Source organism: Diabrotica undecimpunctata, chromosome 3 (genome assembly GCF_040954645.1).
Source record: "Diabrotica undecimpunctata isolate CICGRU chromosome 3, icDiaUnde3, whole genome shotgun sequence".
In the NCBI taxonomy this organism is placed as follows: domain Eukaryota; kingdom Metazoa; phylum Arthropoda; class Insecta; order Coleoptera; family Chrysomelidae; genus Diabrotica; species Diabrotica undecimpunctata.
Genome location: NC_092805.1, coordinates 120,506,553 through 120,578,641, shown reverse-complemented (window position 1 = coordinate 120,578,641; position 72,089 = coordinate 120,506,553). Strand labels below are relative to the sequence as shown.

The following is a 72,089-nucleotide window of genomic DNA, read 5'->3' as shown; positions in this document are numbered from 1 at the left end:
ATGGCGCAGAAACATGGATCATGCAAGAAGAAACAATAAACCTTATTAGTACTTTTGAAAGAATGATATTAAGGAGGATATTGGGATCCATTCCATCCAGAGTGATGCTAGAGAGATATCGAGGGTGGATAACTGGAGGAGAGCAACCGAGGAAAGGGCTACTGAGGGAGGCCATCGCCTAACTGGGGCTGTAGCGCCATTGGGGAGAGGGGAAATAATACGATGTATCTTTGTTAAAATCTATTTTTTACGCTTTATTAAAATTTAAATAAACTTGAAGATATTTCACAGCACTAATATCTTACCTACTACTTTTTTCTACTTCATTTCTACCTTGTGTTTAGCCACATATGACTACTTCTCTGATGTTCCACCTGTCTCTTATGTTTCCTAACCAGAAATGTTTTTTTCTTGGGCAACGGTGCTCCTTTACCTTTCCCTGCAAAATTAGTTTGGTAATGTAGTACTTGCTTCTCCTTAGGATATGGCCAAGGTAGAAAAGTTGTCTTTCTTCAACGATGTTTCCTTTCTTAAACCTCCATCATTCTTGGTATTTGCGTTCCATGGCACTTCTAAGAGTCTCCGTAGAGTACAAATTTCAAATTCTTCAGTGCAGTTCAGTGTTCTACCCGTAAGAGACCAAGTCTCTGTGCCATACAGTTAAATGGGATATCATGTAGTCTATGTGCAAGTGAGAGACTGCAAGCTAATATGAACTTTTTAATTTTGACATATGTTGTTCTTGCATAATTGATTCTAAGTTTAACTTCTTCATCACAGTTCCATTTTTATCTTCCTCTATAGTATATTTGTCGACAGTTAAGATAATATTGATTATGGGCTGTCGACTTATTACCACAAATTAGGTCATACTAGCGTTAATATTAAGTCTAAAATGTTTACCCATGGCTTCAATCCTACCTAATATGTGCTGAAGATTCTTTAAAGTTGGTGCTAGAATTGCAGTATCGTCTGCATATCGTATATTGTCTATAGGAATCACATTAATTTTAATTCCTTTTCTTTCTCCTTCCACAGCCATTTGGTATATATTTTCTACATATACTAAGAAGTTTTGGTGAAAATATGCAACCTGTTAATTCTCATTTTTGCAGTTTGGTTCTAATATATTTCTTGTATGAAGCCACTCTCGTACCTAACCCTTTCATATACGACTCGAAGAAAAACTTTCAGAGCATGGCTTATAAGACTTATAAGTCGATGATAGCCCCTAGAATCTTTGGAATATACCTTTTTTGGAATGGTTACAGACGTTAATTTTAACGATTTCGTTCAAGTTTTGCCAAAATCATTTATTCGTTTGAACAAATACGTCAGATGCTTTGGATCAAATAAACTGACCAGGACTCTTTCGATTCTGTATTGCTCTCGGGGCTTGCTAAAGCTTAGACTCCAGAATTTCTAGGCTAGATCAGTCTTCCCGGTTGATAGCTTCTGTTGCTTCATCCAGATCTTCAAAGATCAATAGAAGATAGCTTCTCCAGGTGTTGCAATGATCTACCGGGTCCAAGATCAACTTTTCATCAGATCAACGGGTCCATGTTATAGGTGTTTTTTTGTTATGCCAGTAATTTGTTTAATCTTTCTATGAAACTTTACATGGCCGTGCAGAGCATGCAGGCGCTGCACTTCTCGACATTCGGCAAAATTACCCAGTTTTTTTTGTATTTTTGTTTAATATTGCTATTTAGTTCAGAATACTTTTGTTATGCTGTTGGACTTTTGAAATTTTGTGCTCTATAGGGCGCAAAAAAATCATCAGTCATCCAAGATTTATTTGTTGTTGCTGGTTCTAGCAGAGTGTTGGAAGCAGTTTGAATGTTATGTTTTATATTATTCTGAAACTGCTGCATTGTACTAGGTTTAGGCTACTCTTATTTAATGCCGACAATACTCGCCACGTTACAACACCTTCTCTGGATTTTTTGTAGCAAATTTTAAGGTATATTTTCCTAAGGCATACCAACTGCACCCTTTGTAGTATCCGTCTTCTGTGGCCCCACTCGATAGCCTGCTGAGGTGATGAGGATAAAGTTGTTCTCTTTGTAGATTATGCTGATATGTCCATCGCCATAAAGTTTATCGCTCTTATCAGAATCGACCTGCTAAGGTCGATATTCGTGTAGTTTCGAACATTAAATTATACTTTCTAAACAAACGTTCCTCAGATACAGCCATTGCAGATTTATTATCCAATCAATATAAAGGACAGGAGTTAACACAACCTTATTTTTCGAATTGTATTTTATATCTACTCGTAAATATGGTATGAATTTTCATGCCATTGGAAATGGGTCGATTTACTAACGAGAACACAAAACTATCGAGTACTCAAAAAAAGAAATAACAACTTTTGATGATAAAAAATCTTTCTTCAGCCCACAAGCGTCTTTACGAGTACTTGATCGCTAATGTTGTTAACTACCAGTCGTTATTGATTAGAAGTCGTATTCACTCCTTTGCGTACTGTACTGTTTTTTCCATCTGCATTAACTACTCAGTCAGTCTTAACAATTTCATTAAAGGAAAGAGAAAAACGTTATTTCAATATACATTAAAAAATTAAAAGTTAGCATAGCAATACAATACAGATGAGGTCACTCGCTTATTATCTAGGGACCATCAGTACATTTAGATAAACTAGGTATATTAACTTACGGTTAGGAGGTAAAACAATTGAGGTACAACAGAGAAGAAAATTTCAATTAGAGTTCAAATTCATAGGTTAATTTTACTTCTACACATAAATTTCATTAAGCAGTCATATACACGTCATCCCGTGTGTGTCATTGTTACCGATGTAAAATTTTAATTAGATTTGAAAGCATAACATTCGGTTCCATATTAAATCTTACACCGTCATCTTCCACCAATTTTTTATTCCTTTATTCATGTTTATTTTTTATTCTTCCGGCCCATTGTTTTGTTCCCAGATAATCCTTAAACTACACGTTCTCAATTTCGCATTTAGTTTTCCCCACCATGTCCATATTTAATTAATCATTAATAATATTTAATTAATTAATAAGTTTCATTTACTGAGATGAAAATTTAATACTGTTATTTATAACCAATTTCTAACTTTATAGTACGCCAAGTTATGACCATGCTCCTAATCCAGACAAACAATGGATTTTACAATTCACAAAAAATATGCAACCCATCCATCGAGAATTTACTGATCTCTTGATGACTAAACGACTTCAAACATTACAATCTGTTGATGCTGCTGTACAAAGAGTCGTCCAGGAGCTTGAGGAGATTGGGGAGTTGGAGAATACGTACATTATATATACCAGTGACCATGGGTATCATTTAGGTCAATTTGGATTAGTTAAGGTTAGTACAACTTTATATAAAATAGGTTGTTTTAAGTTATATTGTAAGTATGTATTTTATTTTATTCCACTTCTCATCAGCACATCGATTCGTCGGTGAATGTTGATCGATATGTTAGATATGTGAAAGATGAGTCTTCCAAAATTTTGTTTATTTAAAATAAGAGATATTGGTGTTGGTGGCAGGTTGTTATTCAGTCAGAGAAAATTTTTAAAGATTTCTTACTTTTATTCAGTGCCCTTTTGTTAATTTAAGTAAAAAACGAACTTAATAAGGGAGGAATGGGGAGAACTTAAACCAGGATGTGCCAAACTTTTTACTATAATTTCTTTCCTCATATGCTGTACCTTCTTTTTAGCTACTTTAATTTATTCAACTGAAATTATCTTGAATGATTTTTACTTTTTCTTTACCTACTTCTTAACTTCTACATTTTAAAATTTTGTTCAAGGCTGTATTCCCATTATATGTCGATATCGGGGAATATTTTGTTTGTCTGTTGTATTGTTTTTCAATTATAACTATTAGGTGTCTAACCATTCTAGTTAATATAAGTAGTTTATATTAGTAGTTCATATAATTTCAAACTTTTACTTTCGCTGAAAAACAGATAAAATATATGAAAAAAATAAAACAATAATTTATTTTTGTAGGGTAAGAGTTTTCCCTTCGAGTTCGATGTTAGAGTTCCTTTCCTAGTCAGAGGTCCTGGAGTTGAACCGGGAACGGTCGTCAACGATATCGTTCTCAATATAGATTTAGCTCCAACGTTTTTAGACATGGCTGGAGTGGAACCTCCTCCACACATGGATGGACGATCAGTATTACCTCTATTCCATAATGCCAAGAGGAAGAAATTTAAATGGCCTGACACTTTCCTAATAGAGAGGTAAGTACATTTTTGTATAACTCAAACACTAGAAGCATTCAATAAATAAAGAATAGAAATATTTTTAATTTTTGGACATACTCGTTCAATAAAATCGAAGCAGGAGAGGAAATTCCAGAGGAGTGGAATATATCATACATGTCCTCCATTTTCAAAAAAGGTGACAAAAGCTCACCAAATAACTATAGAGAAATCAGTGTAATGCCTTTTATAGCAAAAATCTTTTCCACAGTAATAAAAGAAAAAAATAGAGCAATACATGGACCATTATGGCAAAGAACAAGACGGATTCCAAAAAGCCAGATCGTGTCTAGATAATTTAAATTAAGAAAGAAATAAAATAAGCGAGAGAGAAGTGGCTAACAAAGCAATGCAAATAAATTAACGAATAACAAAGAAAATGTGACAGCTTTATATAACACAAAAGGATAAAAGAAGTTACACATACTAACAAAAGGAAAAAGGTAGGTATACTCAGATGGAAAACTAATCATGAAAATAATGGAGAAACTAAATACATAAATACAATATATCGGGGAATCGACATAAGCGACACAAATGTAATAAAAGTTCGGGAAGAATTAACGACGAAACCTTAGATACACTATTAAAGTTATTAAAAGCTTGTATACCTGGGGTAAAATACCAAACCAATAGCTGCTTTCAACCTTATGGACCCTTCCTAAAACACCGAATGCTAGGCACTGTAACCACTCTAGAACCACCCCAATAAGAAATCATACTCTTAAAGTGTCCTAAAATAATTCATGAAAGAATTTATAAAAAAGTGGACGAGAATATTGATAGTTGTCAATTTATGCGGAATTTTATAGCGGAAATGTTTTAAATAAAATGAGAAAGTTTCTTTGCAACCAGGATCTTTCAAACCAACTGAAAACAATAAGACGCTGTTCTCAATATTGGTATATGGAATTGAAAGTTAAACACTTTACCAAGAATATACAAATACGTCGTTTTCATTTCAAATGGGGTGTTATAGAAGGATGTTGAGTATATCATGGATCGAGGTAATGAGAAAAATAGGAAGGGAGTGCGAATTACTGACAACTGTTAAAATATGAAAACTTCAATTCTTGGGACATGTGGCGACAGGGGAGAAATATAAATTATCACATATAATAATACAAGGAAAAATAAAAAAGATGAAGAAATATTGACGTCAAGCAGCGCTGCTTACATCGACATGAATCTTGACTCTCCTATCGTTAAATTCTTCTTTGAAGAGCTACTCCAGTCAACTCGGCGCTACCTGTGGACTGTTAATGTAGTAGCATAGAATAACCGAACACACATAGAAGCGACACAGCGGTCCAAAAGCGTGTACCATTTTTGTATACGCATGCCCGATTCTGGTTGTTTAACTGTCAAAAACACGTGCTTATTCTTTAATTCTGGTTGTTTTCTATAGTCCGTAGGCTTCTATGGTAAATACTCGACACAATAAGTGCATTTGACCATTTATATAATTTATTTATAGTTAGAGGTTAGAGGTTAAAGGTTATAGTTTATAGTTATAGTTAAATGTATAAGTTTATAGTTAAAAGTTTAATTTATATTTAAAATGTCTGTTTCATTTGAAATGTCAGATGTTCATCTGTGACAGGAAAAGTAATAAGTTTATTTAGATTTCCTAAGAATAATAACAGGTAATTACTATTGCTTTGTAATTATTATCAGTTATTACATAATAATATTGGTTTGACTTTCGAACAGTAAGCCGACGCCGACGTGTCTGTCCGAGCTATAAAAAATAAACTTTGGTCTGCGAAGGGATAGTTCAAAATGAAAACATTAAATTTGGTGTCAGTGCTATTTCTTTTATTGAAAGACGCAAGTCTCCGAAGGCTCAGATCAAAAAATCAACAGATGGTGGCCGGGTGTCAGCGCGCTCGAAGACAACAATACGAATATAGTATTTTTAGGAAATAAAAATATATAGAGGGTTTTATACACGAGAATATTTGATTTAAGAGCGTAGGCGCAAAATTTCGGGCAAATGTTTTTTAAATGTATTCATTTTTTTCGAATCCTGAAAAAAACTAATAAGTATTTTTAAAAAATTTAAACGCAGAATGAAAGACCACATTATTACTGAGGGCCAAAAGTCCCCGAAAACTTCTATAATGTTTATTTTAATAAGTTACAGGGGTAAAAAAAAGAGAAAATTTAGTGTGATTTTTAATTTCAAATATCTCATTCAAAAAAAAATTTTGTTTATTCTAAGGGACTTTCGGCCCTCGGTAATAATGTAATCTTTCATTCTGTGTTTAAATTTTTCAAAAATGTTTGTTAGTTTTCTCAGGATTCCAAAAAAATGTTAAAAAGCATTGCTACGCTCTTAAGAATTTATATTGTGTGATATCCACTGACTATTAATTTTCTGGTTGTTAGCTGTCATTGTGGCGGCTTGGCCACGTAACTTCAAAGGACTGTCGCTTCTCTGTATTCGGTTGTTCTATGGTAGTAGTTCAAAATAGTATATCAGCAATATTCTGGCATATGATTCAAGATATCAAAATAATAAAAACGTTCCAAAAACTATGTATGCTTTGTTGTTAATTTATCTGTATGTGTTTTTACGAGAGAATTCATAACTCATAAACGCTTTGAAATACATGTTGAGATTATGCACAATGTTTTATCTTATAGGGCCATATTCTTTAGATAAATAATATGAAAAAACCTGTATCCGTTTCAAAATGGCGACGATTTAAATTTTTTGAAGCCAAATTTGACGAAAACCGTTAAATTTACAAAAACATTTTAAGATCCTTATGCTTGTCTCTTCTCGTAAGCTGGCTGCTTACTATTATTATACCCATGTGAAGCGTTGTTGGTATCTTTGGTCGAAAAAACGCGCAGCTCTAGAATCGCTGTTTGACTTGACTCGCCGCGCCAGTCCACTATATTTGTACCCTTAGGGAACGTTCGGAACGGCACTTACAGAAGAAGAAAACATGTTCAATGTTTAATGTTAAAGAAGAAAGTAGTTATATTTAATGAGTATTGTTCAGCAGTCAACAGTGCAAGAGCCGTCCCTGCACGGACCACAGGGCGCATGCATCGAATACTAGCGACAGCGACAACGACGGCGCGTAGCTGTCAAGGAGAAATAAGACATTCTTTTTTGGGTTTTGTTAATTTTAAGTTCTTATAAAATAATTATAATAAAGGTGTTAAAAGTCAGAATAAATATTTTTTATACAAGGAATACAGTCCACAATACTTCTGAAGGCTCAGAAATAAAAACATTATTCATGGTCATTCGAACGGATTTTATCAACAAGCAACAAGTTAGTGTATTTTTTATCGGCAAGTGAAAAAGTTTATATGGCATGGTATGTGGTGAGTACACATTTTTTCATTCCTATAATACCTATCCTGGAATAAGAGAGATATTAATTTGTGTCACAAGGTTATTATAATTTCGGTTTGTTAGGATTTATTAATAGCAAGCTTTAAACTTTATTAATATTATACATAGTCGATGCAATGGATCAGTTAACAATTTTAAAAAGAAAGCGTGGTATCTTCAAGGCACAAATTACAAAATTTGATTCATTTATAAGCAGTTTTACTCACGATAAAATAGTAGAATTACAAGTTAGGGTTGACAAATGCAAAGAATGGTGGAATGATTTTGATCAAATACAAAGTGAAATTGACTTATTAGACACATCAGAGGAACAATTACAAGAAAGGTTAGATTTTCAGGATGCATATTTTAAACTAATAGCCTCTGCAGAAATTATATTAAAGAATGAAGTTAATTTAAACGATACTATAGCAAACTCAGGTCACAATACTAGTTTAGATCGAAATAGCTTAAAAAATGTAGGGTTACCACCACTGGAGGTTCCAACTTTTAATGGTTGTTATCAACATTGGTTAGAATTTAGAGATAGTTTTACTAGTATGGTCATAGAAAATTCTGATTTAAATGATGTTGACAAGCTTCACTATTTAAAAAGGGCTTTAATAGGGGATGCCCAGGATGAACTGGAGCAGCTAAAAACTACTAGCAAAAATTTTACTATTGCATGGCAACTTTTATCTGAAACATATGAAAAGAAAAAACTTATTGCACGTGGTCATATTGAAGCTATATATGAATATCCAAAAATAACTCAGGTAAATAGTTTAGAATTAAAGAAATTGTCAGGTTGTATAAAAAGAAATTTAAAGTCACTAGGTATGTTAGGTTATCCAGTTGAACATTGGGATGTTCTTTTACTTTGTACCATAGAGAAAAAGCTTGATTATTACACAAATAAGGAATGGCAAGAAAAGGGTCCAGTTAACGAATTTTCTACGATACAGGAATTCTTAGCATTTATAGATCATAAAGTGCAACACTTACAAAATTCAGAAGGGGATAAACAAGATATAGAGCAAATATCAAAGGAAACAAAAAAAAGGGTGCAAAAAATGACATTATCAAAGTCATTCATTGCAACGTCCAAACAATGTGCACTTTGTAATTTACCGCACTATTTTTATTCATGTAAAAAATTTCATAATTTATCAGTGTCAGCTAGAAGACAAGAGGTAACAAAATCAAAAGCATGTTGGAACTGTCTAAAGGATGGACACTTAGTACAACATTGTACATGGGGAGGTTGTAAACTTTGTGGAAAACGACACAATACTCTTTTACATATGGATGGTAAATTTATAAACAATTCTCATTTACAAACAAATGCAACTCAACTCAACGGATCAAAGGTTGAATCACAAATTTGTGGTATATCTACCCAGAAAGAAACACACACACAGGGAAATGGCATATCTAATCAGGGAAAGGAAGTACATATTCAGGGACAAGGTGCATTCCATAATAATTCAATGGAAGGTACATCTCAATTAAACTTTTTGGGTCAGACAGGTTTTTTGGAATCACATTCGGGTGATATAGGTCAGACATGTTTTTTAGAATCACATTCGGGTGATATAGGTCAGGATTCAATTAATTTTTTAAATCATTCTAAGCAAGGTATATCATACAGATTAAAAACTGATATTTTACTTTCAACGGCCTTAGTATATATGCAAGACAAATATGGAATTTTGCATGAATGTAGAGTCTTATTGGACTCAGGTTCACAGTCAAATTTTATATCACGTTCATTTTTTGAAAAATTACAATTACGGGCAGATAAGGTACACATTCCGGTTAAAGGTTTAGGTCAAGGTATAACAAACATTTCTCAGGCATTAAATGGGACACTTTTATCAAAGTTTAGCAATTATCAAACAAATGCATTTTTATTGGTAATTGATAAAATTTCTGACAATTTACCAACTTCGGATTTAAACTTGGATTTTATAAATATTCCTAAAAACATTGTACTTGCAGATGAAACATTTGGGGTTTCAAAACAAATTGATGTATTACTGGGAGCATCGGTTTTTTGGCAATTATTATGTGTGGGTCAGATAAAACTTGGCAAAGATCAACCAATTCTCCAAAAAACTAAGTTGGGATGGGTTATTTCAGGGCCAGTTAGTCAATCAATTAAGGTTAGCAACAATTCAGTGGTATGTAATTTTTCGTCTAATGTTTTGGAAAACCAAATTGAAAAATTTTGGTTAATAGAAGAATTTGGTGCAAAAAAGGTTATGTCCAAGGAGGACATTTATTGTCAAGAGTTGTTTGAAGCTAGCACGATTAAAAATGAAAACGGTCATTTTGTTGTTAAATTACCAACAAGGTCAAACATTTCTGACTTAGGAGATTCTTATAGTAATGCACTAAAAAGATTTGAACTATTGGAAAATAAATTAAATAAAAATTTGGAAATGAAAATTAAATACCATGAGTTTATGCAGGAATATATCCAGTTGGGTCACATGTCAAAGGTTGAAGATAAAACTGACTTCAATTCAGAAACACCCAACTACTATCTTCCACATCATGGAGTTTTAAAAGAAACGTCTTTAACTACAAAATTAAGGGTAGTGTTTGATGGGTCAGCTAGAACTGACAGTGGTTTGTCATTAAATGATGTTCTAATGGTCGGACCAAAATTACAAGATGATTTAATGTGCATTCTTCTTCGTTTTCGAAAACATAATGTAGTTATAGCTTCAGACATCGAAAAGATGTATCGACAGGTTTTTGTTTGCAAAACTCAGCAAAAACTACAACAAATATTATGGAGGTTTTCGGATGAGCAACCAATTGAGACATACAAGCTGAAAACGCTAACATATGGGACCGCTCCAGCAGCATTTTTGGCTATAAGAAGCTTACAACAATTAGCTCATGAGAATCAATTGAACCTGCCTCTAGCTTCCCAGGTGATTTTAAAGGATTTTTATGTTGATGATTTGCTTACAGGAGGGAGTTCAATTGAAGAAGTAAAATCATTAAAGGATGAATTAAATAATATTTTGTGCACAGCAGGATTTTCACTTAGAAAATGGGTATCAAACAAACCTGAAATTTTTGATGAGGATATTCAAATAAAGGGAGACATTGAACATTATCTTGCAGATGATGTTACAACAAAAACATTAGGGCTTTATTGGAACTCAAAGATAGATTCGCTTCAATATAAAATCAATTTTTCTAATTACACAAAGGTTAGCAAAAGAACAGTTCTGTCTTTAGTTTCACAGATATTTGATCCTCTTGGACTAGTAGGGCCAGTTATAATTAAAGCTAAATTAATAATGCAATCACTATGGCAATTAAAATTAAATTGGGATGAGTCTTTACCTTTAGATTTACACACAGCTTGGAACCAGTTTAGGGAATCAATTGCAGATTTGGAGAAAACTCACATTAGCAGGCAAGTTTTGTGTTCTAATCCAATTAATAGACAATTACATTGTTTCAGTGACGCTTCAGAGTCTGCTTATGGAGCAGCACTCTACATTCGGTCACTGGATCAAGGTGGTTCTTGCTTAGTTCATTTATTATGTGCGAAATCAAGAGTAGCACCCTTAAAAACAATATCTTTGCCTAGATTGGAATTGTGTGGTGCTTTATTGGCTGCCAAATTGGCATCGGCGGTTATCGCAACAATAGGTGTTAGCTTTGATGAGGTACATTTTTGGTCTGATTCAATGATAACTCTTCATTGGATTTTGGGTGAACCGTCACAATGGAAAACCTTCGTTGGAAATAGGGTGTCGGAAATACAAAGGCTTTCTAATGGATATAGCTGGCATCATGTTGACTCGCATGATAACCCAGCCGACATAATTACGCGCGGATATGAACCAAAGTTATTAAACACTTCAAAATTGTGGTGGAATGGGCCACCATGGTTAGCTTCTCATAAATTGTCTTGGCCTACTAAGGCTTTGTCAAATTCACACATTTCTATCATACCTGACCAGAAGGTAATTCAAACATTTATATCAACTGTGCAATTTGCTGAAATTTGGAACCGATTTTCCAGCTTAGCTAAATTGCAGCGTGTTTTTGCATATATACTTCGGTTTGTCACCAATTGTAAATCATCTAATAATAAGACAACGGGTCCTTTTACTGTAGATGAAAAAGAAAGAAGTTTTTTCTGTTTGGTATATATGGCACAAAATGAAGTATTTCATCAGGAAATACAAACAATAAAAAAATCAAAACCAATACATAAATCGAGTAAAATCTTATCATTAAATCCTTTTCTTGATGATACAGGACTATTACGAGTTGGTGGACGTCTTCAAAAGTCAGAATTGTCTTTTGACCAGAAGCATCCAATCATACTCCCGAACGGTCATGTATTAACTAAACTTATAGTGATATCGTATCATCATAAATACTTGCATGCAGGTCCACAAGCATTGCTATCAATAATTCGTTTAAAATTTTGGTTATTATCTGGACGTAGCACGGTTAGGCACATTCTGCATAAATGTGTTACTTGCTTTCGTGTCAAACCTACATTGCTTGTACCTCTTATGGGAGATTTACCTAAATCTAGACTTCTGCCTACAAGGCCATTTTATAATTGTGGTGTAGATTATGGGGGTCCCTTTGAATTGAAAACAAGCTATTTACGGAATTGTAAAGTAGTTAAATGCTATATATGTATTTTTACATGTTTTACAACAAGGGCGACACATATTGAACTTGTATATGATTTAAGTACTAATTCATTCTTAAATTCATTTAAACGTTTCATTGCTAGAAGAGGTCTATGTAAAAATATGTATTCTGATAATGGAACTAACTTCGTTGGGGCAAATAATCATTTGCAGGAGTTATATTCATTTATGAATGATGCAACGGTAAAATCAAATTTTTTAGATTATTTTTCGGAACATAAGATTCATTGGCATTTTATTCCAGCTCACTCACCACATTTTGGTGGCATCTGGGAATCAACTGTAAAATCGGTAAAGTTTCATATACGAAGGGTAATGTGTAATAATAAATTTACATATGACGAAATGTATACTTTGTTGACGCAAATTGAGTCTCTCCTAAATTCCCGTCCTTTATTACCTCTGTCGGAAAGTCCAGAAGACCTTGGTGTACTCACCCCTGGACATTTTCTAATTGGAGCACCACTTGTAGCACTGCCACAAGAAGAGCTAACTGAAATAAATCCGAATAAGTTGAAACGGTATCATCACCTGACTCAGATAATTCAGAGTTTTTGGGTACGCTGGTCACGTGAGTACCTCTCTTCACTTCAGCAGCGAACCAAATGGAGAACAGCAGCTGACAACGTGAAAATTGGATCATTGGTTATTATTCAAGAGGATGGTCTTCCTCCTACTAAATGGGAATTGGGTAGAATATTGCAACTACATGCTGGGACAGATAATGTTGTGCGGGTTGTGACTGTGCGTACTTCTAAAGGTGAATTCAAAAGGCCTTGTGTAAAGTTAGCCGTCCTGCCAATGGATGAACAATAATGGTTATGGTTTACAAGAAGCGTTGTTTGAAAGGCATCACTTAAGCCTTTCAAGGGGGGCGGCATGTTCAGCAGTCAACAGTGCAAGAGCCGTCCCTGCACGGACCACAGGGCGCATGCATCGAATACTAGCGACAACGACGGCGCGTAGCTGTCAAGGAGAAATAAGACATTCTTTTTTGGGTTTTGTTAATTTTAAGTTCTTATAAAATAATTATAATAAAGGTGTTAAAAGTCAGAATAAATATTTTTTATACAAGGAATACAGTCCACAATACTTCTGAAGGCTCAGAAATAAAAACAATATTCAAGTATAGTATGAGGTACCTATAAAGCTCAGACATTTGTATAAAAACTAAACAAATAAATATTTATAATTCATAAAATGATTTACTGACTTGCTACAAAACCATTTAGACAAAGCGAAAAGCTTGGTTTCGTTCAGAAAAATGGTGTCATAAGATTTTTTTGCATAATCACATTCATGAGATACCCCAAAATAGGGTTTAAGAGATCGCCTAGGAGAAAAGTTGTTCAAATTTTTTTAAACAAATTGTAACAATCAATTTTTTCGATCCGGACAATTTTTTTTAGATTTTTTTTTGATCATTATAAACTACTTTAGGTTTTTATTAAAGTTGATAGTTTTTGAGTGATAAATAATTTAAAACTGAAAAAAAAAACGCAAAATGACGATTTTCAAGCCTCAAAAACACAAATACAAAATATTATTTTTGAAATCATCAAACCTTAGAAAAAAATTGATTGTTATAATTTGTTTAAAAAACCTCTTGAACCTTAGTTTGGAGTATCTCATGACAGTGATATCATGGGAATATTTTTCCGAACGAACACGAGCTTTTCGCTTTGTCTAATTGTTTTTTCTCTCGAAATTGACAATAGATTGGTCATAGTGTTTACACATTTTATTATTCCATATACGTGCCCATTTATTTTATAACTACACACTAATTTCTAGAATTACGTGACTCTATTACCAAGATATTTCCTTGTTTACTTACACTTCGAATTCAGACGAAATGAATCTTTGTGAAAAAAAACCTAAATTAACTTATACATAGCAATATTATAAATTCTACTACCTAGTTTGATGATGAAATGGTTCATCTTATTCTATATTCTATTTATTTTACAAGTATTGTAAACACTTGGTCTATTAACCCTTAACCCGAAACATAGTACTTTTATTGCTAATGCGAAACATATGGTCTATTGGACCAGTATAGGTAAAAATTGAAATAAATTAAAAACAAATGTAGCATTTGAAGAGAAAAGCAAAATATTAAAGGGTTTATTAGGTATAAACGAGCAAAAAAAACTTATTCATACATAATACTTACATAAAACAAAATGTGTAATATAGAAAACAACATTATTAGGCGTAATTAAGTAAACAAACATATATATTTCCAGATAAAACAAAAAATATACTACAGCTAGCTACTAATTTTGAAGACAGGTAACGCAAACCTTTCTACTATACTCCAAACAAATAGCATTTGAGCAACGCACACATTTATAATTTGTCTTCCTCATTTTTGATGATGGACAAATGCTACACAATTTTCTTTTGGGAAGCTTATTATCTGGAACATTGTCGCCGATATTCACGACAGGCACTTAGGGATTTATTCCCAAAAAAATCTCTATCTGCTTTCTAAGGTCTCGGGGAAGATTTGTTTCAAGTCTTTGCCTTAGATGAGGCTGAATTAGTTCAAAGGCCAAATCTTTTACACATTTAAAACGTGGAAGTAATTTATTATCTTTGTAACAAAGATAAAGGATGTAACTGTTGACTGAACTTATATTTATAAGTGTATAAAATACGGCTAAGGTCCAACGCCTTGCCCGGCGGTTTGCACTTCTGGTTTTTCTAATTCATTGTCTTTGCTGTGATGCATAGAGGATAATAAAAGAACAGCTCTATTTTTTTGGGTACATATGATATCAAGGTTATGTCATTGGAGAAACCATAGAGTGTTGTACCAATTTCCGTACTTTTATTAGCCTGGAATTTCAAAGGAACTTCTCGCTTATTTCTTTTTTACTGTACCCACATACGTGAGGTGGCGTTTTTGCAACTCTGTGACTAACTCTATTGAAGAAAAATAGTTTTGAGCAGTAATATTTCGCTTAGAGCCCCCTATTGGTTTGGATAGTCGAATGACACATTGAGCAGGCTTGGAAAGCTTTAGTTCTTCTTCTGAAAGTTCAACACCATCCGAATCTTTCCCTGATTATATATATATATATATATATATATATATATATATATATATATATATATATATATATATATATATATATATATATATATATATATATCCATTATAGAAATACGAGCTCTTAGCATCTGTCATGCACATTACTTTTATGCCGTATTTCGCAGGTTTACTGGGCATGTAAATTCGCAAACCACAGTGACCTCTAAATGGAAGTAGCATCTCATCCACAGTTACACAATCTGACAACACGTATAGCCTCTGGCAATTAGTCACAACATTATTAAAAATATTTGAAATAGCCGCTGTTTTATCAGTTTTCTTCCGCTCTTCGCGATCCATGCTATTAAATCTAAGACACGACAAAAGTATTTCAAATCTTTTCAAAGACATCGTCATTCTGAATATTGGCCGACCCAAAACATCTTTAGAAAACAGTTGAAGCATATCTTCATGAGAAGATTTTATAATTGAAGATAGCATAAAAAGCCCAAGCAAAGCCTTCAACTCAACTGTATTTGTGCTTCTATAATTTGATGTATTAGTCGAATCAGATAACTTTTCTCTCATTATAATAATTTTTTGGTTTGTCCATGTTACAATTTGTTCCAATATTTCATCAGTAATCAACAACTTCCAAATATCTGATTTAGAAGGGCTATTTCCCAGAGTCCTGCTTACCGCTGTTAGGCCTCGTAATTATCTGACAATGTTATGTGTTCGTGTCCTTGTATTTCTCGGAGGCTCCGTTCCCTGCCACTGAAAACCATTTTTTCCTTTGAATTTGTTCACATCCCCTTTTACTTGTAAAAAGTCGGTTCTGGATTGTAAATCATTCGACGGTTCATCTAATTCCAAAAGTTCGTGATCTGAATTCGATTCTTCGCTGCTAGAGGGTTCAATTTGCCGAATTACATAGTCGGGATCTTCATCCGAATCATCTATAACATCTCTCATGTCCTCGTCACTCTCTTGCTCTGATAAATATTTTTTTCAAAATCTGGGTCAGCCAGATTTACTTTTTTATTACGGCCAGTTCCGCTAGGTCCTGCTCTATCCATTATTACTACAAAATTAAAAAAATTTAGGGTAATTATGTTTATTATACAAAAAATATGAAATAAATTAGACTTATTCACAATCAATTTAATTTTACTACCCAACACGACCGGTTTCGCTTTCTAAAATTTGCAAAGCATCATCAGGTCAGTGGTACAATGTAAATTAAATGCTGAAATTACAAAAAAGCCTATATTAGGGTGCTGTCTTATAAGGATGCAGATCAAAAAAGGTATAGTAATTTTGCCAATATTACATGTCTGTGTTTAGTAATATTCATAAAATTGCTTTAGCAGACAAAGTAACAACCCCCAAATTGGTAAGAGAAAAAAATCTGTTGAATTGTAATAAATTAGAAATAAACAAAATACTACTTACATTCCGGTACAAGAGTTTTTATATAGTGATTGGTGATACATAGTTCAAACTATCCCGTATTGCTGATAATGGGTGATCTTCGGACAATGTTGTAACTGTCCGACAATTTAGGAGGAAATTTCTTGAGGGGAGGAACAACCATCCAATTTAATTAATCTTCTACCATTCAAGCTTTTGTATCTGCGGTTACTCTTTCCACATGTTTGTATACATTTTCGCTGGAAATTTTTGTGTTTAAAAATCCCATTTAATGTTCCTCTACTTAATATTCACATCCCTACTATTTGATGGTTTCCTTTTAGTCTTAATTATTATAATCTGCTTGTAATTACTTCAAAATGTTTCACCAATTGTGCAGATTGTTCTTATTCATAAACAAAACCTGAACTCAAATCTTTTATGATTTCCACCGTTGAAAAATATGTAGTTTACTATATCAATGTAGAAATTTCCTTTTTATTTAGTCCCTGGGTTTCTTTCTTTTTTTCTAGTTTTAAATTTTTTTTTAAGTTTTCCTTTGTTTTGGTTCAATCATTCACTATTTATACTCATTTTCGATATGCAACTTTTATTTTACCACCTTTTTTATTTTTTTATTTCGTTATATTTGTAAATTCTTTCTGTATTTGTGTTCAGAGTCTGTTACTTTACTTTCAATGAAATACTGCGTTTCTACTAATTTGTTCTTCCAGAAAGTTTACTTTATGATTTAGTTCTAAATTCTTTTAAATTAAACAATTCCTATTGAAAATTGTTTATTCTTTATTGTCATATATTTGTTTAATTAAAGATCTGAACAATTTTATTAATAATGAGAGGATTATCATTATATTCCTTTTGATCTTCATTTATCCGCGTTTGTAATTTACGTCTTCAGTGGATGATTTTTCGCTTTCTTATTTTGTTAGTTTATTCCTCATGACGATATTGGAAACTTATTATTCTAATGTTAGTAAGTTTATACTAAATCTGCTACCTTTTCCAGTAAGCATACAACGTTTAAAAATCTGATGCCTTTGATTTGTATCTTTTTATTTGTGTTGTCGTGACCAATATCACGCATATTATGTTGGACCTATAACCTATAATATTCCATAGTGTGAATTTTCTTCTTAGTTAAGTATTAAATAGTTTCATTAATTACTTGAAATTGGGAATCTTATATCAAATTCCATTGTAAAGATTTAATTAGGTGTTCAGTATACTTATACTGCTTGTAGGTGTATAATTCTAGAGCAGTTGAGTTATGTTCAATAAATGATGTAAAAGATATAGGCAAATCTAATATATAACTACAACGAACTGCAACCATATCTCTTCTCTATTTGCCCCGCTTGTTTCTGAAAGATCATGTAATATTTCTGCTAGTACCAAGGTCTTGCAATATTTTTGATCCAGTGTGATTCCAAGGCGTTAATGATAGTTAAAATTCGATGTTCTTAATATGAAATACTTCTAATCAATTCTTTGTCTTATAGTTCTGGCAGAAGAGAGATGCCGCATTCAGAAAGAAACAAGCATAGAAATACTCCAACCCCGATACCTTTCAATATTACATCAGACATGCCACTGACTACTAGTTTCGCAGATTATAATTATTCAGAATTATCTTCAACCGTTCAGAATATGGCCAGTGTACAAACTACGGAATCGCAGCGAATATTTGAATCATCAGAAGACACATCATCGTTGATTTCTGATATAGATGACGATGATGATGATGTAGATGAAGATGGCGTTGAAAATGCTACAGAAGAAGAAGTAGATCTAGAAGAGCAAACAAATTTGGATAATGTAGAATTGGCACTTTCGAGAATAGATGAGGGTACGTAATTTAACGTTTTTTATATACTATTTAGACCATAACATTTTAATCCTGTAACAAATATAGCAAAGTAAATGTAGTTATTAGGGTGTATATTTAGTTCAATAATTTGACATCAAATATTTTGAAATAAGCTGCAGCTTAGAGGGTCTTGCATGTTGCATGGTTGATATTGATAATTATAAATAAACAAAATATTTTTATGATTGTAATTAATGTTTATCTCCAGTAATTGTCTTGTCGTTTAGTGACAATGGATGGAATTATCCCAATATTTTACTTACATCATTATCAAACGATCGCTGATCGATCTGAAGGTGCTTATCAGATAATATGTGCATTGCATATAGCCTTCGTATAACCCCAGGATTCTGTGCGTTGATCTGAATCGGTGCGTTTGGATTGTCAGTGCATCTGGGGAAGGTTTCGTGTTGCGCTGAGATCCACGTACTGCTTAAATGCATCTTTCTGGCGATTAAAGTTGATCGGGTGTTTTCGGTGTTTCGAAAATTACGAGATCTCTTTCAAACCAACCAACTGAGCCTGGGGACACTTCTTCTTCTTAACGTGCCTTATCAAGTTCCCATGACTTTGACGATTAACATGGCAAGACTCTCTCTGTCTTGAGCTATTCTGAATAGTTGTTTGAATCTCCGTATCCCGGTCCATTCTTTGACATTCTTCAACCACGAAGCTTGTTTTCTCCCAATTCCCCGCTTCCTTCGATTTGACCCATTCTAATTAGTCGAAGAATATTTTACTGTTTCTCACTTATTATATGTACAATATGCTATTTTTCTGGATTTGATGCTACCAATCAGCCCATAAGTAGCTTCTGCTCTGTTAAGAACTGCTTCATTTGTCTGCTTAGCCGTCCACGGTATTTTTAGTGTTAGTCTATACAACCAGATTTCAAAAGCATCTAAGCGGTTAATAATAGATATTTTTAAGATCCATGCTTCGACACTATATAAGACAACTGACCATATGTTGAAGTTTCAAGTTATCGTTACAGAAGGGAGTTACATTGGTTGTCTATGTATTTACAATTGGGTATTTTGATAAGGTAAGCAACTAAATACCATGTATTTTGTTTTAGAATAATTACTTTTTAGTTCAATCTCTCGTCACACCGTGTCAATGGACTTTAAAAGACATTGCAATATATTAAAGTCATCGCTCAATGTAACTGAGTCATCTGCGTATCTGATGGTATTTGTTAGGTTTTCATTAATTTTTACACTATATTCTAGTTGTGCAAAGCATGTTTAAAGATTCTATCTGAATATAAATTAAACAACAGTGGGAACCGGACATAACCCTGCCCGACTTTCTTTAGAATCTTACCCAGTAATACGAATGATCGTTTGACGAATATAGTTTTTCAATGCTCCTGACGTCGCGTTGATTAACTCCTTTATGCGTTCTATAAGCACTCTTATTTTGAAACAGTGAAGACCGTTGCTACATCGTTTTTTCGAATTGCGGCAATAGTTGTAGACGAAAAGTCAGAAAGACCTATAAACGCGAAAATAAATGTACTATTGCTTTTATTTTCTCAATATCAACTTGATAGAAATTTATATCCAAGTACTTATTTTCCGGTGTAGTTTTTTTGTGTAGTAATTCGTCTATATAAATACTGGTGTGTCTGTCCAATATATGTTGAACGACAGTCCTTACAATTTACTTTATAAACTACAGCTGATTGACTGTTTTTAAGGATTAGATGTACAAAAATGCCTACTACCTAGATTATTATCAAGTTTTGAATTTTGAAAAATATTTAATAGATGTTTTTAGTGATTTATCTCTAACCTTCATCTTATATCTAAATAGCATTTGTAACATTTGTTAGGAAAAACTATAATGCGTGACAATGATACATAATTCTTATGTATGTTGATGGGATTATTGTTGTTATTATTTGAGGTAATGTTACGTAAGTTATTGATTTCTTTAGGATTGTCGGTAGAATAATTTTTAGTAACAAAGCTTCTTTTTATAATAAGATTATTAAATTCGGGTGCGTAATTATTTCAATATAAAATATTTTTAATTAATTTTAGGCCAGAATAATATAGTAGATTGTATAATTTATTTTCTCTGTCCGTAAGACTAAATACAAAACTTCTTTTGTTTGAATTTGGGGAATTGATTATTCGCACAGCATCGAATGATTGGAATGAAATAATAAATATTGGAGCAAGAAAAATATTGAACCTACACGACGCGGATGATACCACTTTCCTATGTAACACGAAAGAAGAAATTGACGAAATAACCTCAAAGTGAGCGAAATAAGCAAGGGAGTAGGTTTAAAAATCAACTTATCACAGACTTAAATGATGGTAATTAGTACATCAAAAGAAAGATCTCCTGAGCTGCAGGAAAAAACTAACAACAACAGTAATTGTGAAGAAGAAAGCACAAAAGAAAAAGTCACTATGGGCAAAACTACCGTCGCGAAATTCCAGAGAGTATGAAAAGGTAACGGAATTTCCAAGAACAAAAATGATGCTTGCCAGGACACTCATATTTCCCATTGTCATTTATGCTGCAGAGTCATGGACTATGAAATAGACAGATAAAAAACAAATCGATGCTCTCTAAATATTTACTTGGAAGCGAATGCTAAGAATACCATGAACCCATAAACGTACCAATGTCCCAATCGTTTTAGAGCTCAACATAACTGAACGACTAAGCAAAACTATTCTGATGATTATCATGAAATTTTTCTTCCTTACTATGAGAAAAAATAACGATTTGCTCGAAAACCTGGCATTACAGCGAAAAATTAGAGGAAAAGGGCCAAGGGAAAATCACCAACACGTTATGTGTATCAATATCACAAATGGTAGGAATAAATATTTTTTAACACACGAAAAACATTAACATTATTACATCCTCGCATATTAATATGTATTTTAGAATTCTACAGTGGTCTTATCCTTTAACAATTACCTCTTTTCTGTTGATATCTATAAATTGCAACAAAGTAATTAAAATATATTTAATATTTTTCAGGAGATCGACAGTTAGATAATCGACTCGTTCCAGTTCTGCCTCCGTCTAAAGTTGAGCGATTGGCTGTTGAATGCCTAAGGCCGGAAATGAGACTGCCTTGTCAAAGAGGTCAACGATGGTACTGTGAGAACGAGGCGGGGCGGTGGAGAAGGAGAAAATGCAAATTAGTTCCGCAAAATACTCATGGTCAATATATGATTCCTTTACCATCAAATAAGGCCTATAGGAAATGTGCTTGTTTTACCCCCAATGGCCTTGTGTACAAAAAATTGCCAGTAAGTTTGTAATGTCAAATATATTTAAATATAAAAACAATGTGTAAATTATATTGAGTTGATATCGCGAAGTTTGACTATATCGTTGGTTCCATGTCTGACCCAGATAACGATAAAATCATTAGAATATTTTTATAAATACCCAACCCTCACGGGTTAACTTGATGTAGATAGATTCTAACAAAGATAGCTTAAGGTTAGGTTTCATTTTATAGCTTAAGGTCTTTATTTTAAATATAAAGAATTTTAAATTGGTACTAAAGAATTATTATGATCTAGAAGGTGAAGTGCTTAAGTAGAATCTGTTCTTTTTTTATTAATGAAAGCCCTTTTGTGTTCTGCTATACGTATGTTAAAAGTTCTACCAGCTTGACCGATGTAAGTTTTTGGTAATGTAATGTTTTATGTAAGTTTGTATATACCGCTGTGTGAGTTTTCTTTTGGCCCTTGTTGTTCTTAATATATTTGCTTAAGTTATTGTTTCTTCTGAAAGTTGATGTTATTTCTTTATTTTCTATATGTTTTGGTATTTTTGTTGATATCTTGCCTGTATATATAATCGAGCAAAATGTAGTGGATTTTTTCTTTGCTGGTGGAAATACTAATTACTGGGCTTTAAAATTTTGTCTCTTGTTTGTTCGTTGCACCCATTGTTTAATAATATTCAATTTTTAATGACTACCTATACATCCCGATTACCTACTTATGATTATTCATTTTTTTCAAATTAAGTAAAGCACAACGTAGTTTAACTAACTATATTTAACTCCAAAAACTCAATCGTCAAATGTCGCCTTGGCGACTATAATGAAAACGTAATTTCTGGGACTAAAAAGGTGATCTTAGAAGATTTTAGACTTAAGCACAGGGCTGCAATTAGGGTATGCGGTATATTAACCAGTAATCAATAAGATACAAGTGACATAGAGCAATGGACAGCAATGTTGAATACTTGCCTCAGAGACAGAGTTTTAAAATCAAATAGGAGAAAAACTGGTGTTACGGACACAGTTAAAAAGAATTACAACTGAGGCTGAAATGGAACTGGGCATATTGTCAGAATCAGAGATGGAAGATTGACCAAAAATATTTTTGAATGGAGAGCTAGAAACGATGCTTATCGTGATCGAGGACGTCCTCCAATAAGGTGGTCAGACGACATCAAGCGCATCCAGCACAACTGGATTCAGGCTGTTACCTGAGCAAACTATTTACTCAAGTATACTAACAATCTAGGTCGTGTTGCTCGTGTCGAAGAGTTTGGGTGCGGTTCTTTCAAAAATCATATAGAATTTTTATTATCTTTAGATCTCATCTTTTAGATATTATCTTTAATCTTTATCTATTATCTTTAGATATTATCTTTAAAATTAAAATGAAATGGGCGTCATCCTGCTGTTTATTCTCGTAAGAAAACGAGATCAAAGAATATATAATGGAAAATTTAAAACAAAGTTAACCTTTATTATTTTATAAGGAACAAAAAGGTATTAAAAGATTCTACGTTAAAAAGTTAAGTCATTGCAGAAAAAGCTAAACAATTTGTATTTACAGTATTCAATTGTCATGAGAAATGTTTATACGAAACTAAAATTAAAATCGTATCGTAAGAAAACAAACATGTTATATCATGACATTAGATTATGAATGAGAAATATATGAAAATAAAATTATGCTTTATCCCAAATTTCGAAATTCGTTCACATAAAAATACATTTGTGTATTAGGTAGAATACCTATTATAATTAAAAGACCAATAATAAATCACTTCACTGTTATTTAGTTCATACATACTCTTCACTGTTTAATAAAAAAATATAAAATGGGTACAACCTGAATTATCCCAAAGCTGGTGGGCGTAAAGAAAAGATATAATTTTTTTTCATCCTCTAGGTACTTGTCTGACAGAAACTTTGATCTATCTAGCAGGAACATACTATACACCATAAAAATATATAGGATTGTGTTTCAGAACACATACTATAAATCCATATCTATTTATACAACCTAGGGCCAATAAACATAGTTGTAGTAACTATCTGGGCTTTCGGTAAGGGTCTAAAATAATTATTTATTTGAAAATATATAAGAGTGGAAGGAATTTTTCGGCTTACCTCATCAAGAGACCACTTAAACAAAATAACGTCTTGACTGTTTGACGTTTTAAAGAGACGGAGGGAGATGAATTTCTCTCGGGACTCGAGATCAGTTAACGAACGCTCTCATTTTGAGGTCACGATCGAAGATGAAGAGCAATGTTATTTTCAATATTTATCGGAATTATAATAATAATTTTTTTTGAAACGGTTACAATATGCTCAAGATCGGATGCAATGGAATAATTTAAGGGAGGCCTATGTTCAGCATTGAACTCAAAACGGCTGATGATGAATATCAACCAATAAACATAATAATGCTTATTGTAATACGGCATGTATTTCAGTAGGTACAGATGATAATTTTTGTAAAAATTCTAAAAAATTATCATTTTATATTGAGCTACACGCTCTAAATAGTCGTAAATTTATATCAGTTTATTTAACCACTAATAATACATAATTTATTTTATACGAACGCTACAATTAAAATCGCGGGCGCGGGTCTATATAAGTCGTAAATTATAGTTCGTAGTAATAGTCGTAAATAAGAAAATCAGTAGTATGTTCTTTTCTTGTGCTTCTAGCCCTATATCATTTTTTAAAAAAATATTTGTTGTTTCTTTTTTAAACAATGCCTATATATTTGAAATTAAAAATAAATTTATTGATGTATTACAACTGTGTATTATAAATACCTTTTTTATTCCTAAATTACTTGAACTCTTTAGTTACAGAGCATATCATCAAGGAGTAGGTACTCCAGACCTAGTAGCAGTAGCAGAATAAAGAGAGATACAACCTTGGAAGAAGTAATCTTCGAAAACGATGATGATGAAGACGAAACAAACGAGTCACATATTTTATCTAAAAGAGAACGCATGCTTAATCTCGAACATTTGGAGAATGCCATGGAAGATGTAGAAGATCAGATACATGGACTAAGGGTAAGTAGGAGTTTTAGTTTATTATTCTAAGAATTTCTTATCATCGAGATAATATTTACATTAAACACGATGGCTGAAAATTGAAACGAATATTTGTAAAATAAAATAAATAAAAAAAATACTTCGCTATTTACTAAACCGATTAGTATAAAAAAATGATAACTCATACAACGATAAAAGAACAACTTTTAATTTTAATATTTAATCTAGGGTATAGTCGAAAAAAAATACAGAGCAACATATTTCTTTACACTAATTAAAGTTTATATACGTCACTCAATTATTCAGAACTTTACATATAATATAATAATAATCGTAACACTACAAAAAACAAGTACTGTCATTGGTAGTATTAGATGTTAGACGAGATTTTGATGAAGCCTGTTTTATAAAAGTACAACTCTCTATCGACTACTGAAAAATATCTTCTTAGTAGACAGTTCAGAATAAAAAACCGACATTTGACAGAATTGGACTTTGACCGTCTAGCCCAAGCAACCCTTATACTACTACTATGCCACATAAATCGCCAGAAGGTGAATTTATTTAAGATCCAACTGTTGAAAGCTGTAGGACGTCTTGTTTAATGGCGACAGTATTATATTCTCGTAAAATAATTAAACGCTTATATTTAATTTCTGAGACGTTTGAACTCTGAACTCTTATGAGCATCAGCTTTTTCGCTGTTTAAATGGATTTCATCTTCATTTAATCTCCATTCCTTTTACTTCTTTATGAACCATAATATAACCCTTGTTGACTATGCAGGTAGATTACAATTTATTTTGGTTTGCTTTAGCTCATTTTTAAAAACGGGAACTCACGTATTTCGTTAGTTGTGGGATTTCATTTACCAGTTATTGTCTCTCTTGCTATAAAATATTACTAGGATTTAAATATGTATATATTTCCCTTTACATTTGGAACTACGAAACAAATGCATTTGAATATGTTTCTAAATAAACCTGTCAAACAGAGAGTTGTTGGCACCTGTTTTGTATTATTTAAAAACGCTAAATTGCGTTGTATTTTGTATTTATACTATGTCTAATAACTCTATTTTATTTTAGCTGCAAAACGCAACCTTAGTTAATGATCCTTCCTTAAAAGTTAACCTCGACACCAACTCCATTGGAACTCCAGCATGCTTTGTCCAGAAAGGAAAAATAAATTGTTCAACCGTAATTTATAAAGATAAAAAAACATGGAGACGTTCACGACATCGAGTAGAAAACGAAATTCAAGAATTAAAGCACAAATTAGAAACCCTTAAAGAAATCAGACGTCATTTGAAGAATACAAGACCTTTAGATGACACTGACAAAGGAAATGGTACCGAACTTAACGCTTTTAATGATTTAACTTTCCAAAGAAATAACTTACATGTAGAAGTTTCCAATAATCCTGGAATCTTTAGACCAATGCCTATTGGCACTAAACTTAGCAGCAAGAAGCGCAGAAGGAAGCCCGTTACTCTACCAACAGAACCAAAACCAATAAGAACTACGACAGAGACGACTTCTACATATACTACATATGGTTATACTAATAATGATTTTGAAAATGTATCAGCTACTTCTCCAGCCGCCGAAATCACAACATCACCGTCTAACATTACTAATCACCACAGGCATGGACATAGGTCTCATGCTGTTAGCTTGAGGCCAATTGTGACGACTACAACCCCGAATGTACTTTCTTCGACTAGAAACAAGAAGATTCAAATTCAAAGGGTTTGTAGTTTTATACTCTTCCATATTTTCTATAGATGCCGGCACAGTATTTTGTTAGTCAAAATCATGCTTTTGTTTTAATTTGTAAAAGGTTTCCCAAATTTAATTAATTGGTGGCTTGTTTATAGATTAAGTAATTTATTACCTAGTCCTGCTCCAAACATATGTATCAACAATTTCATAATTAAACAAACTTACAAATTAAAACAACTCAGATTGTACATACAACTGTAGATTAAGACTTGCAATATATCGTATTTTACAGGTTTTTGCTAAATATCCAATAGTCTAATATTAATTTTATACAAGTGCTATTTTTAAGTTCATTATGGTTTTAGCCACACAAACCAGATGACTTAATACCACTCCCGAGAAGAAGAGTGAAACCAAACCTATGCCACTGCGAAATAAAAGATCCTTACGTTCCAGATGAAGGGGATATTGAAAAGGAGAAGAAACGGAGATTGAAGGAAGAGCGTCTAAAGAAAAAACTTCGAAAGCAGAAGAAAAAAGAACAATTGCAAAGGGAATGTGGTTTTGAAAAAATGAATTGCTTCCATCATGATAATGAACATTGGAAAACAGCTCCGTTTTGGACCAGCGGGCCGTTCTGTTTTTGTATGAACTCTAATAATAATACTTATTCATGTGTTAGAACTATTAACTCCACGCACAATTTCCTGTACTGTGAGTTCACTACTGGATTTGTTACTTACTACAATTTACGTAGAGGTAAGTAAAATATTAATATTGTCTTTTTTCCTTTTTACTTCACCTTTGTATTAGTCACTATTTTGATTTTAAAAAAATACAATTTAGTATTGAGTCAAAATATAATTGATAAGAAAATAAATGAATAACATTTCTAGAGATACCATTTCATGGTGAATTGAATAAATCCACAAGCTCAAGAAAATATCAAATTTTATCTATTCAGGCGTAGAAGAATTCATGACTAATTATTCAAATATTTAATACTTGTTCCTTGATAGACTTGTATCATTTACGGATGGCTCCTTATTGGATTTAGGTCGTGCTTTTTTACTAGTTTTTGCCCTCTCATTTCTCTTTGTGGCTGTTTATTCCTTTTTCTGCCTGATATACAGTCATTAATGTTCCCTATATGAGGTACACTTTAGAGGACGTACAGTCTGTCCCAAACCCTTCTTTCAGTGCGTCACTAATTTTGACGTCATATAGGATTTTAAGAATGTCGAGAATTATTGCATGACATTTTAGTTAAATTTGACAGTTGCAGGATCGTAATCTCTCTTTTTCTAATTGAAAATAATTTAATAATTTTAATATTAGTCTTTGTTCTTTCTCAATATATCTCGGCATATTTAAAATATTTTTATGACAATAAATACAAAATTAAATTTTACTGTAAAATGTCTGATAATACTATCCTGGAATGACAATTATCATTTTATCAGTTGACATTGTGAAAGTACTGTCCCGATCGAGACAATCTGCGTCAAATTATACTTATGCGCATCATTGATTGGATATCTATTTAGCGTATTCCAAACTCCAACCAATTATACATCCGTAAGTAGAATTAGCTTTACAATAAATAATTTTCTAAGTTCTATGTATAATAATCACAGACTCACGTTTTTTTCTGTCACTTCTAGCTTAATGTGTTAGAGAGAATTCGATCAACTATGACCCACTGAAAAAAGGGTTTGGGACGAACTAATACGTGAGAAATAGTGGAAAATAAATGCCTAAAAATGTTCAGAAGTTAATGGTATTATAAAAATTGAGTATAGTACATGTTCATCAATAGGAACGTTGCAAGGTTAATAGCTAACGTGTATCAGTAACCTCAAACCAAGGCATTGAAAAAAATTAAGAGAAGGATCCAATTGCGACGTTGTCGTGTTTCCAAACAACTTGAGAATACGAGTACTAGATAACACAAACGAATTAAAATGTAAATAAATTTAATCAAGAATGGAGCACTGATAAATAGCAATCTTTCGACGAGTTAATTGGAAATTAATGTTTCACTCCGGATACATTGCTGTTCTTTGTATAGTTGGTTATAAAAACTCTCTATAGTGTTCATAATTTGATCTCGATCCACAATTATTTGCCCCTGTTCATTTCTTAATTTGTGGATGTTTTTTCTTTCAATGGACATGTTTTGTCTGAGTACTTTCAAGCTTTGTTCCCTTCTATTACTCTAGTTACTTCCATCGTATTATGTAGTCTCAGACCCTTTCTAACCTCTATTTTCAGCTTCTTCCAATGTTTGAATAATATTATTTTTCATTTCATTGATGCATATGTCTGTCTCGATAAGTAATAGACATGAAATTACTTTTATGTCTATTACTTAACGTTAAGTATTTTTTCTTCTGTAGATAATTGGTGTTGGATTCACGCTTCCACCTAGAATGATGTTACAAAGCTATTTTATTAACTATTAGATATGTAAACTATTTATCTTATCTAGGTGTTACCATCTATTTTGTGTCTTTATCGCCACCATAACGCATAGCATAACTCGGTGACATATGGTAAACATTTATTTCTTTTCATTTTTAGATCCTTTCGAGCTTCAGAATAGAGCGAATTCTCTAAAACCAGAAGAACTTTCTTACCTACACGACCTTCTGGCGCGTCTAATGGCTTGTAAAGGTAGATCTTGTACTGTCTCACACTATGGACCACCGCACGTAAAACCTAGAAGTAGAGCGAATAGTTTACCGATGCACTCAAATATTCAACATCCATACAGGAAGAAAAAGTTTACGGAGGAGGGTAAGTTATTTTAAATAAGTGATGGATTCGACCGTTAATTGATGGAAATTGTGGAAGTGTTGAAAACAAAAGTTTTTAGTTTATTTTCTTCAGTTGTTTTATTGTTAGATAAGATATTTTAGATAATATTTAAAAAAATACCTTAGTTTTTCTATTAAATAGATAGTCGGATCTACCCGAAGAATATTATCAATATGATTGACATAATATCAAATAATTTATGTATACCATAAAAAAAGCTATAGCAGGATAAGATGGTAAAATCAGAACTTGGCCAGATTTTTATTTGGGGTTAGGCACCTAAAAGTACATATTTAGAAACCCCTTAAGTCAAATTTTTAGCTCCCTGTGACCGTGTCAATAAATTAAGAACTGTAGGGACCTGTTCTCACATTGCCGCGATTATTTATTATCTTAGCAATGCAAGGTCTTCTTCTTCTTCCTACTTTATAAATAGGCTTAATGCCTGTTTTACTTCGGTTTTTAGCCTCAATTGACGTTGTCTGACCATATTTTCCTCGGTCGTCCCAATGATCTTCTTCCATTTGGCGATTTGACTCTTGCTATTCGTACTATTCTATTTTCTGTCATTCTTTCGATGTGTTGATTCCATTCCACTTTTCTTCTTTTGGTCCACGTGTTTATTTCCTCTATATCACATCTCGCTCGTATTTCCTCACTTCTTACTCTGTCTCTTCATTCTTCATTTGCAAGGTATAAGTCAAAAATTATTAGACCAGCGAAAATACTCAAGACATATTTATCGCATCAGATACTGACCCCGTAATAAACGAAGATAGTGACGAAGACTATAACTATTATAGTAATGTGAATTTGAATATTTTTTACCATTTTGTAATTTTATAATATTTCATTATTATTAAATCAAATATAATTATTTTATTAATTTAATCGATAAATGATAATATTTAAAAGATAATCAGGACTCGAATAAAAAGTGGCGGGGAGACAAAAATCGTTATTTGTCACATTTAAATGAGATGATGTGCTTAAAGTATGTAAAAATCACCGAAAAATCACCGTTTTTTCGAATTCAGAGTAAGCTTCAGTGTGGAAATGGCCAATATAACCCTGCCAATGAAAAAAAAAATAGAAAAAAAATTGTTCTTTATTCACATGCAGTTGAGGTTATATGCTAAGAACATGGGAAACACATAAAAAAATAGGCTTTTCGTATTTTGAGCATGTTCTGGTCTGAAAATGGCAAAACTGCCTAGAAATAACAAAAAATATATCAAAAACCGTTATTTATTGACATACAGTTGAGATTATGTGCTAAAACCATGGGAAAAACACCATGTTATGAGAAACGAACAGCGATACGGACTGCTGTAGCTGGTGATAGAAGAAAAAGTTTGCTGCAGCAAAAAGAGATCAGAAAGACGTCGAATTTTTGACTTAAAAATCTGAGAACTTGTTTTAATATGTCAATCACAGAATAGTTTCGTACAGTTGTCAACAAAGTGCAAATTGTTGTGATGGTCACCAATATCTGGACGCATAAGCCTTCTGAGAATAAATACTTAATAAAATTGATTAATCTGATCCACAGTTCTAATCAAACTGTATATCCAAAAAAATTTCAAACTACTTTAATGAAAAAGTGATTATATCATTTTAATGTTGAATGTATCTTTTAGAAAATAATATTGCCGATATTTAGGTTAAAATCAAATTTAAATTTAAAAAAGAAACAAGCTGAATTTTACTAAGAATGTCAATTCGGAGACCTCAAAAAGATGCAAAAAAGTTTACCACTTTTAACCCTCGGCTTTACCAAGAATCTGTATGCCGTAGAAAAAATGCTTCAAATAAAAAAATTAGCTGAGATAATTTTGAACAAAAATGTTTATTAGTAACTACTATAACGGTGCGTTTTAGTGAGAAGCCGGAGGATAAGGTAAACTGTTTTGTATCTTTTTTGGGGTCCCAAAATTTAAATTCTCCGCAAAATTCAGCTTGTTCGTATGATTTTTAGACATGTAGATTTATCTGTTGCACTAGGTACCTACCATAAATCTTCAAGGTAATTTTCGATTTTAAAGTAGTGTAAAATATTCATGTAAAGGGTTGTCCACATGCTTCACAACTTTTGAAAAGGACTTAAAATTGAATAAACAGAGAATAAATATTTTCGAGAGGTTTCGCCTTGCTTTTGAGTTAGTTTGATTTTCTGACAATGAACTGTTATTTCTGCAAATGTCATAGAGTTATCCGGAAGAACCGGTTTTAAATTTTAGCTTGAATTTTAATTTTTGTTCTAATGAAAATAGATAATTGAATCGCTTATTGTATAAAGGGTATAAGTCCACAATACTTAGTTTTGAGAAAAACGAAAAGAACTATCTAGTTTAGAAACTTGATGACCTATCAAATTTTGTTCTACTTATGAAATGTAGAAGGAAACTAGTAGAGTGACATGTGATACAGCAAATTTGGATTTAAAAACTATTAAGGCCAAAAGAACGTTTTTAAGGGATGGGACTTGTTTCCTTCTCAAAATCAATGAATAAAAGACGAAATATTGTGCTGCTGTAGGTAATAAATATTAATTTATTTATAAAAATAGGTTTATTTTTACAAACAAAACCTAAAGTACATCTTAAGACTTAGAACTTAAAAAATATTCATTCAATCACTATCATATTCTTCATTGGTCGTCGGCCAGTCCTTAAATTGCTCAAAAAATTCTTTATCTTCTTCGAGAATGTAAGTCACGACTTTTATAAGATCACCCAGTTTTTGGCCTTGATTGGCACTTTTCCTTCGTAAGCCTTTTTATTTGGAGACCAAGTAGCTGCAACATTTTTTTTTGACAAATTAAATTTGGATGAAACAAATCTATCTATGAACTATAATGCTCTTATAACTCCGGGGGTCTCACTTGAATAAGTTAAGTGATTATGACATAATAACGGTATTAGATTTTTGTTTCGATACAGGGCAGCGACAAGCCGCTTATACGTATTTCGACCTCTTTAGATCTCTTCAGAGCGGTATAGCCACTATTCTGAATCCAAACAAAAATCTTTCCCGTCCTAGACAATAGTTATCAAAATAACTATATACGGACGTAACTACATCATCTAAAAACAAAAAGAGAAATCAAACGATTTCTACCTGGCGAAACAGAATTCAACTTTTTACCACTGTGCATTCTAAAACTTGCAAATCAAACAGCTTGATAAATTACTCGGCAAAGGAATCTAAAAATTGCATTCCACATGCCGTTCATCATGGTCAGAATTCGTAGTGAATTCAGCTTACGTAATAAAACATAATGACGGTATTAGATTTTTGTTTCGATACAGGGAAGCGACAAGCCGCTTATACGTATTTCGACCTCTTTAGGTCTCTTCAGAGCGGTATAACCACTGCTCTCAATCCAAACAAAAATCTTTCCCGTCCTAGACAATAGTTATCAAAATAACTTTATTTTGTTTTTTATTAAGATTTTTGTTTGGATTCAGAGCAGTGGCTATGCCGCTCTGAAGAGACCTAAAGAGGTCGAAATACGTATAAGCGGCTTGTCGCTGCCCTGTATCAAAAAACAAAACTGAAACAAAAATCTAATACCGTCATTATGTTTTATTACTTTACTCCGTTTGGAATACCAGAAACTGAATTCACTACGAATTTTGACCATGATGAACGGCATGTGGAATGCAATTTTTAGATTCCCTTGCCGAGTAATTTATCAAGCTGTTTGCTTTGCAAGTTTTAGAATGCACAGTGGTAAAAATTTGAATTCGGTTTCGCCAGGTAGATATCGTTTGATTTCTCTTTGTGTTAAGTGATTATATTTTGATATGGCAAAATGTAATTTAATTTTATTTGTACCAATAACGAGATCCTTTGTATTTTTTTTTAAATAGACTAGCCGCCACATTTTAAAGTCTAGAATTTCATGCGTGTCTACGATTTTAACAGTAAAATGTGCTCACGATGATTTTGCGTTCAGTAATTCAGTAATAGTTGCTGGGATTTGTTTTATATAGTCCTGCAGGAAGCTAGCTACCTCATTGGCTCCGCGTTTGGCAATGCCCTCATGGGACGTATAAAATGTTGCATCATTCGTTTTTATATCGTGTACCCCAAAAACATATTGCCATACTTTTCTTAGGTAAAACATATCATTCACTAACATAAATGGTAATGCCAAATTTTGTAAACAAGTTAGGTTATGTATACTACTTGTATTTGCCTATGGTTTTGTATAACCGTAGACATATGTCTATGTGTATAACCGGCTAAAATGCTAACCAAAGAAATTTTCAATGCATGCTTTCCATAATTACGATTGTGTTAGATGGCTCTATAAAGTTAGTAAATCGATAAAATTGAATATCCACGTACTCGATAGAATTTTTGAACGTAACGAAAGCCTTTACTGAATGTGTAGCCAAAATTTCAAGGCTCTAAATGCCCTTTCTGGATTTCTCTTACGTGGAACTCTAGTAGCTCTTGATCTATTTTCTCAAATTCAACAGTGTTCTTCCTTTAATGAAAAGGAATTTATGTACCAAGTTCAAGGCTCTAGAACTTTTCTGTTTAAGAATTATCGTTATACAGACGACAGGCAGACGACAATAACACGATTTCAAGAAGGACCTGTTGGGTCCTTAATAAAAATAAATTTGTATATTAAATCTATTTTGGGCCTAATATCATATTATACTGATGCATTTTCTTGAATTCATTATCCGTTAGGTAAATATTTAGGTATAATTAGGTACTTCGCAATGCATGTTGAATTTAACTTTCAATATATCTAATGTTTTATTTATAACCGTATGACCAGGTTTTAGTTTTCTGTATATTGCCTACATTCTTAAGAAATATTGCAGGCGATAAATACGTAAAATTTTATTTACTGCTAGTTTGGAACAATATTTACAGTCAGAAAAGGTGCAGCACTTTCTTAAATTTGTTGTATTTAACGCATGCTAATAATAATATAAATATAAAAACTGCTAATATTTATTAAAAGTTAATAATACTTTGTTCTTTCCAGAAAACGGTAGTGAGGCAACACGCGGAGTATTACAGCTGGTACGACCAGATTTGAAAAGAAGAGATAAACTTAGCAACACTACGTCTTCAAGAGATATTACGAATAGGAAAAGAAGAAAAATAGAAGAAAGAAGCCACTAAATTGCTTGATATTCTCATTTGACTCTTTAACGTGAAGTTAGATATTCACGTAAAAGTTTTTGTTCAAATAATTTGTATTAAGTGATACTAGATAGCTCCAAGACCAAACTAGCAATAACTTACCGCTTTAAAAGTTTGAAAATTATTTATTAATTTATTATTAGAAATGATTTTTTTTAAATTATGCCTTTCTTTTCGAAACCCATATTGGTGTTTTAGTAGTAGAAAAGGAGTGATATTTCGGAGCATAATATTTCTGTCTAAAATACCAAATATTATTTATAGTTTCCAGAATTTGTAAAAAAGCCCCTTAAGATAAACGGATCAAATTTGTTATATGTGTTTTATTTCCTTATCCTCTACCCAAATGACATTTGCTAATGAAGATAGTGTTAACAAAGATTTGTATTAGTGATGTAAAGAATGTCAGTTTTTGAACATTCGCGAATGCGAATGCGAATATATGCCAGTTTTTTTTTAATTTGGCAATTTTAATTGTCTCCGGCATTACCGGCAGTCTCATTTGCGTGAGATGTGTAGTTAGATAAGTTCAGATAAATTTAGTAATTCAGCAATTTTCAGAACAATAAAATTATACAAATCATGTACTGTATTACATTACAGTGTAGTGTATATTATAATACGTATCTTGTTCCGAAAATTGCTGAATTAATAAATTTATCTGAACTTATCTAACTGAAGTCGAACTGTTTATGTTTGTTTGTTTAAACTCTTTACATAAAAACAAATAGACTATTTTTAATTTGTAGTTTAATAATTCTTAGACTTTTTCAAGATGATTGTCTAAAATTAAAAACTTTTGGATAATAAAAGTTTCAGAGAATAATTTGTTTTTGTTTGTTTACACTGCACTGTAAAATAAAGTGAGTTTTCTTAATAAAAAAACTGAGAAGTGAATGGATTTTTATTTTATTAACCTTATCTTCAAATTATTTTTTTTTCTTATACATATTTATATTCGCAAAACATTCGCACAAATTTCGCGAATGCGAATGCGAATATTCGTTACATCACTAATTTGTATAATCCGCCCAAGCGTACACTGCAGAGAAATTTTAGCTATTTTGAAGATAAACGCGTATACCAAATTCCGCTGCCAGCCTCAGGAGAGTGTCAACCTCATGGTACTATATAACAAAATTCTTCTATCCTGCATTACCAGTACAATATTTCCAACCTATTACTTATGTACAATCGCCAACACTTACTCAACAAGAAAGAATCAAGAAATGATGATAATAATAAAAATACAATTATAAAACAAACAACTTTAAAAAACTACTGGCTGAATAAACCACCCACTACCAGTAATAGATTCCAAGATCTGGAAAATACTACAAAAAAAAACAAATTATGATGACAATTATGTTTCATCAACTAACCCTCCACTAATATTTATACATAATCTCTATGAACCCCTAAATGAAACAGCATCCAAAGACTACACTGTAAAAAGTTTAATCTCATTGACTTCTGTATCCTAAAAAGCATCGCTTCTAATTACTTAAATATACAACCATCATTTTATTTGTCTTCTGATCACTCTCCCTTCTTCATAAGTGTGAACACAGAGGATTGCCACATCAACAGACATTAACCAACAGAGTGACAAATTGGAACACATTTAATGAATTGGTCTCTGTGGTTGATTGGAAGTGAATCAACTTGAACCTGCCACTTCAATCCACAAAAGATATTGACGATGCATTACAACACCTAACTACGTCAATCCCAAAAGCTGCCTGGGCTGCTACTCCAAAAAGCTCCTATACAGAAAATCCAGACTCATACCCGGACTACAAAAACAATATGATTCGTGAAAAAAGGAAACTAAGAAAAAATGGCAAAGTACTCTAGCCCTAATAGACAAGACAGAACAACACGAGTCACTTAAAGAAGCACTAAACGAATACAAAGATGCTGGTATTACACATTTTTTGGCAAACCTTTCTGTAAGTGAAAATAAAGACTACTTACTATATAAACTGAAGGAAACTGAAATCCCAACAATAAACTAAGACTCCTATAAGAAAAGACAGCTGGGCTCGTAATGATGAAGGCAAAGCAAGCACTTTTGCGGAACATCTTATATCTGTATTCCAATCTCGTCACAAACAAGCTCAGGCAGATGACGAAAAACCCATTTTAGACATGCTGGAAGTTCCTTATCAGATGAATCCACCCGTCAAAAAAATAAAAATTTATGAAATCACAGAAGTCATTGCAAAATTAAACAAAAAAAAATACCCAGTTATGAACTTATGAATAATACTAATACTAATAAATATAATACTAAATGTTGAAGGCCCTGGAGACTATCGCATAAGATAGTGACGTCACCGCATCTAAGATTATTAATCAATTCACTATTGAATCAGAGGATAAGTTACGCAGATGAACAACGGGGTTTTCGTAGTGGAAAACTGTGTACAGATGCAATATTCGTTATAAAGTAAATTACTGAGAAATCATTAGAGTAGGTATAATAGACCAGCATTTCTGTATCTGATTGACTTATAGAACGCATTTGGCAGAGTAATTCTCAAAGCTGTAATCCATCTTCTGCATAAGAGAGAAGTTCCCCTAAATATTATAAAAAATATCGAAAACATCTACCAGAACAACAAAATGGAAGTCAGAATATATGGACAACTTACAGAATAGACAGGGGGATTCATCGAGCCCTATGCTCTTTAATTTTATTATGGATGAAATCACTAAAACGTTAACAAAGGAAGAGGATACAGAATAGGAAACAAAAAAATAAAAATACTCTGTTAAGCAGACGACGCAATATTCATAGCCCAAGATGAAGATAATCTACAAAGAATGGTCCACAGATTTAACATAAGAGCAAAAGAATTTAATATGACAAACTCATCTCAGGAAATGCCTTAATAACACTATATGGCGAAACAGACAAATTAAAACTGAGATGAAGTCAATAATTTATAAATTAAGTGTAAGACCAATAATGACATATGCCTCAGAAACAAGACCCTACACAGCCACAACACAAAGGCTACTGGAAACGGCAGATATGAGAAGAATTACAGTAAATACGCTGAGAGATCGAAAGAAAAGTGAAGACATTAGAAGAAAATGTAACGTACAGTGTCTAAATAAATGGACACTAAATAAAAAAAAAGAATGAAATAACCACATACGCAGAATGGAGGAGACCCGTGTCGTCAAAATACCAAGAGATAAGTCACCAATCGGCAGAAGAAGTATCGGAAGACCGCGCAAAAGATGGAGTGACAACCTTCCATAGAGGTATTAATCCGCCAATGAACAAGCAGAATTGTTTATAAAGAGGAAGAAGACGACTATTGATTTTAACGCCAACGTCTTTATCTTGGAAAGCCTGTTTGAAAATTATATTCGAATAGATATTACATATCACCGGGGATAGAATACATCCCTGTTCAACACCTCTTTAAAATAATTTTTTTTTTATGTGTAGATATCTCCTACCAATTTGGTATACATTTTAAATTTTAATGGTTGGTTTTTCGTTGCTTATATTTTTTTGTAGGGTTAAGAAGCTATAGTGGGAGATCAAATTATTATGATCAGTCACAAAAGTTTAAGTTTTTCAAATTAGTTCAAAAATTTTATAATAAAATCATATGCTGCTATACAATTAAGGTCTGCCAATATATTTTGTCACTAATAACCTTACTTTTTGGACGATTACCATGGTATAATAAACTACAGCTTTGGACGATTACAGCTCTAGAACTGTCATTTGTATCAAATTACGTGACAACATATACATTGTGGTGAATTTGCACTTGGAGTTTACAACTGAATTTGTATGTTTTTATTCTATCTCTACACCCAGAGACGAAAGAAAAATGAGAGATATCTTGCTGAGCAAGGTTTCAAATCATGTCACCCTGCCAAAAAACCAAAGTTGACAATCGCAATGATGAAAAAGAGACTGGAATGGGCCAAAGAACACCAAAATTGGACAATTGAGGATTGTCTATAACCACTGTTTTTATCCTAAAAAAATATCTTATAGTTTTTCTTATTCACAGGTTTGTTTCTCCGATGAGTCTACAGTGGAGATACTCATGGATAAGTCAGGCTTCGTCCGAAGGCGAGTGGGTGAAAAGTATTACAAGGATTGCATAGTGGAGCGAGGGCATAAGGAGGCTGTACATTGTGAATGGAATGATGAATCCACATCAGTATATTGAAGTTCTGGAAAGAAAGCTCATGCCCCAAATCAAAGACTGGTTTGGCGAATCGGAGGATTTTATCTTTATGCACGATTCAGCACCTTGTCATAAGGCAAAAACAGTAACATCGTACCTGGAAAAAAAGAAAATTAAAGTACTGAAGTGGCCAGGTAATTCCTCAGACCTCAATCCTTTCGAAAATCTATGGGAGCTTATGAAGACGGGAATTGCCCAGGAAACTGTCACAAATAAGCAGCAGTTAATTGGGAGACTCATAGCCATCTGGCACAGAAACGATAAAATAAAAGAAGACTGCTTGAGAAACATTCAAAGCATACCAAGGAGGATCAAAGCTGTCATCGAAGCTAAAGGAGGTCACACAAAATTGTTATTTAAGGTCAAAGAAAAAAATATTTTAAAATTTTGTTAAAGAACGTGTTTATGATCTATTTTTTATATTATATTCACATCATTAGACGCTTATATGCAGTTTTATTATTTATTAAACAGCAAAATACAAAGTTTTTTGAAGTGATCATAATAATTTGATCACCCAGTCCAATTTTATTTTTCTCGTGCGCACCAAGATCGTCATCTATCGTCATTATTAACATCTATGTTTTATTTTCGTTTGAAAGTTTATTTGTTTTATAATGAAAAAAATAAAAAAAAAGAAAAACAATAAAAACTAAACTTCTTGAGGAAGACGGCTATGAATGACATGCATTTAATTTTAGATTTTGGACGTAAAGCTGTATTGGATAAATCTGAATTTATTTAAAATTACAATACAAAAATTAGATTTAATGTGGGAAGAATTCTTAAATCAGCGCACATATATTTTTAGTAATATTGTTTCAATACCTGACGCTGATACGAGAGCCGAAAAAAAATGTTTTTTGGAACAATTTTATAAAATAAAACTGCCTAGTGCGGAATTATTTGAGCCAGTATCTGAAAGTCTAGGACCATCGTATGCTTCAACCGCAGTTCAACAATCTAACATTCGCTTGTCTAAAATAGAGCTGCCTAAATTTTAATGCTTAATTTGATTTTAAAGAATTTCGTTCATTTTCTTAAACTTATATAATTATTATTATTATTATTATAGTACATAACAATGAAACTATATTAGATGTAGAAAAGTTTAAATATTTGATAGAATGTCTAGATGGGACTCCGCTTAGTTTGATTCGTAATTTGTCCAATAACTAGCGATAATTATCAAATTGCTTATGATTTAATTGCTAAACGTACACAAATATTCGTGTTGTGCTACCGCCATTGAGATGCTATCATGGGCGTACCTACAGAAAATCTTGGTAATGAAGTTGAAAAACTAGACGCGGATTCAGTAAAGTTATTTGAGTTAAAAAATAATTCGAATACTATTAATACATTATTAATAGATAAAAAAGATTAATCGAATATAGATTGTGTTTTAAGTGTCTTAATCAGACTAATTATTCAGTCAACTTGTATCCAAAAACCTTTTAATGTAGTAAATGTAATATCATCTTCATAATAGTTTATTAAACTTCGACAGAAATCTTTCCAATAGTCACTAGTCCACAGAAAATAGTATTAGTCCAAGGGAATCGAGATCCGGACAAAATTCTCCTGAAATACCACATTATGCCGCTAGTTTTTTAGGGAAGAAAGACGAAACTAAAAAGGAACTCTTGCTCAGTACCACAAATCGGTAAACAACCATTGTCTTCTAGATTCGGGTTCGATGAGTTCGTTCATTAGTCGAAAAGCCTCTAGCCTAGTAGATTAGGGTTTCCTAAAACTCATTATTTATTTGAAATTAACGGACTTAATGTGATGCAAACGAAACTGAATTAAGGTCAAATGAGTTTGTCTATCCAACCTCGTCATCAGGAGTAACTGTAGTTAATCTATCAATTTGTTAATTGGTTGTAGTATATTTTCAGATGTTGTTAGAAGGTAAACCAGGACAGCCAGTTGTCTTAGATACCGTTTTGGGACAAAATAACGGCGCTTATTTTGTCAACCGAGTTAGCAAATGATATATTTTTACATATGCAAGGGTATGTTTATTTAGGTCATATGCAGTTAGTCCCTAATGCCAAAAAGACACAGGGAAAATATTATATTCCGATATTGTTTCAAGCTACAACAGAACACAGTGTCGCTTTTGTTGAATTTTAGACTTAATTGTTTTGCGCTGTGTGCGGATATTTGTCAGATCTATCGTAACATTTCAGTTGTTCCTGAGCATACGGATTAATAAAATATGTTATGAAGATTTTCTAACATTGAAGAAACTCAGGAATATCATTTGATAACTGGTACTTTTGGAATAGTATCTATTCTTGCCGTATCTTGTTTTAAAAACCCTCCAACAACTAGTATTAGACGAAGGCTCTTGTTTTCCTAAAGCCGCCTCGCTTATGTGTAACGCTTTCACTCTCGAAAAAGCACAGACTTTAGTTGAAGAATTAATGGCTTTGTTAAAATTAAGAGGCTTTGAGTTACGGAAATAGTGTTCGAATAAACCAAAATTGTTGTCAGAATTTTCTTATAATCCAGAATCAAATGTTCCTTCAATAAAAATCCTTTGTTTAAAGTGGATTGCGCAGTCCAATGTCTTTCAATTGTCAGTCAAATTGCAAGACGTCTCTTGCACAAAAAATCGTTTTGATTCGAATTAGCTCGAATTTATAATCCTTATGGTTTTCTAACACGTATTACCTTTTTCACTAAATATTTAACCCAACCAGTTTGGGCAATAGGTCTTAAATGTGATAATTGCCCTCCCTTGAAAATAATACGTGTATGGGAGGAATATAAAAGCGAATAACCTTTCATTTTACAGTTTAAAGTCCGCGTTTTTTAAATATTTCCTCGTTCCCCATCTTTTAGCTTCATGGATTTGCCGATGCAAGTGAAAAGGAATATGCTTGTGTCGTGTATATTCGTAATATTGATTTTCGTAACATAGTTTAAGTTAATTTACTTTGTCCCAACTCTAAACTAGCTCCGATGAAACACACTACCACAGCTCGATTGTAATTATTAGCTGCTGGTCATTTGAATGGAAACGGCATGGAAACGTGGACTTTGAAAAAAACATCTATCAACAAACTTGAAGCATTTGAAATGTGGTCATTAAGAAGAATGATGCGCATACCTTGGGTGGATAGAGTTCGAAACGATGACGTCCTTAAGAGAGCCGGCGTGGAAAGAGAACTCTTTAAATTAATTAAAAAACGCAAGATTGGTTACCTTGGGCACATATTGAGAGGAGCAAAATATGAAATACCACAGTTAATCCTACAATGGAAGATCGAAGGTAGGAGAGGAGCCGGCCGCAAACAATTATCCTGGTTAAGGAATATTAAAGAATGGACAGGAATACACAATACAGGCGAGCTGTGTCACGCCGCCAAGAACAAAATTCTATTAATGAGATAGTCGCCTACGCACTTTGGTGTATGGCATGTTAAGAAGAAGGTCATTTGATCAGACGTATCGTTTGTGGCGTGGAAGAACATAATGTGTATGCTTGGTTAGACTCTCAAATAATATTGCCTTGGATTAAAAGTTTACCTTCTAGGTTCAGAACTTTCGTTGCAAATCACATTTCGTATATCCAGAGCCATATTCTTGTCATTAGGGTAAAAGCGGGTAATCCCGGTTAGGCGACAATACCACTCACCACATTATCTCCTCTCCTCAACGATGTAAAGCCTCTCCTACGTTTTATGTGACCACATATACACATACAAATGACGTGATAAGTACCTTCCATACAGGAGCACCAACATACATTCAGTTTGAATCGAGCGTTAAAGCATAGTGCATGTTTATTTGTTTCGCGCCCAATTGAAGTAATTTTTTATTTTTATAAATAGTAGGATAGTGAAGTTTTGTCTTTTTCTTGATGTATCTTCTATAGTATTACATATATACTTTTTCTAGAAGTAAAGATAAGTTTTTCCTTCAGTGTGCAAGAAATTTGTTCTGCCCTGAAGCAGTTCCCTGAACAAAAATATTTGTTGTTATTTGTATTTTCTACTTAAATTTTAAACATTTGCCAATAAAAAATCTTTAAAAACTTTTAAGACTGAACTTTAATATGAATGAGAATTTGAAAGTAGGTAAATAGATCTTTGTTTTGTGCAAGTATCTAAAAGATGGTGACTATTTACCATCGAGTTCATCTATGGAGAGAATCTATGGAGAGGGCATCACGTGACTAAAAACGACCTCACTTCGGCTATATTGTTAAGATTGTTTTGACACTTTTGACAGATAGTATAATGTTTGTTTACGTTTGTTGTTTTTCGAATATTTTTAGTTTTATAATACTTTTATAGAATCTGTAATAATATATTATGATAGTGCATAATAATGATTTCTTGTTCTCAACGTAGTTGGAGTAGCAGAAGCAATGTTAATAAAAAATCTTCAGGAATAACGTTCTACAGGTTAGTATACAAATATGTAGACAAAGTAATGGCCCGTACTTCAGAGAATAAATTAATAGTATTTGACTGTATTAATTCATCTTTATGTATAATATATCGTGTTTTTAGTGTTTACCGCGGGATAAATAAATCATAGTTTGTTTATTAAAAATGTATTGCACTTTTTTAGATTATGATTAAATCTTCTGAAAAACTAGTCATATTTTTATAGTAGTTTTAATATTATTGAGTCCGGTCATGATCCCACCGCCATATTGGTATCATCGTTAGCCACGCTAAGATTTCTACATTTTAATAGAAAAATGAAAAATTACCCTTCTGTGGGAAGTTTTACTCTATGCCTGCAAATAAATTGGAAACCCTTCAAACATTAAAGGAACAGCTTTTGTTTGAATTGTTTTTCTTCCTATTTTATTAAAAATGTTACCTAAGTACTTAAAACATATTCTGAAATGCTCTGTATCATATCTTATTTATCCAAAATTGCAATCTTCTAGGATTTTTCATTGAAATTCTATAACAACGTTAAGTAAATAGTTTACAGTTACGCTCGAACTAAAAACTTTGGTAAAAATTTAATGTCCTCTACTACGCCACCGCAAAAATGGCGGTATTCTGGTAAAATTTCAAAATTTTTAACGAAAATATATATCAAATAATAATAGTTATATTGGAATAATATTTCCAATCACCTGTTTATTATTTTGTATTTTAAACAACTTATAACAACAATTAATGTAAACATGGCAGAAAATTCTTACATTATTAAAAAATACATATTTTACACACACTTTTAACACAAAAAATAGAATTCCCATTCCCATTGTAATTTGAGTTTAAACTGGTTTCAACTTTCAACTGACAGTAGGCAGGAAATGAACTTCCGTTGCGTTTACAGTTTACAGCATTGGAATTACCACCGAAAAACGCATTACAGCTTACGAGCTTACAGGCAACGAGGCAACCAACAGCACTGCACGTGCACTGACATAATTTATTTGACAAATACAGGTGAAACTTTTAATCTGTTATTGCATTAAATTGTTTACAAGTTTAATTGTGATGACGATTGGAACATTTATTCGTAATTTATATTGATATTTGGTAATAAGAACTAATTTGGTACGTATTTATTATTATTTATTTATTTATTCAAAGGTAAAAATATGCTTGCAGTTATAACGCATTTAATTGTCAAGTAAAATGTTTAGTGTGTACAGTAGAGGTTATAAATTATAAAACACTACATATTTAAGGTTTTCACGATTGAAGATCTTATCTAAAAATAGGTATTTAAAAACACAGGCAATCGAATGTGTAATCTATTTAAACTATTTTTAAAAAATACCCTTCTCAGTTGAGTGAAAGAAAATTTAGACTGGGTAGTATCTTAATTTTAATTCAGATTCCATAATAAACAATTTTTAAAGTATTAAATTCTACATATTTTCTTACAACTCTTATCCTATACAAAGTCTGATTTAAGTTTTTACCTGTATGTTTAATATGGTTTTTCAACATAAAAAGTTGTCAATCTCTACTACACCTAAAACCTTAACTTCAGTAAAAAACACAACTCCATTTAGACTTACTGTTTTTATATTTGGCATAATTTGATTTTAGAGCACTACATTAAATTTGTTTTGTTTTCATTTACTATCAATCTATTAGATAAAAACCAATGTTTGGCTCTTTACAGGTATTTTTCTGCTTTTGAACTTCTCATCATATCTATTGAACTATTTGCTATATTTTTATCATCAGCATAATTTACTATTATAACCTTATCATTATGTATCACAAAAAAATTTATTTCAAATCCTTTATAGTTGTTGTTATCAACAGGTCCTTGAAGACACTTTGTCACAGGACCATGTAACCTATGTAGAGCCATACGTTGCCATGTTACCAATTCCAATGTTAACTTGAACATCCTAATTTGCAATAATATATAATGTAACCTATAAATTAATAACATTTAACGGGTTTTCACCAATATATATTTTAGTGGCTCATAGCATGTATACTTCGTTACACTGATGATGGAATTTACATTCTGAAAACGTTCTGTAATGTATTTGTGATATAGCCTGTTTGGGTATTTTAAAATATAAACCTTAATTGTTGCAAAAAATGATCAATTTGAAATTGATTTCAAATTTTTTGAATTGAAATGATGAATCTCTAAGACTGAAGAAAGTTTGATTTTCAGTTTTTCTTGTTTTTAAATATATGAAAATACCCAACCATACTTTTTCTTGTATTACCTAAGTATTAAGTATATTTTTGGGGTTGGGCATAATTATTATCTTTAGGTACTAATTTTCAAAAATATATTACAACAGTGAAGGTGCCACAATAAAGTCACATTTTTATAGGGTCAAATTAGAAATTTCGTGTGCCTTGTTATTCCCAAGAAATTAAAAACATTGCTGCCCCTAACATAAATAATAAGTGGAATGAATATGCCACCTGTAACATAAATAATAAATGGAATGAATATAACAATTATTTACATTTATTTTTGACAAAATGATTTTGACTTTTATTTTTTTTTACTTGTACAGCTTTCACATAGAAAAATCCAATCATAAATGATTAGAGTCCATGTTTCTGCAACATATGTGAGGACCAGCGTTTGCATTTTTTTATATATCGAATAATTTTAGTTCTTCTTTGGATGTTTCTTGAGTGGAATTGTTTTTGGAGTCCATAGTATGCCCTATTTGTAAGGTTTATTTGCCTTTTAACTTCTTCCCTTGTTTTGTTGGTAGTAGTCACTAGCGAGCCAAGGTATGTGATGCTGTCACGTTCAAAGATATGACTTCCAAAAACTGTTTCCTGTTCCTCAATTGCTATAGGATCCTTAGTAACTAGCAGCATATTTTTCTTCGTTGGTGATTAGACTAGCTGTTTCAGATATGTTTCCAATGATAGAAAATATCACTCATAATCTCGTTTGTGATGTATGCTACTACTGATAATTATGTTTTATGATGTATTTTGTTGTTTTGGACTGATAAATAAAATTATGTAAAATGAAGATGAACTTGGCTCAACTAATGATACCAATGTGACCTTGTTCCTCCAAATCTAAGGTAATGCAGCATGTTGTGGATATCTGTCTCATCTAAAAGAATAGCAATTAATACCATCTTAAATGTTTTCTATGTTCAGCTGCTCAGCTTCTTAGTTATAGAAGAAACATTATAGGAGAGCTAGTTTATTATTGAGTAGAAACATGTTCTCAAATATTTATATTTGGAATTACATACAGTCCATCTAATTTACATACCGTTGCACGTCATCAGCGTCATAGCCGGTGACGTCACATGATACCAACACGAAATATTTAGGCGGTAGGTGTGTTCTTTTTTAGAATCACTTTGCCGAGTACACTGGCATTACAGTCACTAGACATATTTTATTATATACGCGTAGAAATAATATTTAATGATTTCTATTAATGTTAACTTAAAGAAATACACAATAATATGTTTCATTTAATTTGTATAAATGCATTATAAAGCTTTTTTATGAAGAACATTTGTTTGGAACACACTGTAACTGTAATCGAACGAAGGTGAAATTTTGGCATAAATTGTTAACACTTATTTGACAGTTTGACAGCGGTGTTGACACTTTAGTTTTGTTTTTATTATTTACTATTCATTAAACTATGTTGTTTTTTAAACAAGCGGCTCAAATTGTTTTTAACAAGATTATTTTTTAATGCTTGTTTTGTTTTTATTTATTTACATTATATATTAATTTATTTTGTTCTATACTGTTGTTGTACACTTTTGCAATAATTATGTGACCTATTTGATTTAAAATGGATTCAGGAATTTTTTATACGTATCTCTGACGTAGATAATGACGTGCAACGGTTTGTAAATTAGATGGACTGTAGTACTGTATCGAAATATTTGATACACCTTTTGTGTTTTTTTTGTTATCAAAAAATTTTTGTTTGTTTTAGGCATTACTCAAAAAATTATATTTTGTATACTTACACAAAGAAAATGTCTCATATGAGTAGAAAATATGCATATTTATTAAAAAAACAAGAACCTTTCAATAAAAAAGAACTGTATGTGAATCTCCCCAAAACTGAAATTTATTTAGATTTAAGGGTCCAGTTAGAGAAAAATAGGACTGTTGAAGAAAAGATTCAAGTTTCGCACTGCAATGGTTAGTAAAATATTATATTTCTATATTTATTCCTAGATACATAAATCACAATTTTTATCATACATACAATAGAACCTCTATAAGTTGAACTTCAAGGGAGATGCCAAAAAATTCGAGTTATAGAGATTTAAACTTATAGAGGATTTTGACTTAGGCGGATTTTAAAATAAATAAAAGTTAAAGTTAAAGAGGTAACAACCATTTTTTTGTTATTATAAATCAACATTATTTCAAAACATCCTTAAAATATAAAAATATGGCATTAGTCAAAAAGTCAGTAATTTTTTTTTGCTTTAGAGAATTCCGTTGTTTCATATATGTAGCATTGTTTAAGGTATAAAAAGCAGACAATTCTCATTCTTCCGAGTTGCTGGTTTGCTCTATAAAATTTCGTAAGTATTTATTGATATTCTTGCCTCTTTGATGGAAACCCATGGAGCGCATGCCATATTATTTATGTCTTCTATGTCATCTAAATCATTAGTATCTGTTTTTTGAGCTACTGAATCGATAATTTTGACATCAGATAATGTCCTAGCAGTCATAACTCAATCATCGCATGCAACAAAGACCTCAAAGGATATTCTTGATTCAGACACCACTGTATTCCATTCAGCAGGAGGTGAAATAGAAACATCTTCAGTTTCAGCTCCTTTTATTGACGACGCCGACGATGGAAAGCCACAGTGTACATAACAGTTTGTTATAGTAGTAGTTGTAGTTACATTTAGTCAAGCTTTATCAGCCATTCTTATGGCTTGCAATACATAATATACATATTATCCAACATGTGCCTTACAGCTTTTTTCAATATAATGATTTTAAGTTTTTAATGATACCTTGATCCATAAGCTGTAATTTTGATGTATCGGTGGGCAGATATTGGATTTTAACTGCTTTCATTTGTGGAATATCATGGGCTGTAAAATTATAAATGAATAACAAGATTTTTCTTTTTTCTTTGGCCATTTTCTTATATTAAGAATATAATATTGTAATTGCCATATTTCTGAACCAGTTTTTAAAAATGATTTAAACAACAAGGTTTTTTAGATTTATTGGTCACTAATGGTGAGAGGTTTTTTTGTGTCTGACATGTTTGCTGCTAGCAGAATACTTAGTCAAATGTTCCTTGCAATGCTTCCCACCATGGTATTTATAGTTTTTTAGAGTCTTATCAGGAAGACATTTAAAAAAGAGTCCCTTTCCTCAGCATTGAAGATATTATTAGCATAGTATAAGAAAGAATAGTATGGACACTCGACAGGCGGGAAAAAGTACGCGCATCATTTAGCGCAGGCCATATCGCCATATTGAAAACAGACCGACCGCTAGTGACGTAGTGACATCCGACTGGTATTAAGGTGACGTGTAGTGTAGTCATCAAGTCATCTGTCGTGATTTGTTTGTTTATTTCTGTGTCGTTTTATTTTTCGTTTAATTAAGTCTAAAAACAGTTCTTTTTAGAACTAAATTGTATTATCAAATTTCAACTTCGTATATTATATACGTAGGTATATATTAGTTATATTAGTTTTGTGGTTTAAAAGAGATATTTGTAATTTCATTATGCCTGGAGACCATTGTGCTGTGAACACTTGCAAAAATTCACGTTCGAAGACGGGAGGTACGTTTTTTACGTTTCCCAAGGATCCTCAAAGGTATGTATTTCTGTTTGTCAATATCCGTAACTAATAAACGTAAATTACAAGTTTAAATGATTTAAGACTGGTTCATTTTTGAAGAACCCTACTTTTTGCTGTACCTCTATAACTATTAAAATAATATTTGTGTACTTACTTTTGTATATATATATATATATATATATATATATATATATATATATATATATATATATATATATATATCATATATTATTATATATAGAAATAATATTTCTATTTTGTTATGAAAGTTCATAAAACTCAAATTTGCTGAATTTTGTAATCTATAATGATTAATTACTATTTAAATGGGATTATAATGATAATTATAAATAATAATAATAAATTATATAACTTCAGAACAATATAATGATTAAGTTTTTGCCTAGTAATATTTTTTATCCATTTTATCTAGTCAATTTTCAAATTTTTAAAATATATTTGTTTCAGGGCAGAAACCTGGGCACGAGCTGCTGGACGGGAGGATTTATATGTAAAGCTTCCAGCTTTTCATAAAAGTTATCAACTTTGTCATCTACATTTTGATGACAATTGTTTCTTAAATTATCTCCGTAACAGGCTTAAGCCTACTGCAGTTCCTACCATTTTTTCATGTATGCAGGGATCCTCAGACAATCACCGTGATCATTCATATTCAGTTTTAGGTAAGTCATTTTCTATTAGTGTTTTTTGGTAAATACTTATCTATTATTTTTAAAACTTCACTGTCCAAATGGTAATAGCTACGAAGAGTCTCCAAGTTCAATGTTATTTTAATATTAAATATCATGACCTACTCTTGAACCACATTTGAATCATGAATGGATTATATATAATCCATTTAGCATATAACCACGCTATTTGAATCATATGTGATTCATTGGACAGTGAAGTTTTAAATATGTTGGTTATCCCAAAAAGATATTTATTTTTAGTATCAGATATTAATGTTTCATTATAAGACATAAAGTGCAAAACGTTATTAAAACTAAAAGGAGGTAACAAAGTGAGGGAAAAAGTAACAGCTAACTTTATTTCTTGCAGATATCAATGTTTCTAGAAATGGGTGTTCAATGCAAGGTGGGGAAGAGTCTGTACAAGATCAAGTTTCAGGACCAGCAATTAATATTTTGCAGAATATTGTTATATCCAATGGTAAGTACTAAATTAGATATTTACTTCCAAAGGTATCAAGAGATTTCTATCCTGATAATGAATTATGTAAATAGTGCAACTTTTAATATTTTTTCAATTTTATTTATAAAACATGTGTATATAATCTTTTCTTCTTTTTATTTGTTTAGAGTTTTCTAAACTATTGAAACCTATGTTTCAATTTTAAATAGTGGTCCTTATGTTATTATATATCAAAGTTAAGAATGCTCTACAGGTTATACATGGTTATTTAGTCTGTTTGATCCACTCTATGTATAAACCTATTTTTTAAAAACAGTTAAAAATAAAAGTTGTTAAAAGTTATGTGAATTTTAATACTAGTAGTAAACATTCAGAGGATTCATTCATAACAAGTGATAGAATTAGCACTCTTTTTCTAAAAGAAATATACAATACATTATAACAATTCTAAATTGGACTTTTTTCTATTATTACAAGAGTATTGACTTATGTATAATACATTTTTTTCTGTTTACAGATAATGTAGACAAATCAACTCCACCACTGTCAGAATTTTCTCCAACATTGAGCACTCAAACACCTTTACTTCTATCTTCCCATACTCCAAGGAAGGAAGTTCTAAGATCAAAAGTAAAGGAATTGAGAAATGAAAATTATCGTTTGTCACAAAAAATAAATGAACTTGAGAATCAAGTTCTGATGCAAAAATCAGATGTTCTTAACTCATTGTCTGCAGAGGATTGTCAGCAGTTAATTTATAAATTGTGTCCAAAGGAACTTGCCGATTTTATAACAATACAGATTGCCCAGACAAACAAGAAACCACGAAGTCGCCGCTATTCAGATGCTTTTAAGCAAGAATGTCTAAAGATGTATTTTACGGGACCCAGGGTATATAAAACGAAATTAATGAAACTTTTTTATCTTCCTAATCCTCGCACATTAAGAAGGTACACTGAGGAAATCAAGATAAAACCTGGACTTAATGAAAATATAATTCAGATGATTACTCTTAAAGTGAGTAATTTTTCTGAACAAAATAAAATGTGTGTCTTATGCTTTGATGAAATGGCAATTAAGGCAAATTTATTATACAACCGAGGATCAGATGAAGTTGTTGGCATAGAAGATTTTGGAGCTGGTGAAAAATCAATTGTTCCTGCAGTAAGTGCTACTGTATTAATGGTGAGGGGTATAATGAACAATTGGAAGCAACCATTATGTTATTACCTGCATCATTCTTCATGTCCTGCAGAAAAATTGCAGGTGATTTTGACAGAGGCCATAAAGTCATTATTCAGATGTGGTTTAAATGTTTGTGCCATAATAAGTGACTTAGGCTCAAATAATTGGAAATTTGCTAATAGCATGAATATAACTCCTGAAAATCCATATTTTATTTTTAAGGAAAACTCTCAGGAAGATAAAAAAATTATTTACATGTTTGATACTCCTCATCTGATAAAGTTGGCAAGGAACAATTTATTAAAAAACCACTTTGTATTTATCAATGAAGCCAATATTAAAAAAACAACTTCGTGGGAGCATATTAAAGCCTTTTATGTGCACGACAATAAATATGCAAACCGAGCTGCTCCAAAATTGACAGAGGCACATATAAATCCTAACGCCTTCCAGAAGATGAAGGTAAAGCTGGCTTCACAAGTTCTTAGTAGCACAGTTGCTGCAAGTTTAAATTTATATATTAGATTTGGTATCATTCCAGCTGCTGCCGAAGGTACTTCAGAAGTTGTTCAAATATTTGATAATTTGTTTGATTTATTAAATTCTTCTTCACTGCACCATTCTAAAAAGTATTGTCAGGCATTTAAAAACTTAGAATACCAAAAGCAATTTTTAGAAAAATGTGACAAGTTTTTTAACACTGTACAAGTTGTCAATAATAAAAATAAAGTTGTAACAAGTCGTATAAAATGTTTAAAAGGGTGGAGAATTACAATTCGTGGTGTACAATTGAGGAGCAGACTTTCTATATGCATTTTGTCCATTTTTTGTAATTTTGGCAAATAGAGAAAAACTGCTATGCGTTTGACAAGAACTTGAACGAAAAACTGATATACCTAAAATATGGATGAAAAATCATTCAAATATTATACCTATATGCTAAAAATCTAGTATTGATAATATTCCAAAAAACTTGAAAAAACTGTTGGACAAACTGCATTTAGATTGTCATCCTTGAACAAAACGCATTTTGATTGTCTACACCAAGCGGTATGACAGACTTTTGGTAGTAAAGATGTAAAAAAAACTCAAGCAGCTTCATAAAAATAGTATTTTATTTTTAAATACAAAATAATGTTTAAAAATGAATGGAACAATAATGACATTTTACATATCATAAAGGTCCCCATGGTCATCATCATTGCAATCACAGTACTCAGCTCCTTCCATAACGTCATCATCCTTAGTTTCACCAAGGTTAACTTGATTGTCATTTTGCTCACCAGTGTCAGAAAGAATTGGTTGTAACCATGTTAGCTCAGGATCGTTGACCCAATTCACCCCTGACAGTTCCACTAATAGTTTCGAGAGGCTCTGGAGTTTTTTTGGTTTAATTTTGTTTTGGAGTTCTACAGCAGGTAAGTGTAAAGTCGAAAGCTTCTTTCCACTTTTCAATAATGTTTGGAATTTTTTGGATGGACCATCATTTCTGTAGAACAGTTCGGTCTTAAGCAAAATATTGTTGTTGTTTTGTGATCTCTTAATAATAATTCGTTTGGCTGCACTGATTCCTTCAATATTTTTTAAACAAGTTAACGCAGTTTTTATATCATAAACAGTCCAGTCTCTACCAAGTTGTTTAACTTCTCCCTTCTTGGAGTAAATGTCATAATATTATGTAGGGGTTTTTATTGTACTGTAGGATCGTGTAACTTTTTCTATTTGTCCGAAAACACGGTCCGCTGGCAAATATGAACCCCGCGTACCGGAAAAATAAGTACCACAAATTTAATATTTTGTGGGGCATCTCTGTATAACCATAGCATGAGCATATGCATCATGTGTGCATTTTTATTCTGCCCCGCACAACCATCTGCGAATAGTCTTAACTGTTTTATACCTGATCCAAATTCAGATTTATTAAGAAAATCACGTAGAGCAGAACTTGTTTCTGCAGATCCCCTTTTTGCTTGATGTTCCATCCAGGTGTAGAAAACTGGCTTTTTAATATCCACGTCGGTTACACAAAAACAATCAAAAGACAACTGCTGGGCGTAAAATGCATCTTGAATTGTCACTTTCGGTAAGACTTGAACCTGCTGAAGGTCAAAACAGTAGGAAACAGTGTGTTCCGGTTTTTCCTTTATTAGTTTAAAAAATTGTTTGGCCCGTATTTTATGTACACGTAGAGAAGTTCTTAGTTTCTCTATTTCAGTTTTGTCTTTACAAAGGCTAATATAAGTTTGGGTCCTGACACAAAAACCACATACGTCAGTAGCAGGGCTTCCAAATACAATATTAAAATGACTATTAAAGATCCTACTAAAATACTTGTAATTTACTTTCAAATTCTCAGCAGTACTTTGATTGTACAGATTCCATAAAATAGTAATATTATTTTCAGATTATAGATAAATGCGCCGAGATTTAGCACGCACGTAATGACTTTCATGTCCTTTCAAACTGGCTATAAATTTTTTAACAGCTTCAAATTTTTCAACATTCTTGAAAGACCGTTTGTCTCCTCCACGGTTCTCAATAATACCACTGCCAGATTGCATTTTTCGAGCAATAGTATTTACGGGTCTCTGACTGACACTAAATATGGATAAGAAGAATTTCTGGCAAATGTAAATTTTTTTTCCATTCTTCCAAACCTAAAATAAAGAATAAAACCTTCATATTGTGTTTTTCACCGTGTTTTTAAAATATCTAAACAAAACCTTTTAATGCTAAATAAGATTTTATTGTAAGTAAAACTTACATGATATCTTATAAAGAAATTGTGGGATTTTCTTTTTATTTTTCGGTTCCGACATCTATCTGATTTTTCAACATCCATAAAATGCCCCAAATGATTATCCTGTACATTTTTGTTTATTGCTTCATAAAACATACTTCTAATTGTCCTAATATCGTCTTCGGATACTTTATTACAGCAAAAATCTTTTCGATTAGCGTGATTACAGAAAAATCAACAAAATGTTAAAATTAGGATAATGATTTGAATGCCTTGAAAAGAGAATGATATTAAAATATTAACGACAACAACATAAGAACTTAAGATGCTATTGTGTAAACAATACCAAAATACAAAAGTAACCTATAAGTCATTAAAGCTTACCTAACATTGCTGTTACGCAATGTTAGGTAAGCTTTACTTTAGAAGTTAGATATCTTTTTCTTTTTCTGCTACCGTGGTCCGTATCACCAACTACATGATCTCCTGTCACAACTACATCCATTATTATATATTGTTTTGTTGAAAATCGGAAAAATAAACGCACATAAAACAAACTTAACAGTATAGACACCAACTATACAACGACAACGGCCGCCAACGACAAACAAATCGCAATTAGTCCATAGCGCACGGACAAACTTCGTTTAGTTCGTCTACCGTCAATGGACATACAGCACATAGAAAGTCCAAGGTATTTTTTTCATTTAATTTGCAGACAACAGAATGCATTTAGAACGTCTTTCGTGACACAAAATAGTGGCTATATACATATAGTTTGCGATGCCATCTTTGGTTGAAAATTTGAAAAAATGGACAAAATGCATATAGAAAGTCTGCTCCTCAATTGTTGTGGGAGAAACTTAAAAGTGCTGGCTATACTTTTTTGTTAACGAGAAGGTTAAATCAAGACTCTTTGGAGAATTTTTTTGGTTCCATTAGACAACAAACAGGAAATAATTTAAGTCCAACAACATTTCAATTTCAAATGGCATTTAGAAAATTACTGTGTGTTGACCTAATGAATTCTGGAGCAGAAAATTGCCAAGGAGATCCTGATGCAGTTTTACTGAAACTCACTGACCTTGCGTTAACATTAAATAATCAACCTGCAGCAACCACAACAGTTGGATTAACAACTAATATTGATTTAGATTATCAAAAATTAGATATAATTTCACAAAATACTGCCAGATATGTATGTGGATATTATATTAAAAAGTGTTTGGAGGTTCATACATGTTCAACTTGTTCAAATTTTGGGAAAACTGTCACTGAATTAGATGATTCTAATTTATATTGTTTTTTTAAAGCATATGATACTGATGCCCTCGATATGTTTGGTAGTCTTCAAATGCCGGATAATATTTTTTTAGAGTATATAATTCAACTGGACAAAATATTTGAACAACATTTTGAACACATAATAATCAAAAGTGGTGTCATAAAGAACTTTATTACTCTGTATGAAAGTGTAATATTCGTACATCCTTGTGTTAACTTTCCATATAAATATTTTTTAAATCTGTATGCTAGAGTAAGGTTGTATTACACATTAAAATTTATTAATCAAAATTTCAAATGCCAAAAAAATATTTCAAATAAATCTATAAAAAATAAATTAATCGTTTGGAGCAATAAATAGATTTTTTTACTACTAACATGAAAAATTACTGTTATTTATTTAATAACTACAAGAAGTAAATTTTCTCTCTGTAGGTAAACAGTATTTACTTTTTTACCTAGGTAAATAATGCAAAATAAGTGTCAGTACAGTGCCATGTAGTTGTTTTGATTTGTTGATTTACTTCTAATAAAAGTTTTACAATGCCTTTAACTTCTTTTGCTGACACTGTTCACAATAGTGAAGTAAATATTCCCTCAGAGATCTCTGTTACAGGAAATGCAGAAATACATAATGATTTGTAACAATTGCCCAATTAATTATAATTTTAACCAAATTTCCATGTTCCAAGTCTGGTTAAATACATGATCATGTTCCAAATATTACAAATAATAGTTTTTTTATAATAGTTTGTTTTTAAATTTTTTTTGTTTAGAATAAATTAAGCTTACATTAAGAATAAGCTAATATATAAATTTTAGTTAAAGTTAGTAGCAAAAAAATACTACACAGTTGTGGTAATCTGAAAACTGTATATAGCACGCATAATTAGTGCGAAAAGAACAGTATGAGGTTGTTCTACTAACAAAGAGAAGCCGAATATAGTATGCAACTAGTACCGACATACGAGCTTGTTATTAACACCCATTAGATTGAATTGTAGTTTTGTTAAAGTGACATTCAGTTTTGATAAGGGAAACGTCAAATATACGTCTATTTTTTCATTAGTAATGAAATCACAGACAATCTAGGTTTTATCACAAGAACTTCTCTAGAGAATGGTCACCATACTATTTTAACCATATTTACACCCTCGAAAAAATTCAAAATAAGTTTCTCCGGATTTGTGCTTATAGATTAAACTTAAAGAACTTGTCTTTGGTTGAACTAAGGTCAAGGCTAAATATCAGTTCGTTAGAAAACTATAGAACTAAAATGCGATCTAGTTTTTCTCTATAAACTACTTAATCATACAACTGACTGTTCTGATTTATTAGGTCCTATCAACTTTAGATGTAGCACTAGAATTCTTAAAGAAATATCTTTGTTCTCTATAAAACACTAGCACACTAACTATGCCAAATTCCCATATCAGTTTCTGATATGGGAAATTAAATTCCCATTTCATTTTAAAATGATTCTCAGGAAAATTTAATTTATGTAATTTAATAATTGTTTAACAATATTTAATAATTATTTAATATTTAGTTTTAGTATTTGTGTTATGGTTAGGATATTTTACGTTGTTAATTATTTTGTAAAAAATGGGGACATCCCGTTAATAAATAAATAAATAAATAATAATTCTGGTTTTATTCGCAAAAAAAAAATAAAGGAATTGATATTTCCAGTTAGGAAATTGGTAACCTTTACAACTGAACATAAAATTAAATTTATTAAATGATATTATTCTGGAAGTAGTGCCAACGATATAATCGGTACGTTTTCGTTTTCATTCGAAGGCCCTGTATCATCAAAATCTGCAATTCACAACATTATTTTTAAATTTGAAAAAACTGATTGTGAAAAAAGAATTGTAGAAAATGCACGGATTGTGATAGAGATAAATTAACCAGCTCGTGCAATTAATGAAGAACAGGAACAGCGTGAAACTGCCGTAAGTAGTCTAACTGAAATCAATTTTACTTGTAACAACACCCTAATTTCAACAGAAACTGTTATTACTGCTAGAACTGTACGAAGTACCTTAAAAACAAATAAGTACCATTGCTACTAAAAAAATTTTAAATTCACAACTATTCTACTAGAAACTGTAGTGAATGCAATTTAAAAACTTATAATAAAAAAGATGGCCTCTGGCTGCCTTTTATGTAATTTCAGATATAACAAGAAAAAATGCATATGTTCTTTATAAACGTGCAAATAGTCAATGTTCTTTGTCTCAAAAACATTTCACGATATTACTCGGTAAAAGTCTTTTGAATGAACATCTGAAAAGAAGAAAAGATATGAAACAGCTCTCTAATGACTTAAAAACCACAGTCATAAAAATTCTTGGAAAAGGTGAAGACAAGAGTTCAAGAAACCCTACTGAGGAACTTCCAAATCGACAACCTGCTAAGCAAACAAGATGTCCGAAACATAAAGACAGAAAAGTGAAATCATGTGATGACTGTAAGAAAGCAAGTTGTAAGGAACGTAGTGTCACCCGGAACTTTTGTCAAGATTGTTTTAGAAATTAAGATATATACGTATTCATCACTCCCTCTTAATTTTTCCGATATCATTTTTACTTGTTAAAATTTTTTGTAAGTTTACTTTTGTTAAATTATTGTTGTAGAAGTTAAAAGTAAGTCTATTTAAGTTAGTTTACACACAAAATTGCCTCCCGAAATAATTGTAAGAGTTGTTTTTTACTTTAGTAGAAGTTTTTCAGTTTCTTATTTGGCTATGGTAGAAAAGTTTTATTTTTATATAAAATAAATAAAATATTTTTAATAATAATATTTAACTTTTGTATTTTTTAGTTAATAATAAATATTACATGAGACATGTCTTCTTTTTTTCAATGCAGAGATAAATGCTGGTCACTTTAATTTTGGGGTTATTTACGCACCCCACGATTCCAGTTGTGTGTTTATAAAATAACGATACCAGCTGAGGATTAAAATTAAAACAATATATTGTCGATTGTAATTAATTCAAATTAACTTGTTTACTAACTTTGAAATAATATAAACACGTCTCTGTTCTAACCACTTGTGCCAGTCCGTAACTGATTTGGTCTAATATGGCGTCTGGATACTTTTATACTTCAAAGGCGCCGACACCGAGTGTCCTAACTGTTTGTGGTTAAACTGTGTTATTAGGCTCATAACCATATAACAAATCTTGCAATTCACTTTTCCATTTGTTACATATTTCAATGTCAACTCTTGTACTTCCCCCACAAACTTTTTTAAAAACAAGTTCATCTTCTTTTGAACTGTCCTAACCATCCATTACTGACCCTGAAATTTTCCAATGCTTTAATACTGACACTGCTCAAACCATTTAAGTAAACACTCCTCCAAGCCCAGAGATTCTCCAATTCGTCGTCTTTTATATGACAAATTTTGACTGTTTTGATTTTTTTCATATTTTTCTTCAAATTATAGATATATGTATAATAACTTTCAAATAATTTAGTTGTAAAGTTTGTAAAATAAGACACTGTTATGTTTGAGATACAGAGGTCCATTTTAATCGAGCTATAGGGGGAAAATATGTACCAAAATGGGTTGCAGGGACTCCCTGATTATTTTTACTCATAGAGCTGAGTTGAGATTTAGAGTAATGGAAGTTTTGGGGCTTGAAGGGAAGGGAAGAAAACATTTTTTCAAGTTTTCGACTTATTGAGGTTCAACTTGCAAAGGTTCTACTGTATTTCACTACTTTTTGTTTAATAGTTTATTTTTAAATTTAATTTTTTTATTTAAAATACATTAATTATATGTTAAATAAAAAACACTTAACCTTGGAACATATTATATATTCATATCTTTTTAATATTTTATTGAGTCACTTTTTGCTTTTATCACTGCTTGTACTCCTCTTGGCATACTTTGAATGCAGTTAAAGGCACAATGGTTCAATTTGTCGTTGTGTTTTAAATGATTTATTAGTTTTTCAATTAAAACAATTTTATTGGTGACTTTTTGATTGGAAATTTCCATTTAGCAATATGACTCCATCTTGCACAAATATGCATTGATCATTCATCATGCACTTGAGGTATCAGTCTACTCTTCTATATTATATATATTATCCCTTGAATAATTTGAAATCTTCCAAGTTTCTTACCAGATCATTATTTTTGTTGAATGTTTTACAGCTTTAACAACACACTCATTTAAATTTTCTTCAGGTTTTCATTTAATATACTTAGCATTATTGGTTAATAAATGTCAAAGGTACTTTAGTCACTGCAGCACAACAGTTAAAAAAAATACGAAAATAATTTTAGTTTGATCATCTTTTACAAACTATAAACGTATCAAGCCTTTTTCCAGTCTTCTTTAGTAAACTCCTCGTATTTTTACCCAAGCTAGTCTTTTTTATATATATTTTCTGTAAGCGTGTCTTCGACGCGCTGTACACGTTCATACTTTGACATCAGTTTCAGTAAACTTTTCGGTAAGTAATTGTTTTATTCATTTATAATCTCTCCTTTTTTTTTAAATATTTATATAAGTTCGAACCCCACGTGGTGTAATAACATGTTTTCTCCCACATTTACCATTATGGTTCGGCGTTAACTTTATGACATTTATTAAATTCCTAAAAAAAATTGTTGGCTAAAACCAAAATGAAAAGTTACCACTCAAAGATAAAGTGCTCATCATCATCATCAATGGTACTACAGTCCTGTTGAGTTGAGTATCGACCTTCCTCAGTTTTGCTAGTTGTTCCTGTTCATTGCCAATTTGCCGCACCAATCTTATTCTTCGACATCATCTTTCACTAGGGTTCATTTGGGAGGACAGTTTTTGTTTGCTCTTGACAAGTGTACTATCCATCTTAGCCTATCTATTATCATGAAGGTAATTGATCCCTGTCGTCTGCGATTTCTTATAGACCTGAAAGTCAGTAAACTTTTCCGTAGTTGTTTTATTCATTTGTAATCTCTCCTTTTTTTAAATTTTTATATAAGTTCGAACCCCACGTGGTGTAATAACATGTTTTCTCCCACATTTACCCTTACGGTTCGGCGTTAACTTTATGACATTCTGCAGTTTTCATGCAATATTTTCCACAGATGGATTCGATCTTAGAAGCAATTTGGAGCTGGGAACGATTTCCATACATTAAAAGTGCTCTAATTTCGCCAATTTTTTTAGGTGAAATATTTTTTTCCCATGTCAGAGGGAAGGGGCCCACAAGGCAGAATTGAAACACCAGTTTAAAAACAAACGTGATTTTAAACCTCAAATTTAAATTAAAAAGCATTAAGTTATAATAAGGATATTAAAAAGTACTCACCTATTAGTAAATTATTTCAAATAAAATATACTTTAACGTCACTTAACGGTTTATTAATAAACTGTATGGTCTTCCACTAACATAAAAAATGAGACCTTATTTAAAGAAATGCCACAGTTAGAAAATACCTTATGAGTTAGGTACTTACGATGTTGGCATTAATAATAAACCATAATAATTTGTCCAAGGACTGTACCAATATATTATTACAAGTAAAATAAATAAACAAAAAAAAACTGCCCAGAACATTAATTCACATTCTTTGTTCATTTGTAGGAATTAATAAAAATGTCTAAAATCCAGTAAATTCCTTTTAAGAAGACGAAGTTAACAAAGAAGAACAAATTAACAAAGTGATAAAATTAGAGTTATTTGTATTTCCACATTTATACATTAATACATCATTGTCATTGTATATGCCAAGGAATAAACGAAATATGGAAGCAATAATGGTCTCTGCAAGACGACATTAAGATCTATTATCATTGAGACAGTTTTATCACAATGTCAAATTCTGTTTTTTTTTTCTAATACTATGTAGCAAATAATATTGATTTTGGTTATTGAATAGCTGAACTTTAATGTTACAAATAATATTCGTTTAGTTAAATTGAATCATTGTTAATGCTTTGATAATGTGATTGTCAAAGTATAATATCGTCTCCTATGTATATTTTTTATTTAGATTATTAATTTCATTCACACTTCTTTAAAGGGTACCTATATGTAACATTTACTTAAGTTTTTGAGAAAATGTAGACTTATATTTTTGTATATAACAAAATATTTTTTTAACACAGAAATATAAGGAACTTACTTGGATCATTTATTCAACAATATAAATATTTGTTATTAAATTTCTAAAAAAATTTATTGGTTAAAACCAAAATTAAAAGTTACCACTGTTACTAAAAAATAAAGTGCATCATCATCATCAATAGTACTACAGCCCTGTTGAGTTGAGTCGACCTTCCTCAGTTTTGCTAGTTGTTCTTGTTCATTCCTAATTTGCAGCACCAATCTTATTCGGGTCGTCGTCTACATCACCTTTCCACTAGGATTGGTTTGGGAGGACAGTTTTTGTTTGCTCTTGACAAGTGTAGTGCCCATCTTAGCTTACCTATTATTATGAAGCCTACCTATCATCTTCCGTTTCTTATAGACCTAAAAGTTATATTACCATCTTTAGGGGACGTTTTCACAGAATGCACTAAATATTCTTCTAAAAATCTTTCGCCCAAAGATGAATAGATGATTTGATCTATTTTAGAGATTGTCCATGTTTCCGACTCTTATGTCAGCATAGGTAGGATGGTATTGTTACATTTTTGATACTTAGGTGTTTGCTTAATCCAAAGTAATATCTGTTCTCTGATAGTAGTCTTTTTTTTTCAGTTTCTTCGTTGTGAAGTCATAAGGGAGCATAGGTGTATGAATTTGTTTCCAACCTCAAAATTATAGTTCCTCTATTGTATATCTCAGCATCTCTTACAGTCTTCTCCAGTATTATATTAAAAATAATTTTTGCTGTAGTTTTTTCCTCGTCTACGGTTGTATATGGTTTCCAGTTCGTCATAAAATTGGTCCGTGTTATTATCTTCTGTGCCTTCTGTTGCAGTGCACATTTTTGAACCTAGTATTAAAAAACTTGTCCCTTATACTGAAGTAGCCGATCCTTTGGCTTATTAAAGTTCATAATGAGAGGTTTTACTTTTTGGTCGACTATGAATGCGGTCCCGAACTCGTGTTTGGTTTGGTGGCAGCTGTAATAGATGTCAATTTTTTTTCTGTCGGAGAATCCCCTTGGTCAGTCCATTCCACTTCTTGTATGGCGGTAATGTATGCATTATATCGGGCTAATACTGGAATCAATTAGTTTTCGGAGATTTCCAGTTTCATATAGTGTATGAATGTTCCAAGTCTATATTTCCAAATCTTTGCGTTGATTGTCGAAAAATTTCGTTGAGTTCCTCTGAGTCTTGATTTCGTAACAATGTCTTTTTATGTGATAGGGTCGTTAGCCTTTCGTCCAACCCTCCTCCCTTATCCAGATTTGGGACTGGCACTGGTAGTTACTGATTAACCCAATCCACCTAACACTAAAGACTGAGTTAGATAAATTGAATTATTTAGTAAAAATGTGAACATACAATCTCTTTGTTTTTATTTTCATTATAAAAAAAAATGTTTGTTTAAAATTTGAGGTGACAACCGATCCTGATGGTTTCTGATACTAATTTATTATATAAATAATGTGGCGAATTTATGTTTCCTTGCATTCTTTCTTTAATTACCGACTGGCTTTAATTTTGATCTAAAACATCAATATCATATGGTCACTACCACTACCATGTAATGTAAGTCAACCTACTCCGATGGTAATTTTAGAAAAATGCACTTAAAGTTGTCAAGTACTACATATTTATTTTGAGCAGACTGTCCGTATTATAAGATATCCTTACTACATAGTATGGAAATGTTTAATAAAACATTTAATTTTACCACTATTATTAAATTTGTACCTTCATGTATCATATTTTTTTAGAGTGTTTATAAACGATTTTACCAACTTAAAATACATATTAAGCTTTAAATCACATGTATTTCGAAGTTATATGTTTTGCGCCACTGCCCTTGGTCGTTTATTGATCCAAATATGTTGCGGAGTATTTTACACTCGAATATTCCCAAAACACTTTCATCCTTCTGCGTTATAGTCTTATGTTTCCGTCCCATATGTGAGGACCGGCCTCAGCAGTGTTTCATATATAATAATTCTTTCCCTGTATTTTAACACTTGTTTTTAAGTTAGACATTGTCATTCTCGTGGTTAGGATAAGTTTTTCTGATATCCTACTCACGCAATCTGGTCGACTGTTGTTTTTCCTGGAGTGAATCCGGCCTGGTGTTTTCCAATTATGCCTAATGTGTAGCTTTTCGTAGAGAATAGAATAATTACTTCTTTTTTTCTTCTGTGTAATCTCTCCTCTTCGAGCTTCGACCTCCCAAGTTTATGCCCTATCTATTGCCAACATTGTCAACTGTTGAAAATTTACTGCACCTATTTTTGATGTGACGTAAGGATTCGTCGAGAGGGTTGTTCTGCTATGATCTCGCTTCTCGCTATATGTATCCGAACGATTTTAATGTTTAAAAAATATACTTTAGTGTAAAAATCCTATTTCAGAATTTCATTCACTTGTGTCTTTTATTATGTTACTACTTTCTTAAGTTTTCTCTCTTTTCTTTAATTATTAAGGTGTTGATTTTTTAGGATGATACTATAATGCATAACATTTTTGTGCCATACTTATATTATTTTTTAATAAATATTGTTCACTGATTCCCACGTGATATACGTTTCAACAACCCTCTTCAGGCGCTATCCATTTAATAAGAGCACCTATTATCAACGATTATTGTTTGTATTTTTTGTTGATGTGTCCCTTTTAAAATGTATTAAAATTTGTACCTCTACCAATTTACATTATTGTTCACTGTTGATGTAATGAGAATTACATTTTACATTTTGCTTTGACGTTTCGATTTCCAATTCTGAAATCATTTTCAATAAATTCTAAAATGTTCTTCCGAATTTGTATTCTAATTTTTATTCTGAAATAAAAAAAAATATTTCAGAATTTTTTGAAAACTATTTCCGGATTGGAAATCGAAATGTCAAGTCTTATTACAATCAATTGTGGTTTAATCCCTTATAAAATAATATTTAAGTTAAACATGCCACATGAAAAAAGTTTCGGAACATAAGTTTATAGTCTGCCCATTCTATTTTAAATATAGGTATTCAGTTTTGTTTTCAGTTAGCTATTTTTAAAGATTGGCATACATATACAGCAAATGCCAATTATGGTGAGATTTTGCCGCTCAGATTTTAAAAACATTTGAACGGCATTGCTTATGTAAATCAGTGGCGGAGGCAAGAATAGGAATCATTTAAAATTTTAATTTTCGTTTACTCCAGTAACTCAAGTCATTTCGCACACCTCGCCACAATTGACGTTTGCATTAATAGCTTTTGCTAGTTCTAAATAAAAAATTACCACTAAATTGTAATTAAGTAGACTTGTTAATTTGTATCCATTTAATTGTAATTAGTGTTTCTACGTTTTAGTATAGATATTGTTTTATTTTTTATAATGGCTTAAAAATAAAAAATCAATATACTTTTTTAAATAAATTTTTTTAAATGTAATAATATAGTTTTCTTTTGGTGTTGCCAATAATGCTTTGAAAGCGGAGGACCAGGTCCTATTAATATATATATATATATATATATATATATATATATATATATATATATATATATATATATATATATATATATATATATATATATATATATATGCACCAACTGAGACAGCAAGAAAAAGATGAATTGAACGATACCTTTCAAGTAAACAAATTGAGGACAAATTTCTGAACGATTACTGAGAGATTAAAATTGGAAATAATCTTATTAAAGCTGTAGCATTTCGATTTCCCTTCGTATGCATTAAAACACCTAAAAATATTCTCAATCTTTTTTCGTCGCTGAGATTCATAATATAAACATTTTAAGTTTGAAAAGGAAAAGACAGCTAAGATTTGATATCACGTAGAGGGCGCCTGGGCATCCGCTTATACGTATTTCGGCCTAATAGACCTCATCAGAACGGCTTTCGCAGTCGCTCGTGAAATCAAATCTTAACTGTCTTTTCTTTTTTATTCCGATATACTCTGTACGAGTACAAGAAACCAATTCGCTAAGAATTTTGCTTAGTTGAGGAGATATGTTGTGGAATGCAATTTTTAGATTTCCCATGTCTCTAATAACATCTTTATCAACGTCTGTTTTGCCTTGCAATTCTTAGAAGACACAGATTAAAGCGAAATTCTGAATTTGGTTTCGAAAATTAGTTTACGGATTTTATTTTAAGTTTGTTTATATGGCACAGATGGGTATTTCTTTTGATGTTTATTCCGCCTATTAGAGATTTTGCGCATCAAATACACAGGAATATTTCCGTTTATGCTTTGTTTATACCGGGTTGGGCGAATGATGTCACTCGGTGATGGACCGCGGAAGCAGTCAGTTACTGTTTGAGTCCGGATTTTTCTTCAAATTCGTAATTGTTTTTTTGTTGTTCCTTATTTGTTTTTGTTATGGAAATATAGTGTAAAGTGGTAGTAGGAGTTAAGAGAAACAGTTCGAGAAGAGATTTAGATTTGGAAGAGATAGCTTTCGGCGTGTAGTCTTGAAAGCCGGCAATTTTTTTAAGTTGAGACGTGAATTTGGGCTCAAGATGCTATAAATATTATTTATTTTGATTTTGTGTTTAGTTCAGTAGGTATATACGTACAAATTTTGTGTACCTTCATTACCAAGTTTTTGTATCTTTTTAAACATCTGAAATATCGAACTCTGAAGTATAAGTTAATTAACCTGTACCTACGTGAAATAAAAGATAATTAAAATTTGTTTTATAAAGGATATCTATGTTAACAAAATAACTGTACCAAAAATCAATAAACTTAAATTAACTTCAAAATTTTATTTATGATTAAATATTATAATAACATAATTTTATCATCTCTTTATAATTACTATAATTAAATTAGCCAAATTATATAAAAAAACTTAAAATTAAAAGTCTTTTCTATACAACTACATTCAAATGTTGTGGGAATAAGCGTTCTTGACTACGTCATGCGCGAAAGTGAACCGATTTTGGAACATTATGTATCATACCTTGTGTATTCATTGTACCATGATATCAAAGAATATATATACGCATGCGTCTATATTCTTTGGCATTATTAGCAATATACTGTGGTAATATACTGTGTCTGGACCGACTCGCGACGGTAGTGCGGGCAGAATGGTTTCTAAAATTGCACTGTCCCCTCTTGTCATTAATTTTCATTCGTAACGTAATTTATTGATTTCTTGAAAAACATATCTTTAAATATTTGAGTTATTACAAATCAATTTGAAATATGATTATGTAGTTTTAACTACTGAAAATAAATTTTAGATTTTAGGGGATGTAATGCTTCCCTTGCATCCATGGACCGCATGCTCTAGCGACAATATTCAAAAAAGTATATTACTTAATTTGTTTCCTTAAAAAATTGACAATTTCGTATTTGATTATGCCACATTTATTTCCTTTATAAACCGTCCTGTCATGTATCGTAAAAAACATTTTCGATGTTTCATATTTTCCAGGCGTCCCACGATTTTTTTTTTGATAATCTTTATTTCAATTAGAAAGAGAAAATAACCTCGTACTACTGCAAAAATTGTAAGGAAAAGCAAAAAGGACAATAAAACTGCCATTTTCAATGTACGTTTTAATTAATTTCATTATATTACTATCTTTAACCAACAGATAAGCAGCCATATACTTTGTTAACAAAAATCTTTAAAGTTTAAATTTACAAAATCTCGTAACAATAAGGATACCATCTTTAATAAAGACACATTTCAAGCCAACTCTCATCATTAATACAGCTAATGTTGATTTATCCCTGATTGGATGTAACAAAATTATCTTTGAACTAATGTTAAGCTAATAGGTAGACCATATAGTATTTAAAAAGATGTAAAATGAAAAATGTTTAACACTGACGTTTCTAAAAAGGTTTCCACGGCAGGTCAAGAATATACGAAAGTCAAAACGATGTTTAATACTAGTAAAACATATAAAAATATATTAAAATTATAAATATAAAAATTATACTAGTAAAACAAGCAATTGGACTTCGTAAGTCCTAGGTTTTCACCCAACGTGACCAGAAATACAACCGGAAGTGGATATTTGAACTCTTCTTGTAACTTTGCGTCGATTAATATACGATTTCCCTAATTTAAAGTCATTTTTGTCAAACTTCCGGTTATAACTTTTTAACCGGAAGTAATATATTTGTCCTCGTCTTGCTAAGCGTGCGTTCATAACGAGGCGCTGACCCTCGCTCGGTCCATGGGATGGTATCATTTAATCGATTTTCGGTAAAATAAATGCATTACTTTAAATGCGAGCGTTCGCTGTCAGTGCTATGCTCTAGGCGAGTATAGCTCTCATCGAATAATATACCGTTTGTACTATTTCTGCGTCTTAAAAACAGTACTTTCGGTTGCAACTCTGTAACCTGAAGTCCGAGGTCAAATTTCTCACGTTAATTACCATCTTTGGGTTATAAGCTCTCACTAGACACCTCATTTGCCATCCAATCTGTTCTAAAACCGGAAGAGTTGTGTTCACGGACAGACAAGCGGACAGTCAGACAGACATGGATACTTCAAGGTTTTCACCATTTTTTTAATGGTTAAAAATGGGTATTATATATAAACATGGTTGTCACGTAAGCTGAGGGTATATGTCAAATGAAAGCCAGGGGACCAATTTGTGCTTATCCTTAAATTTGGTAGTGAGCAGTTTCCGGCATAACAAAAAAAAAACAGTTTAACGTAATCTAAAAATAAAGTAGAACTAGTATTTTTGGATTATACTTTTAAGACTTATATGTACATGATTCTCTTGGTTTCATTACTTTTATTTTCTCTGATTTTATTTTTAATTTCATTTTTTGACACTTTCATTTCTTTACCATTTACTATCATTATTCTACTTTGTTGTTAAAATTTGTGGTCAGAAAATCTTGAGTAAATTACATTACCTATGAATTAACCCTCTTCAATATATTCCATTTCTTTCTATTCAAGATAAATACTTTGCATTTATAAATTAGATCCTAAATAGTAGTAATATATTTGATCTTTCATCTCTAAAGTATAATAGACCAGTATTTCTGTATCTGATTGACCTAAAGAAAGCGTCTGACAGAGTAAGAATTATGTAAATATGTAATTCGTCTTCTGTATAATTGAGAAGTTCCCCTAAATATTATAAAAACTATCGAAAACATCTACCAAAACAACAAAATGGAAGTCAGAATAGATGGACAACTTACAAAACCTATAGAAATAGGCCGCGGAATAAGACAAGGGGATTCATTGAGACACATGCTCTTCAATTTGATCATGGATAAAATCATCAAAAGCGTTAACAAAGGAAGAGGATACAGAATGGGAAATAAAGAAATAAAAATATTCTGTTACGCAGACGACGCAATATTGATAGCTCAAGATGAAGATAGTCTGCAAAGACTGGTCCACAGATTTAACATAAGAGCAAAAGAATTTAATATGACAATCTCATCTCAGAAAACTAAAATAATAGTAGTCAGCAAAGAACCAACCAAATCTAAAATAGAAATTGATGGCATCAGTATTGAACAAGTAATGAAAATAAAATACCTGGGAATTACACTGTCTAGCTATGGAGACCTGGACAAAGAAGTGAGAGATCAAGTACAAAAAGTAAATAGACTGGCAGGATGCCCTAATAACACTATTTGACGAAACAGACACATTAACACTGAGATGAAGTCAAGAAATTATAAAGCCAGTGTATTTAAGAGTGCCAGTATATTTCGGAGCCAGGATGTTCTTCGTCGGCCTGGGCCTCTCCAGGCTTTGAGATCTTGATACAGTTTGCTAATAAGATGAGTCAAGTGTTAAAGTACACCCATTGTAGTCATTATGTTCCATAGTTTGTCCTATCTAACATTATCGAAGGCATTTGTATAAACAAAAACAACAAAACATATAAATATCGGGATCTTATATTCTCTGTCTTTTTCTATGATTGATCAGCTATGTATTGAGCATTTTTTTATTAAAGCGCGGAAGCTGGGACTCTTACTAACGCCATGTGTAAGACGCAGCAGGATGAACATGAAGTTTTATTTACTATAAAAAACCGCAAGCTTGAATATTTTGGCCACGTCTTAAGAAATGACAAATACGAACTCCTAAAATCAATAATCGAAGGAAAGGAGCTCCAGGTCGTAGGCATATTTCCTCAGTAAAGAACATTGGACAGTGGAATGGAGTCAGCACAACAACTCCCTTTAGAAAAGCTGTTGACAAAGTACAAATTGCGCTGATGATAGCTAACGTTCGTTGTGAACATGTAACTTAAAAAAGAAAAACAAGAAGTGGCATTTGGAAAACAATGACACACTTATAAAAGCTATGGTACCCAAAAACCTAAATTGCATAAATAATTTACAAGATCAAACAATCTCGTAATAGCACTTGGACAGAAGTAAAATCATACTGCATAACGATGCAAAAGACACTTCGGGTGATACGAAAGAAAAATGGAAGCAATGGATATCAGATGACGCATAGTACAAAATAGCAAAAATAACAAACCAGAAAAGAAAGCAACTGAAGCTAGAGGACTAAGACATAAAAAGTCAAAGTTTGTTCTAGTTTTCCAACAGTTTTCTCGATAAGAATGTTAGGAAGAGTATTATATTAAACACAGAGTCATTATTAAAAAATAAAACAACATATGAAAGGAACGGTTCAATGTCCAGGTCAGTTCACACTTGTAAATATTTAAGAAATAAAAATTAATTTCATTTTGGATCATAATTTCTTTTTGAAGTTTGAGGTGATATTGAAAGACAATTCGACAATATAATTTTTCTGCTTTTATTGTAACAGACAGTATTGATTTGATAAACTAATAATCTAAAACAAAAATATTCTACTAACGTATTACCTAGTTTAGATACGCCAGTGTATTTATAAACAAAATTTAAAAACATTTTGGTTTGATTTTAATATATAAACATGATATGTTTAATGAATGACAATTTTTGTTCTTTGAAGGTGGAAAGAGACCAATGTGATATGTAATAACAATTTAAAGGTACTTAACATAAAATAGGAAACAACAATAAGCGTATATTCTACGTACTTTCGTTTTTGTATGTGGCTTTAAACTCATTCTGTTTAATACTCTGAAAGTTATCGACATTTTTATAGTGTATATATGACACATTTTTGCAGGTTTTATACCTTTTCATTCCACGAGGGGGGGGGGGGGAATCTTTCTAGTTTATCATCAACTTTTACATCTCGCTCCTTCTCCACCAACAAGTTAAAAACGGGAATTTTTAAATCTGACATATCATTGAGACAAAAGTAATTTTATAGCGTAATTCCGTTATGCGACCGTTCTATACGGTATAATGATAATGATAATGTGATAATAATTATCATCATCAGCTATTCCATCCACCGTCGGATGTAAATCTCCCTTAAGAGAGTCCATTCGTTTCTGTTCTTTGGTTTTTGTATCCATTCGTTACCAACTATTCTTTGGATGTCATCAGTCATCTAGTTTGAGATCTGCCTATGGTTCTCTTGTGTGCTCTTGATAACGAGTTTTGATGAGTTTATTATCTTCGATCTTCCTCTTATTTCTTCATAAGGTATGTGGTCGCTGAGTTTAATGTTGAGTATTCTACTCTCTATAGCTCTTTGAGTTACTTATAGTTATTATGTTTTCATAAGATTGCAATCGAAGATTAAAAAAGTCTTTGTTAAGTTTCAGAACCAGGTGGATTATATAGGTATGGACTTTGTTGCCTTTCGAAATTCGTCCGACGAGACGATACACTGACACACACACACAGAAGCAAATATAGTGAATCCCAGCTTCAAGAGACTTGAGACTCCGGCAGAATGGAGTTCTCATGTCGGAAGATCAAAGAGGCCTTTGGTACTTCCTAATTTAGAATCGCACGACTTAACATTGGGGAGGTTGTACTTGTTTTATACATTGAATGTCCTACAAAATGTAACGTAGCTCCGAGAAGCCTTGCTGAGGTGATGCCGTCTAATCTAAGAGATCGCGTTTATCCTCACTTCTATTATGTACCTCTAATTAATATACGTTGAGTAACTCGATAATTCTGCAAGTTTTCATGTAACAAGGTTTGGATCCACAACAGTTTGTCCTAAAACGCCTATCTCTGTTGGAACAGTTTTGGTTTCCGCAAGTGGATGTTAAAATAAAAAGTTACCGAATGAGCAGCCAAATGGTTTAATTTCTTATAAATGATTTACGCCATTTTAATTGATGTATCAGACTTTCACTCACTAGTTTTTCAGGTGGTTTAAACTTTTCTTGATATTGTTACACAACAACAGTACGTTGTCTATTGTCATAGGTAAAAAGTTAAACAGTATCTTTACATGTAATTTTTTATTATAAAGATTAACCATTGTCATAGTTTTGTTTACTTTAAATCCAAACGAGAAATCCGCTCAGAAAACCTAAGCATTCTAATAAGT

General features: G+C 31.8%; 1 protein-coding gene and 1 long non-coding RNA gene across 3 annotated transcripts in view; both read left to right on the top strand.

Annotated features, from left to right (window-relative positions):
• The window catches only part of Sulf1 (Extracellular sulfatase Sulf1), a 280,791-nt gene extending 245,781 nt beyond the window's left edge, over positions 1-35,010 (top strand). Inside the window, exons 7-15 of one of the 2 annotated variants that reach the window (XM_072526791.1) lie at positions 3,111-3,360; positions 4,014-4,249; positions 18,302-18,648; positions 21,679-21,953; positions 24,787-24,996; positions 26,067-26,729; positions 27,068-27,461; positions 29,286-29,501; positions 34,537-35,010. In XM_072526791.1, coding sequence (XP_072382892.1) covers positions 3,111-3,360; positions 4,014-4,249; positions 18,302-18,648; positions 21,679-21,953; positions 24,787-24,996; positions 26,067-26,729; positions 27,068-27,461; positions 29,286-29,501; positions 34,537-34,676 — 2,731 coding nt within the window. In that variant the 3' untranslated portion in view covers positions 34,677-35,010. Of the gene's footprint in view, positions 1-3,110; positions 3,361-4,013; positions 4,250-18,301; positions 18,649-21,678; positions 21,954-24,780; positions 24,997-26,066; positions 26,730-27,067; positions 27,462-29,285; positions 29,502-34,536 lie in introns of both variants that reach the window. The other variant, XM_072526790.1, reaches the window with a different exon arrangement.
• Positions 35,011-44,291: 9,281 nt separating this feature from the next.
• LOC140437320 (uncharacterized) lies at positions 44,292-65,087 on the top strand. The gene is made up of 3 exons (XR_011950361.1): positions 44,292-44,466; positions 47,327-47,538; positions 61,148-65,087. It is a non-coding gene; the product is annotated as an uncharacterized lncRNA (long non-coding RNA).
• Positions 65,088-72,089: the final 7,002 nt, after the last annotated feature.